Here is a 72,089-nt window from a genome sequence, read left to right on the forward strand (position 1 = left end):
TGTTCAGGCCTTGATAATCTAATGCATCACCATGGCAAAATCTTGTTGTAGGTGTGTAAATAGGTACTACATCCTTCCATCCTGTCCTCTTGCCTCCCCCATGTTTACTCCACATCTGTCTTGTATATCTTTTGTGTCTCTCATAACTCCTCTTCATATGTCTAGACCATTTCAACACCTCCTCTTCAGCTTTCAACCATACTCCTCTTCTTATCCCAATTCCCACTTTCCCTGTCATTTCCTGTTTGATCAACCTTCCTCTCACCTCATACTATCCATAAGCATTTCATTTCCAACACATCCGTCCTCTTCTGTACTTTTTCATTTACAGCCCAAAATTAAAATATGAAGATTTTCCTAACAAAATATGTATCTCAAAATCCGGTTAATCTTATGTAGTCTACCTAGCTATTCATATCTCTGATACTCAATCCCTCCAGGAATTCCCTCAAACAGATAGCCAAGGTAAAAATCTCCATAACTGGTAAACTCCAGTGTCACTTCCTAGCCTTTAATCCCTCACCCTTAACTGGCCACTGGCCGGGGACAACTCTAGCACAGTGTTTCTAAAGGCTCTTACTGACTACTGCTACCTAACATGTCTACCTAATGATCCAACCTACTACTTATCCAGATTATCTGAAAACAGGTATTGGAAACATACAATCATAAATATACAGGCTGAATCAGTAAGTATGAAAAACATGCTTAAATACAAGATTCTAGCAAATGAAACAAACTTTAACTTCATCATATGAAAGGAAACTAAAATTAATTACAGTGAATCACAGGATAGCAAAAATGCCCTGAAAGATCTTAGTTCTTGTGACATGGAAGTCGAAAACCAAAAATTCTAACAATGCTGGATACTTAAAAAGAAAAAAGTGATTGTAATGGTAAATATCACACACAGAACATTTTATAAAGCCTTTAACTATACTCATTCATGGAAAGTGGCTATAAACAAAATATAAAGGTGGCTTACATAGAGTCCAAGGGTTATGTGCGAGCATCTATAGTAGTTATAAGGAGCAAAACAGGAAAAAACAGGTATCACAAATAAAAAAAAAAAACTAAAGAAAGAAAACACTTGTAAAAGAGGACAGCCTTAATTTGAAGAAAAGGTAAAGACAATAATTGAAGCATAGTCATATGAGAAATATGACAGGACACAACTGGCAGGATACAATTATAAGTATGGAAAAATGATCAGGGATTCACAGAATTACACCAAGATTTTGAAGATTTTCCATAAGCTTCTAAATTCAAAAAGGAATCAATAAGCATATGCAATACATTGGGAAAAAAATAAACCACTGGATGTGAAAATGCCATCTTAAGGCTTCTTTACTTAACATCTATATAATATTCTAATATACTTGTACATGTGGATGTGAGTTATACACAAATTATAAGCTATACGAATTTTGGCTTCCGTATACAAAAAAATGCACAATTTTAGAAAATTAACATTCATCATGGCTCACTTCTGTCAGCAGATTCCTAAAGTCAGAGCATCACCAAAGCAACTAAAGATGTTTCAAAAGATTCTAGATTTCATAACGACTAAATATGTCATCTCATCTTCCCACACATTTGATTTCTGCAGGTTCCAGCCCACATCTAACATCTAAATTACTTAATTTTGCTGTAATATGAAAATATGGTCTGATACTTATATCACAATATTCTACTTTCTCATAATATAAAATGACAACCAAAATCAATGGTAATATCTAAGTTACACATGTCGACTATGTCAACTATTCAAAAATATTTAGACAGGCAGGTTTAGTAGAAAATTTTTTCTATGACAAATTGTGCAAAGATACAAGGTTAACAAAGGATTTGGATAAAATTCTGCATGTATGATATGGCAGATTACACATGCAAATAAGTAATATGAAGAACAGTACCTATAAGCTGTGCTTCAGTAAAGAACCTCCACTTACTGAAGAGATAAATTCATTTGTGTGCTCTCACAACCTCTGTGTTATTCCAAAACTATTTATACAAGTTATCAATTTCAAAATATGTCCATAAAAAGATGCAAAATGGACTAGACTAATGAAAATACAGTCAGACATCACTAATCCAATATCAGCTAAACCAAACATGTGGTGGTCTGATGTTCCCTTCAAATACAACATACACACATCTAAAAACACATATACAGCATAAAGCTACAAACCACAATTTTACTTTACAAAAATTATGCTCTTGTATTGGCAGTATGATATAGTGAAGGAAATGAACAGGCTGGAATCAAAAGGAGATGAATCTCCTTGACTATTATTCATACTTCATTACATTAACATCTGCATGAATATCTTGACAAAATGAAAAATAAACAAAAGCCTAGTAAACTGAATCATCAAACTACAGTTTCAAAGAGAATCTGTGGTTTAAGTGCATGCCTTGAAACATGATCTTGTTAGACCTCCTTTTCCAACTCATGCTCTATATCTGACAAAAGCTTCAATATAAACCTGCAATATATGTAGTTTTTTTTTCATTATTTCATAATACTTTGTCGCTTTCTCCTGCATTAGCGAGGTAGTGCAAGATAACAGATGAAAGAATGTCCCAACCCACCCACATACACACGTATAAACACCCACATATACATACTTATACATTTCAACGTACACACATATACATACACAGACATATACATATGTACACATGTGCATATTCATACTTGCCTTCATCCATTCCTGTTGGTGCCCCGCCACACTTAAAATGATACCCCCCTCCCCCATGGGCATGTGAGGTAGCACTAGGAAAAGATAACAAAGACCACATTCGTTCACACTCAGTCTCTAGCTGTCATGAGTAATGCACCAAAACCACAGCTCCCTTTCAACATCCAGGCCCCACAAACCTTTCCATGGTTTACCCCAGATGCTTCACATACCCTGGTTCAATCCAGTGACAGCATCTCTACCCCGGTGTACCACATTGTTCCAATTCACTCTATTCCTTGCAAGCCTTTCACCCTCCTGTATGTTCAGCCCCTGATCGCTCAAAATCTTTTTCACTCTATCCTTCCACCTCCAATTTGGTCTCCCACTTCTCCTCGTTCCCTCCACCTCTGACACATATACCCTCTTAGTCAATCTTTCCTCACTCATTCTCTCCATGTGACCAAACCATTTCAATACACCCTCTTCTGCTCTCTCAATCACATTCTTTTTATCACCACACATCTCTCTTACCCTTTCATTACTTATTTGATCAAACCACCTCACACCACATACTGTTCTCAAACATCTCATTTCCAACACATCCACCCTCCTCTGCAAAACCCTATCTATAGCCCATGCCTTGCAACCATATAACATTGTTGGAAACACCATTCCTTCAAACATACCCATTTTTGCTCTCCGAGATAACGTTCTCGCCTTCCACACATTCTCCAACCTGTGACTCACTACTGCTTCCATGGTTCCATTTGCTGCTAAACCCACTCCCAGACATCTAAAACACTTCACTTCCTCCAGTTTTTCTCAATTCAAACTTACCTTCTAACTGACTTGTCCCTCAACCCTACTGAACCTAATAACCTTGCTCTTATTCACATTTACTCTCAGCTTCCTTCTTTCACACACTATACCAAACTCAGTCACCAGCTTCAGCATAAATATATATATCTATATTTATTATACTTGATCGCTATTTCCCACATCAATGAGGTAGCACCAGGAGACAAATGAGGTAGCACCAGGAGACAAATGAAGAAGGACCCGTCCACTCATATACATACCTACATACATACATACACATACAAAGCCATATACATATATACCCAAGTATATATTCACACTCACTTGCCTTTATCCACTCCCGGCGCCAACCCGCCCGACATGAAATGGCATCGCCACCCCCTGCATCAGTGAAGTAACTCCAGGAAAACAGACAAAAAAAGGCCACACTCATTTACACTCAGTCTGTAGCTATCATATGTAATGCAACAAAACCACAGCTCCCTATCAACATCCAGGCCCCACAGACCTTTCCATGGTTTATCCCAGATACTTCGCATGCCCTGGTTCAGTCCACTCACAGCACGCCGACCCTGGTATACCACATCATTCCAATTCACTCCACTCCTTGCATGCCTCTCACCTTCCTGTATGTTCAAGCCCTGATCGCTCAAAATCTTTTTCACTCCATCCTTCCCCCTCCAATTTGGTCTCCCACTTCTTGTTCCATCCACCTCTGACACATATATCCTCTTTGTCAACCTTTCCTCACTCATTTTCTACTTATGTCCAAAAACTTTCAACACACCCTCTTCTACTCTCTCGACCACACTCGTTTTATTACCACACATCTCTCTTACCCTTTCATTACTTACTTGATCAAATCACCTCACACCACTTATTGTCCTCAAACATTTCATTTCCAACATATCCACCCTCCTCTGTACAACCCTATCTACAGCCAATGGCTGGAACTACTATTCCTTCAAACATATCCATCTATGCTTTCCAAGATAACATTCTCTCTTTCCACACACTCTTCATCACTCCCAGAACCTTTGCCCCCTCCTCCACCCTATGACTCACTTACACTTCCATGGTTCCATTTGCTGCTAAGTCCATTCCTAGACATCTAAAACACTTCACTTCCTCCAATTTTTCTCCATTCAAACTTACATTCCATTTCCCATGTTAGCGAGGTAACTTCAAGGACAGAGGACTGAGCCTTAAAGGAAACAATCCTCACTTGGCCCCCTTCTCTGTTCCTTCTCTTGGGAAAGTAAAAACTGGAGGGGAGTATTTCCATCCCCCCTGCTCCCATTCCTTTTAGATGCCTTCTACAACACACAGGGAATATGTGGGAATTATTCTTTCTCCCCTATCCCAGGGATAGTGTAAAAGCATACATACATATACTACCCCAGGGGATTGAAGGCAACTAAAAGAGGCAGGAGCATATGACTGGAAATCCTCCCCTCCTGTATTCCTTTCCAACAGGAACAGAGCAAGTAGCCAAATGAGGAATTTTCCTACTGAGGATGAGTCATCTGTTCTTGATGCTACCTTGTCATATACATATACATGTATTTATATATAAATATATATATATATATATATATATATATATATATATATATATATATATATATATATATATATATATATATTATCCCTGGGGATAGGGGATTAAGAATACTTCCCACGTATTCCCTGCGTGTCGTAGAAGGCGACTAAAAGAGGAGGGAGCGGGGGGCTGGAAATCCTCCCCTCTCTTTTTTTTTTAAATTTTCCAAAAGAAGGAACAGAGGGGGCCAGGTGAGGATATTCAAAAAAAGGCCCAGTCCTCTGTTCCTAACGCTACCTCGCTAACGCGGGAAATGGCGAATAGTTTAAAAGAAAAAAGATATATATATATATATATATATATATATATATATATATATATCCCTGGGGATAGGGGAGAAAGAATACTTCCCACGTATTCCCTGCGTGTCGTAGAAGGCGACTAAAAGGGGAGGGAGCGGGTGGCTGGAAATCCTCCCCTCTCGTTTTTTTTTTGATTTTCCAAAAGAAGGAACAGAGAAGGGGGCCAGGTGAGGATTTTCCCTCTAAGGCCCAGTCCTCTGTTCTTAACGCTACCTCGCAAACGCGGGAAATGGCGAATAGTATGAAAAAAAAAAATATATATATATATATATATATATATATATATATATATATATATATATATATATATATATATATATATATATATATATATATATATATATATATATATATATATCGGGGAAAAGAATACTTCCAGAGTACTCCCTGTGCATCGTAAAAGGCAACTAAAAGGGGAGGGAAGGGGGGGATCCTCCTCCCCTCCAGTTTTTACTTTTCCAAAAGAAGGAACAGAGAAGGGGGGCAAGCGAGGATTTTTCCTCTTGGGATCAGTCCTCTGTTCTTAACGCTAGCTCATTAATGTGGGAAATGGCGAATATGTATGAAAAAAAATATATATACATGTGGGGTGGAGTGGTGCTGGGAATGGATGAAGGCAAGCGAGTTTGAGTATCTACATGTGCATATTTGTATATGGCTGTGTAAGTGTATGTATTTGTGTATATGTCAATATGTATATGTATGTGTATGAACATGTATGTATATATGTATGTATAAGAATGGATGGGTCTTCCTTCATCTGTTTCCTGGCGCTACCTTGCTTACACAGAAATTGGCGATCAAGTATACTAAAAAGAAAAATCATTTATTTATCATTTATACTTGATCACCGATTCCCGCGTCAGCGAGGTAGCACCAGGAAACACAAAAAAAGGCCCATCCACTCATAAACACATATATGTGCATAAATGCCCATATACATATATATACATACCAACATATACATACACATAAAAAGACATAGAGATATGTACACACTCATACTTGCTTGCCTTCATCCATTCTTGGCACTACCCTGCTCCACAGGAAACAGCATTGCTACCCCCAAGAGATACCAATTATGGCCCATAGAACTACGGAGTATATGTGGAAGATCAGATATACTACACCTGTAAGCCCTAGTCATAACACAGCTAACCAACCTCGTTGCACAAAAAGCATCTGTAACACTGTTCTTGAACAGCGAAGCATCAACAATAGACCTAAGCACATATTTGAGTTTCCTTTCAAATTTTTATCAAAAAAATTCTTGCTTCACCAAATTTCACTGACTTCATTAATCATTTTAATAAAAATCACTTCCTACAACATATATTTTAATGGAATTTGATAGAATTAAATCTAGTGCTTCATGGTGCATAAGTTCAAACTCAGTACTTATGCTACATCCAGATTGTGTCCATGTCAGTAACACAAATGATAATTCCAAAATCTTTCCACTTCCTCCTTGACACAAGTTTTAAATCTATGATGAATTTTCCTGTTAAATTTGTTCTTGGTTAGAATGTAAATTTGTTAGAATGTAAATTTGTCAGCCATGCTGACTTTGGGATTCATGATACTGTTAACTGATCCAAAGGGTTGGTGCTATTCTGTGAATTTCTTTGGATTAGTGTAGGGTGACTGCATTACTAACTGTAAAACAATGGAACCTGTGAGCTCAAAAAATGACAAATCTAATGCAGATTATCACATCAAGACAATTATCACATCTCAATTTAAGATAATCCAACAGTTTTAAGCATTCATATATTAATCAACTTCTGCTATAGCTGCCATTTCCAAATTAGCTATTTCTGATGTTATGACAATTGATGCTGAAAAAACTCAACACCACCGTATGCAAAAAACTAGCCTAAAAGTAACACAATTCATGGTGCAAAGAAATCCCACAGAAGTGTGAGCTTCTGCATCTGTTCCAGTCATTATTTTAGCTACATGAAATTATCATCACTACTGAACAGTGCAGTAAGTTTTGACAGTATATGGTATTCAACCAAAAGTTGTATTTGAGCAATGGCAATAGTTTTAATACTACATCCCTAATACTAATCTTAAAAAAAAAAGCCTCAGATTACAAAGACCATTCTTTGACCCAATGTTTTCAAGGATATCACTTCAAAAACGTTAAGAAATTATTTTCACTCTGCCTATTAGAGGTAAAAAATCCTATGTATCTAATTACTTCTAGGTCTCACAAACAACCACAACAGGTGAATCAACAATTTCTTAATGTACTACTGTTTCAAATATCCACGATAATCATAACGACTATCAAAATATATGTTATATTTACACTACAATTATGGACTTTGAACACATACTACCCTTATTCCAAAGATACATGAATTGAAAGTATGAGTATCATTAACTTCAACAAGTGAATACTAATGTCCCAGAAAATATTTGGGGACACTGTATGAACATTACAAAAGGAACAAAGTTAAATACATTACACGCTTATGTCCATGTTCTACAAAGCAAAACATTCAATATATCAATAATTTCATATTTCTTAATCATATTACTCAGCAAAACAACCAATACATCATTGGAAATGCTGTTGTCCATTTAATTGCGCAGAGATGAATCAGGGCTTGCAGTAAAGCTACTTCCAGGAAAAACAAACAAATATCTTTGAAAAAAAAATTGGAGACAAAAGTTCAAAAAAGTACAAAAAGCATTCAATTATAAACACACCATAAAAGAAGTGTACTGTCATTCACTGTTGAAAATAAAATCATTACCCTGAATATTCAATACAGTGAAAGTCATTTGGCTGAGTGACCATTTTATACACCCACCTTTACGTTCATACTATTACCTGAAGCAACTATTTTCTGCTACATAAACTTGTGCAAACAGCCAAATATTAACAGTAATACTGGATTTTCATGTCCCAAATTCTATCAAAGTCTATAGAACATACAAAGCCACCCACAAAATCTCATTAACCTAAAAATGTTTGCTGTCTCAATCACCTGGAACTGATATGTTCAGGGTACAGGGATTCTAGAATACTATGAAGGAATCTGCAAAGGTAAAAAAAAAAAAAAATGAATAAATAAATACCTGGATATTTTCAGGGAGGTTTATCACAATTCAATAATCTAACACCTACTGCAAGCCCTGCATATGCTTCTAAAATCATATTCATACTTCAATCAGGTTTAAATAGGAATATAATTATCTCAGTCCTGCCAGAAGGGATTCTGACATAGCAAAAGTAGCCTCAACTTTGACATTACCTCTTATTAACATTCAGACAGTACATCACTAAATAATTCAACCAAAATATCTAGGAAAATTTTCTAATCATAAAATCCTCCATTTGTATATACACAAAAGGTTAAGCATTGTTTTCTTGTACAATTCTGTCTTTCAAAAATTTCTTTAAATCCCTTTTATGATGATTACATGCATGACTTTTTTTCCCTAAAATTCATCATCCTTATTTAATCCAACTTTCTAAAGCTGAAGCTAACATACGGTTTATCCACCTACAACAATGAGGGACAGATATCCTCATTTGCTTGAACAAAATCAGTCTAAGTACAAACTTCCAGATAAAATTTACCAGGACAGGATTCTACTAACTTATATAAATCTTGCTACAAGAATTCCCAAAATATTCATAGCAACATATATCAAGTGCCTTGTGACCCTTATAATTCCTCTAGTCTCAGGCAGTATACTCCTCTCACTTGAACAACACATCACTATTCAACACCAGTAAATTTCATTAATTCAGAGAGCTTGAAGTTGCTACTGGATCATCACTTTTCAGAATGGCTGACGTGGCCGAGGAAGGTCACCAAACAGGTCCACAGAGGTGCTATGAACACTACGTGCTAAAGCTTTGATGGAAGCTGCCATCTGATCTGTGTCAGTTGGTCTCTGAGGATGAAGTTGTAAAAAAAAAAGAAAAGTTTTAATCAATACAGGAAAGCATTTTCATATATTAACCAAAACGGGCTGGCCTTAATCATCCTAGAGGACAAGGAGGGCAATGTTTCATTCACCCAGTGACAGTTCTTTGGCCACAGCCCATAGCTACAACTGGTGCTCATCCACACATTTTTAAATGCCACACAATCCCTCCAAAAATACAATCTCCATTAATCCATCTTTGACTGTTTCCCAAACAATCATTTATATGATGCTTTACAATCATACAGCTAATTTCTTCTTCCTGAGCACTAATGAAACAACCATCACATCTGTTTTGATACTTTACTTCTGTTAACCTTTTTGATGATTAATCAAATTTCTTTTGATACTTTACATCTGTTAATCCTTTTGCCGAGTATTTAAAATTTCAGGCTAGTTCTTGAAAAATCCTCCAAAAAATAAAGGTATCTAAATAATCTTTCTATATCTAGAACTACTATTCCTTAATAACCATATCCAATAGTAAAACAATGTACACAAAACAATATAAAAGTCAAGTATACCATGAAAATCTATAAGGATCTAAATAATCTTTTGGATTACACTTGAAACACTGAAAGAAATTTTATTCTCTATATCTAACATAAATATTTCTTTTTCATACTTGTCTGCCATTTCCTATGTTAGTGAAATAGCACCACAAACAAAGAAAAATTAAATATTCTAATTTTCTAAATGGGGAAACAGAAGAAGGAGTCACGCGGGGAGTGCTCATCCTCCTTGAAGGCTCAAATTGGGGTGTCTAAATGTGTGTGGATGTAACCAAGATGAGAAAAAAGGAGAGATAGGTAGTATGTTTGAGGAAAGGAGCCTGGATGTTTTGGCTCTGAGTGAAACGAAGCTACAGGGTAAAGGGGAAGAGTGGTTTGGGAATGTCTTGGGAGTAAAGTCAGGGGTTAGTGAGAAGACAAGAGCAAGGGAAGGAGTAGCACTACTCCTGAAACAGGAGTGGTGGGAGCATGTGATAGAGTGTAAGTAAGTAAACTCTAGATTGATATGGGTAAAACTGAAAGTGGATGGAGAGAAATGGGTGATTATTGGTGCATATGCACCTGGGCATGAGAAGAAAGATCATGAGAGGCAAGTGTTTTGGGGGCAGATGAGTGAGTGTGTTAGGGGTTTTGATGCACGAGACCGGGTTATAGTGATGGGTGATTTGAATGCAAAGGTGAGTATGTGGCAGTTGAGGGAATAATTGGTGTAAATGGGGTGTTCAGAGTTGTAAATGGGAATGGTGAAGAGCTTGTCAAATTATGTGCTGAAAAAGGACTGGTGATTGGTAATACCTGGTTTACAAAGAGAGATATACATAAGTATACGTATGTAAGTAGGAGAGATGGCCAGAGAGCGTTATTGGATTACATGTTCATTGATAGGCATGCGAAAGAGACTTTTGGATGTTAATGTGCTGAGAGGTGCAACTGGAGGGATGTCTGATCATTATCTTGTGGAGGCGAAGGTGAAGACTTGGAGAGGTTTTCTGAAAAGAAGAGAGAATGTTGGGGTGAAGAGAGTAGTAAGAGTAAGTGAGCTTGGGAAGGAGACTTGTGTAAGGAAGTACCAGGAGAGACTGAGTACAGAATGAAAAAAGGTGAGAACAAAGGAGGTAAGGGGAGTGGGGGAGGAATGGGATGTATTTAGGGAAGCAGTGATGGCTTGCGCAAAAGATGCCTGTGGCATGAGAAGTGTGGAAGGTGGGCAGATTAGAAAGGGTAGTGAGTGGTGGGATGAAAGGGTAGTGAGTGGTGGGATGAAGAAGTAAGATTATTAGTGAAAGAGAAGAGAGAGGCATTTGGACAATTTTTGCAGGGAAATAATGCAAATGACTGGGAGATGTATAAAAGAAAGAGGCAGGAGGTCAAGAGAAAGGTGCAAGAGGTGAAAAAGAGGGCAAATGAGAGTTGGGGTGAGAGAGTATCATTAAATTTTAGGGAGAATAAAAAGATGTTTTGGAAGGAGGTAAATTAAGTGCATAAAACAATGGAACAAATGGGAACTTCAGTGAAGGGGGCTAATGGGGAGGTGATAACAAGTAGTGGTGATGTGAGAAGATGGAGTGAGTATTTTGAAGGTTTGTTGAATGTGTTTGATGATAGAGTGGCAGATATGCGGTATTTTGGTTGAGATGGTGTGCAAAGTGAGAGGGTTAGGGAGAATGATTTGGTAAACAGAGAAGAGGTAGTAAAGCTTTGCAGAAGATGAAAGCCGGCAAGGCGGCGGGTTTGGATGGTTTTGCAGTGGAATTTATCAAAAAAGGGGTGACTGTATTGTTGACTGGTTGGTAAGGTTATTCAATGTATGTATGACTCATGGTGAGGTGCCTGAGGATTGGAGGAATGCTTGCACAGTGCCATTGTACAAAGGCAAAGGGGATAAAAGTGAGTGCTCAAATTACAGAGGAATAAGTTTGTTGAGTATTCCTGTGAAATTATATGGGAGGGTATTGAGTGAGAGGGTGAAGGCATGTACAGAGCATCAGATTGGGGAAGAGCAGTGTGGTTTCAAAAGTGGTAGAGGATGTGTGGATCAGGTGTTTGCTTTGAGGAACGTATGTGAGAAATACTTAGAAAAGCAAATGAATTTGTATGTAGCATTTATGGATCTGGAGAAGGCATATGATATAGTTGATAGAGATGCTCTGTGGAAGGTATTAAGAATATATGGTGTGGGAGGCATGTTGTTAGAAGCAGTGAAGAGTTTTTATCGAGGATGTAAGGCATGTGTACATGTAGGAAGAGAGGAAAGTGATTGGTTCTCAGTGAATGTGGGTTTGCTGCAGGGGTGTGTGATGTCTCCATGGTTGTTTAATTTGTTTCTGGATGGGGTTGTTAGGAAGGTGAGTGCAAGAGTTTTGGAAAGAGGGGCAAGTATGCAGTCTGTTGTGGATGAGAGAGCTTGGGAAGTGAGTCAGTTGTTGTTCGCTGATGATACAGCACTGGTGGCTGATTCGTGTGAGAAACTGCAGAAGCTGGTGACTGAGTTTGGTAAAAAGTGTGAAAGAAGAAAGCTGAGAGTAAATGTGAATAAGAGCAAGGTTATTAGGTACAGTAGGGTTGAGGGACAAGTCAACTGGGAGGTAAGTTTGAATGGAGAAAAACTGGAGGAAGTGAAGTGTTTTAGATATCTGGGAGTGGATTTGGCAGCGGATGGAACCATGGAAGCGGAAGTGAATCATAGGGTGGGGGATGGGGCGAAAGTTCTGGGAGCCTTGAAGAATGTGTGGAAGTCAAGAACATTATCTTGGAAAGCAAAAATGGGTATGTTTGAAGGAACAGTGGTTCCAACAATGTTATATGGTTGCAAGGTGTGGGCACAAAGTTGTGCAGAGGTGGGTGGATGTGCTGGAAATGAGATGTTTGAGGACAATATGTGGTGTGGGGTGGTTTGATTGAGTAAGTAATAATAGGGTAAGAGAGATGTGCGGTAATAAAAAGAGTGTGGTTGAGAGAGCAGAAGAGGGTGTTTTGAAACGGTTTGGTCTCATGGAGAGAATGAGTGAGGAATGATTGACCAAGAAGATATATGTGTCAGAGGTGGAGGGAACGAGGAGAAGTGGGAGACCTAATTGGAGGTGGAAAGATGGAGTGAAAAAGATTTTGAGTGATCGGGGCCTGAACATGCAGGAGGGTAAAAGGCTTGCAAGGAATAGAGTGAATTGGAACGATGTGGTATACCAGGGTTGACGTGCTGTCAATGGATTGAACCAGGGCATGTGAAGTGTCTGGGGTAAAGCATGGAAAGTTCTGTGGGGCCTGGATGTGGAAAGGGAGCTGTGGTTTCGGTGCATTATTACATGACAGCTAGAGACTGAATGTGAATAAATGTGGCCTATGTTGTCTTTTCCTAGTGCTACCTTGTGCATATGAGGGGGGGAGGGGGTTGTCATGTCATGTGTGGCGGGGTGGAGATAGGAATGAATAAAGGCAGACAGTATGATTTATGTACATGTGTATATATATGTATATGTCTGTGTGTGTATATATATGTATACGTTGAGATGTATAGGTATGTATATTTGCGTGTGTGGACGTGTATGTATATACATGTGTATGTGAGTGGGTTGGGCCATTCTTTCGTCTGTTTCCATGCGCTACCTCACTAACACGGGAGACAGCAACAAAGCAAGATAAATAAATAAAATAAATAAATGAAATATAAAGTCTGGAGAAAACCATAGAGGGGTCTGTGAAGCCTGGATGTGGATAGCGAGTTGTGGTTTTAGTGCATTACACATGACAGCTAGAGACTGAGCATGAACAAATGTGGCCTTTTTTGTCTGTTTGCCTGAGGCTCCCTCGCTGATGCAGGGGGTGGTGATACTGTTTCCTTTGGGGCAGGATGGTGCCGGGAAGGGATGAAGGCAAGCAAGTACGAATTTGTTCATGTGTATATATGTATATATCTGTGTAAGTATATGTGTGTATATGTTGATATGTATATGTATATGCGCATGTATTGGTGTGTATGTATATGAGTGGATGGGTCTTTCTTTGTCTGTTTCCTGGCACTACCTTACTGATGCAGGAAATGGCAAGCAAGCATGATAAATAATTCAAGTAAATAAAAGATATCAAAATAAGATGAAAAGTATTTCTCAATAAATGGCAATATTTGTAGGCATAAATAAGTCACTTAAGAGGAAGCAACCCATATATAACTATCTATAATTTTGCTATCATGTTTCGTATATTTCCACCCTAATTCCTCAAATATGGTATAGCAAATCTCAGACTGTACCAGCACAAATGTGGTGGTTCACTAAAGGTCTTAGGGACATTCCTGCACATTACATTAAAGGGAAAATTTTTCTGGTTTCTGGTGTGATTTCAAATATCCAATCAAATGAGTATAATGGGAAACTTTTATGGTAGCCATGGAATTTTGTTGCAACTGGGTATAAAATAAATGTTTGTTTAGGTACATCTGAATGAGGGATCAAATAAAACTGATAATTTATATGAAAATCAATTGAACATATACAATACCTCAGTCTGCTTCAAACATTTTGTTGCTGGGCCTATCATTTAATTCAGTGATCTAAATAGTAAATCAAGTGTTTGAAGAAGATACTGTATGTATCATGTATCCCACATTCAATGGGCAAACAATTCCTAAAGGTTAACTGTAAAGCAAAATCCTGATGGGTGAAACCCTTTTCTCCATGAAGTCCCATTATATAACTGAAGGTACTTCCTACAGAAAAAAATTGGTTCCACAACATGAATAAAATCTTAAGAATGAAAAAAATTTCTTTAGATACATACTTGATTGATTTAAATCTAATAATGTTTTCATATTTTTCTTTATGGTGAACTGTTTCTCCCACATTAGTGAGGTGGTGCAGGAACAAATGAAAAACAGTTTCATTTACACACATCCAATTATGCATAATTAGTGGTACTAAAACCACCACTTGCAATCCACAGTCACATCCCACAAACCACCCCGAGGTTTCCCTTAGCCATTCTATACGTCCTAATTCAGCCCAATGAAAACACTTTACTCCTCATATGCCATGTCAATCCCATTCACTCTTTTCATGCATGCCTCTCATCATCTTGATTGATCAGGCCTTGATACCCCCCAAAAAATGTTATAGTACATGTAGTTTGAACAAGAGAGTTGACCATGGTGTGCTGCAGTGGTTCAGATATATGGAAAGGTCAAGTAAAGCAAAGTTATGCATGACATAGGTAAATGGAACAAGGGGGAGCAGGAAACCAAGAAGGAGTTGGAAGAATGAGTGAAAAAGGCTTTGGTCTCTCTCTTAAACTGACATTTCTTAGATCTACAAAATAAAATCCAAAGTAAGGTGCTTGTACAGGGATATGTGGGGGAATTACTGTACTAAAGTTGCAAAATTTTGTGCACCAGGGACCAAGTAATCGTCCAAATCTCAATTGCACAAACTTCAGTTCAATGGTTTTCCAGTGAAATACAGGGTTAATGAATAGAGGCCCCTAACAACACACCAAATATTACCTTTAAAGTTTTCTCAACTACGAAAAAAGAATTAAAGAACTCTTAAAACATGTATAATATATACTGTACATACAATCATGAAAGATAAATAATCATTAAGATAATCAGAAAAATAACAGAAAAAATCTATGTTAGAGTTGGAAATGCCATCTATCACACAAATGCTCACAATCAACTTTATTTCAGTGTTCAAGATGTAATCTGTGAATGATAAAATTCTCTCTCTCTCTCTCTCTCTCTCTCTCTCTCTCTCTCTTTACAGTTTATTTCAGTAGTAAGTATCTGGAATATGTTCAAGGTGTTTCAATCCACTACCCACATATCCTTACATTTGCTTCCATCATTCCATCCATATCAAATATTCCTAAAATTAAACATGAGCTAAAAAAACTATAGATAATACGTAACTAATATGTTTCACTATCGACTCAAAATTCAACCAAGGTAAATAAAAATAAATGCCACCTGAAAGACAACATGTTACCTCAAGGTGATAAGAAAAGTCCGCTTTTTCAAACTGGGGAGGGTTCAGTATAAAAAAAATCCTACCTCAATATTTAGAGGTTCTCGCAGTGGTTTGGGTCTAGAGTTGGGCCACATTGGTACAGAAACTGGTACTGACTGTGCAAGATCTCTTACTGCACCTCTGCCACCAGGAATGTGAATCCCTTCATCATGATTTGAGTCTAAAAAGAAAATAAAAAGGAATCAATTACAAAGTGATTCAAATAAACCAAACCTTTAATTCTATAAATTAGATCATATAAATCTTCAGGGTTTCCATAAGTTTTTCCATGGATTATGTGTTTCAGGGGTAAAACCAAATAAAGGTCAAACCTTTAAAATCTGACTATATCATCTACAATGTACCCATCTAAAAAAAAGTAAAGCTGACACTAATGAACCCTTGGAAACATGAAGAGCCAAAGTGATAACTGATGCTGAACTTCTCATTCATGAGCTTAAAAAATACTCCTCCTCAGAGCACGAAATAAACAAACTGGCCTCAGATTCCCATGGAGGATTATGAAATATTAGGGACTAGTTTCTGCTCCTCACATTGTTTTTTCTGCTAGCAAAATTCATTCTACAGCAAAACCTGCGGTTATGCTATGCATTCTCTAGCAACTTATCTCATGTCCCAATTATGTGTCAACCATTACTTTTTCCCCTTTTCATTTTATTTCTTGCCTATACATTTTCACACATCATCATTCCTTGCTGCACAAGCAGTATGAAATCCAAATAATTATGCAATCTATTCCAGCAAATGACCTGAATGCTGCTCTTAGTTTTTCAAAACTTGAAGGTATGGAGTTAATCTATAATCATATAATAGATTCTGCATGTTCTACCCAATCTGTTAAGGTACAAAAAGTATGTTTTGACATAAAAGAGTACAAAAAAAAGCTTATAAAATGCTTACAGTAAAGATATATATCTACCTAATCTATCATCTTTAAATACATTGCTGTAAACTTGAGAATGGATTATGTTGGTTTGGGTTAACATCAAAATGGACCATAAAAACTAGGATGGACAAATTGATTACAAGATGACCAGTTAATGCTAAGGCACCTTATATGTAGCAGATGGCAGGCAGTAGGTAGTTGTTGGTAGGGAGCCATCAACCAGGGATGTATATATTACTGGTACCATCTGCCTGAGTATCGGGATATATAATGATGGTTGCATAGAGCTATTTTTTCTTTCTAGCTCACCCACACATGGAATGCATGCATTCAGTCCACAAATGTACAATCACTCCTACTCACAAACAGCTCATACAACTTTTTACTCTTCATAACCCTAGATTTTTCCTGCAGTCAGCACTAGGCACTAACCCTGCCTTTTGGCAAAGTGGTAGGAGCATTAATAGACAGGAGTATTAGGTAGGTATAGTAAACAAGTGCATTAGAAACATTAGGCAGAAGAAGCAGGTAGAAGCAATAGATTGGAACATATAGTGAGACACATTAGATAGAAGTATAGTAAACCCATAATCAAATGGACCAGTCAGGGGGAGGGAGTGTCCGTTAATGCTGAAAGTCCACTAAATTGAGAATGTAACCTACGGGCCATTTCTTTAATACAATATACGGTACACAGTAATACAAAATACAGTTCACACACCTTTTTTTAACTCCTCTATCACTTGATGCCATTTTGAATTGTACGGACTGCAAATTTATTTAATAAATAAAGTCACAGTTCTGTGAATGCAATCTGACCACACAGTAACTTGAGGCAGACTGAGACCAAATCACAGCGAGTATACCCCACACTACCAAACACAAGTGCAATATGAAATGCACATGGTGTGGTGATTGAGATTTTTTCATTTTTCTTTATCTTTTAAATTATTATCAATAAATGTATTTTTATTTGCCCAGTCTGTTAAATCTGAAATCCATTAAATCAGGGTCTGTTAAATCAAGGGTTTACTGTATCTGGTAGGAACAATAGGTAGGAGCCTTGGAAAACACTGCACTAAAATTGCCCTCTGTTAGTGGCCTGTTAAGAATGAGGTACTAAAGGCTAATCGGAGGCACAGAGTTCACCGGTTACTGAAACCCTTTTGCTATGGCTACCCAGGAAACAGGCATTGGATATAGATAAATATATAAATAGATAGATGGCAGGCAACTACTGAACTAAGAGGCAATAATGCTCTTTTCCCTTTAATTCTTTTTATCTCTGACATCTAGATAGTCGAAATGACCTGACAATGGCCTTCAGTATACCCTGAGCGAGTCAAGCATACAATTCATTCATGGGAATGCAGCCATGATTAAAAAATCTTTTACCCAATAACTTCACCAAAAAAAAGCACTACCAGAGTATGAAATATATAATGTGAATTATATTATTCAATACTGATGTGTTCTTTATCTTTGTTGAGTAATTTAATGGGAAAATTATGTCCAGTAAAGTTTTGGGTTTTGGAGAGTGTGAAACTTCCCTTGTACGATGTTAAAAGTGATTCACTTTAAATACTATTTTCCAAGTGTGCATCCCTTGCTTAAAGCAAGAGAGCCCTGTATATGTATCACATATTTGCATATACTTTATGGAAGAGGGTGATCATGAATTTCCATACATTACACCATTTATATATAATTTCACAAGTCCCTGCAAGTCAGCTCTTTATTTTTCTGAATACTGCCCTCTGGTATCAAGAACCAAATACTTAAGCAAGGAAACTATCTTCATTTATATGTCTAGAAAATCTAATCTATCATTTCAGTTTCAGCTATTTCATAAAGACATGAAAATCATGCTTGCATTTGGATGGGGGACACTATATTTACATTGGGTGGATCAAGAACATACAATACACCCTATCAGTTCATATACATCCAAAACTTACATCCAATGTGCTAAAGAGAACAAAAACCTTCATACTACTTTAAGAATTTCTTTATCTTTTATTTTGTAATTCATGGCCTCAACAATCTTAGCATTACATCTGTTCATCTGTTGCATGTACTTTGATTTCCACACACCCTTACATGGTATTACCACTTTCACAGGTTTTCATCTATTCATTTCTCTAAAAACATCTTCACCTCTTCATTCTTCAGTAAAGACAAATACTGATTTTAGTCCTTTTACCTCCACTGACAGCTTGTTTCAGCACTTCCCACAATAAATGCATTATCATACATGGAATGTGACAGGAACTAACCATCTGTGTCGTCATCATCTGACGGGTAGGAGGCTTGTCGGGTCATTACATTTGCTTCCATCATTCCATCCATATCAAATAATCCTGAAATTAAACATGAGCCAAAAAATTGTAGATAAGTATAAAAAAAAAAAAAAGGTAACATATGCTTCACTATCAATTCTATTTCATCCAAAACCAAAACACTATTTTGTCAAACAACAACCTTTTTTGAGGAGCAAAGTGTACCATCTTACATCACCAAGCCAATACAACTAACCTCCCTTCATGCACTGGTTTGCTTGAACAAGGGAAACATAATAAACTCCCAAAATTTCTAGGGAAATCTACCAGCATATGAAGTTATTCAAGAATCACCACCATATGACAAAAAAACATGAAAACATCCTATCAAAATCCAAGTACAATCTACACTGCACTAAATCACAATCTTCTTAGTGCAGTAAGCCCTTAAAATATCAGACTTCAGAAAGAGGTTCTGATCATCTTTATAGGCAATTCTCACACAAAAGTTTGTTTAAGGGCAAGTCTATTAAGTCACAACTTCTCAAAACTAATTAACCACCACAATAATAGCATTCAGTCCTGCTAACAAGGCACACAGGAAAAACAATATTTATAGAAGATAATATCAAAACATCATATGATTCATTTTTTTTTCATACTATTCGCCATTTCCCACGTTAGTGAGGTAGCGTCGAGAATAGAGGACTGAGCCTTTGAGGGAATATCCTCACTTGGCCCCCTTCTCTGTTCCTTCTTTTGGGAAATTAAAAACCAGAGGGGAGGATTTCCAGCCCTCGCTCCCTCCCCTTTTAGTTGCCTTCTACAATATGTAGGGAATACATGGGAAGTATTCTTTCTCCCCTATCCCAATAATACAAACAAAATAAAGAAATAATGTCTTTAGTTGCATGAATGCTAAAAAGCAAAAGATGTAGCAAAGTGTAAATTCAATTAGGTTCACAAATAAATATCCTTCAGTAACTACTCTAACAGAACCTGTGAATTTGTCTTATAGTGCCACAACCACAACCCTTAATCATTCACTGTTCCAAGGTAGACAAGAAATGTAAACAACGTATCTATATCCTGTGAATGTATTTCATCTTTCTAAGCAGGAATAATACTCTTGCTTATCTGTCCTCCTGCTTTAACTTAATCAGCTTTAGTAAACCAATCTCACTCACTTCATTTAGCCCTCTCAGTCCTGCACACATACTTTGTACCCAAAGTACCAGAGTCCTAAGTACATATGAGATTTTTTTTTTTTTTTTCATACAATTCGCCATTTCCCGCGATAGCGAGGTAGCGTTATGAACAGAGGACTGGGCCTTTGAGGGAATATCCTCACCTGGCCCTCTTCTCTGTTCCTTCTTTTGGAAAATTAAAAAAAAAAAAAAAATGAGAGGGGAGGATTTCCAGCCCCCCGCTCCCTTCCCTTTTAGTCGCCTTCTACGACACGCAGGGAATACGTGGGAAGTATTCTTTCTCCCCTATCCCCAGGGAAAACATATGAGATATGTGCTGATATTTTCGGCTGTTTCAAAATGCCCTGGATTGGCCTTGAGCCATATAATGATATCATCTGTCACCAGCAGTAATAAGTCACCCTAAAAATTTACAGTAATTAGTTCCCTGACAAACACCTTAAAAAGTAGGGATATACAGGGATGTGATAATGCTGATAATTACGAAGTTCCATTTGGGCCCCATGATGACAATTACACAGCAGAAACAGGTTCATAACCTGCCTCAAACTATTGTACTGTTAAAGAAACAATGCAACTATAACTGCTAGGGAGAGTTTGTTTCTTTTCTTTTTAATTATTTTGTCTTTTAACATTACCTTAAATTAATTCATATGGTCATATTCTTTATTTATTCTTCTGAAAAACTGATCAAACTGGGGAATGAAAGGGTTCAGTAGATTACTTCAAATATCCTTAATTCATCTATTTTCTCTGCACAATAATACCTTCTCTACTGAATCTTTTAATTTATCACCAATTCCATTTATAAAACTTAAGCTTTCCACTAATTTTCTAATTCTCATCCTTGCACAGTGCTTCTTAACTAATCCACTAAAATTGCCCAAAATCCATTAGCCAATATTATTACAAACTTACAAGCAGGATCTTATCATCTATCAGCCTCTAAGAATAACATATACAGACCACAACTTACCCATTACTATTTACAAGCTAGCTAAAAGAATCACATTTCCTACAAAACTTCATAGCCTCTATGATCACAAATACTGTACTGATCATTACTTACCTTCTGCATCCAAAGACTGGGCCACACGAACATTACCCTGTGGTTTTGCTCTTGGTACAGCCACAGATGATGATAGTCGCATGTTACGCATCCCTCCCTGTGGCAAATCATGATAAACAACACAAGCACTAATTAACATTTCCTTCTGCACACTAAGGTTACTCAAGAAGCCCAATTAGCATCTCTAGGAACACCTCCATCTGCACATACAGAAAGTCTCTACTGCTCAATAAGAAAATAATCATTAACTGGGGATCCTCATTTCAAACACCAACTGATCATCTTTTTAAACCTTTCTTTTATCTATCTATCCATCTATATCTCTGATGCCTGTTCCCTTCAGGAACTCCCTCAAGGGGATGGCCACAGCAGTAGAGTCTCCGTAACTAATGAATGCCAGTGCTGCTTCTTAGCCTTTAATGCCTCAACCTTAGCAGGCCACTGGCAGAGAGCCAGTCTAGCACAGTGTTTGCAGAGGCTCCTACCTAATGTTCCTACCAACTACTCCTACCTAAAGTTTCTACCTAATAGCTCTATCTAAATGTTCCTACCTACAACTTCTATCTATTGCTCCTATCATTTTGTGAAAAGGCAGGGCTAGCACATAGTACTTACCAAAGGAAATCTAGAGTTATAAAGAATGAGCTGTGTTAGTTAGTTTCAATTGTTGTGTGTGACAGGGAGAAAGCTTTTGTATGTTTGTGGACAGAATGCCAGCAGTCCAGTCCACATGTAGGTGAAGCAGAGAGAAAAGACAGCTACCTGGGTCTAGGGAGTGCAACTTGACAAACAATGAAGTGCTGGCTCACTATGCAGTTATCACTAACATTCCTGATACCAAGGTGGGTAGTACTGGTAATATACCTCCCTGGTCACTGGCTGCCTACTAAAAATGAGGGTCACACTACTGACTGGGACATCTCTTTCTTGTTATATAAGTCTCTTTATATCTTTGGTAGAAAAATAAGAGAATCTGCTTTCATTTGCTCTAACCCTAATTTCAACCCGTCATTTGGGCAGTGGGCTTCTGTCATTCAGAGGATTATCCCCAACCTCTCCACAAGTCAGTGGGTGGGTCATATGTCAGGTATCTTAGGTCAAAGGTTGGGCTCCATGACGCGTCCTTCAAGCCTCGTGGCCGGGCATGCAACCTAACTTTAGGCCTTGTCTGTCTGTTCATTTCAGTCAGCTGATGAGGGTCCTAGACTCTAAACAGAAGAATACCTGTTCTTCTATTTCGTATCTTCTTTTCCAAAATGTGATGTTCTTGGGGTTTCAGTGCATTACCCATGATAGCTAGAGACTGAGAGTGAGTAAATGTGGCCTTTTTTGTCTGTTTTCCTGGTGCTATCTCGCCAGAGCAGTAGGTAGTAAAGCTGTTTCTTGGGGGTTAGGAAGTGCCAGGAATGGATGGAGGCAAGCAAGTATGAATATGTACATGTGTATACATGTACATGTCTGTGTATGTGTATATGTATGTATATTTGTATATGTATGCATATGTGCGTTGTCTCCATGGTTGTTTAATTTGTTTATGGATGGGGTTGTTAGGGAGGTGAATGCAAGGGTTTTGGAAAGAGGGGGAAGCATGCAGTCTGTTGTGGATGAGAGAGCTTGGGAAGTGAGTCAGTTGTTGTTCGCTGATGATACAGCGCTGGTGGCTGATTCGTGTGAGAAACTGCAGAAGCTGGTGACTGAGTTTGGTAGAGAATGTGAAAGAAGATAGCTGAGAGTAAATGTGAATAAGAGCAAGGTTATTAGGTACAGTAGGGTTGAGGGACAAGTCAATTAGAAGGTAAGTTTGAATGGAGAAAAACTGGAGAAAGTGAAGTGTTTTAGATATCTGGGAGTGGATTTGGCAGTGGATGGAACCATGGAAACGGAAGTGAATCATAGGGTGGGGGAGGGGGCGAAAGTTCTGGGAGCTTTGAAGAATGTGTGGAAGTCGTGAACATTATCTCGGAAAGCAAAATTGGGTATGTTTGAAGGAATAGTGGTTCCAACAATGTTATATGGTTGCGAGGCATGCGCTATAGATAGAGTTGTGCAGAGGAGTGTGGATGTGCTGGAAATGAGATGTCTGAGGACAATATGTGGTGTGAGGTGGTTTGATCGAGTACGTAATAATACGGTAAGAGAGATATGTGGTAATAAAAAGAGTGTGGTTGAGAAAGCAGAAGAGGGTGTCTTGAAATGGTTTGGTCACATGGAGAGAATGAGTGAAGAAAGATTGACAAAGAGGATATATGTGTCAGAGGTGGAGGGAACGAGAAGTGGGAGACCAAATTGGTGGTGGAAAGATGGAGTGAAAAAGATTTTGAGTGATCGGGGCCTGAACATGCAAGAGGGTGAAAGGCGTACAAGGAATAGAGTGAACTGGAACGATGTGGTATACCGGGGTCGACATGCTGTCAATGGATTGAACCAGGGCATGTGAAGCATCTGGGATAAACCATGGAAAGTTCTGTGGGGCCTGGATGTGGAAAGGGAGCTGTGGCTTCAGAGCATTATACATGACAGAGCATTATATATTTATCTTATTTATTTTGCTTTGTTGCTGTCTCCCGCATTTGCGAGGTAGCTCAAGGAAACAGACGAAAGAAATGGCCCAACCCACCCCCATACACATGTAAATACATACACGTCCACACACGCAAATATACATACCTATACATCTCAATGTACACATATATATACACACACAGACACATACCTATATACCCATGCACACAATTCACACTGTCTGCCTTTATTCATTCCCATCGCCACCTCACCACACATGGAATACCATTCCCCTCCCCCCTCACGTGTGCGAGGTAGCGCTAGGAAAAAGACAACAAAGGCCCCATTCGTTCACACTCAGTCTCTAGCTGTCATGCATAAAAAAAATCCAAGTCACGCATATCTTATAGTCCAAATTGCTAAGCTGAACAAAGTCTTCCCACACTGATATAAATACTTAACTTCACACTTTCCTAACAAAGTCTTCCCACACTGATATAAATACTTAACTTCACACTTTCCACAACATAATGATTCATCATACTCAAGAGACTAGCTCTCTACTTAGGTAAACACATAGCAGTACTGGTCTAGGTAAGGTACAACCAGTAACTTTTTTGCAAACTTACAGAGATTCCCTGCACTGGATTCACACTCATGGGCTGTGAAGTTCTGTTCTGGATGCTAACCAATGGTGGTAGGGCAACATCAGGTTCATCCTGTACTCCTACATCATCTTCAATCTCATCCAGCTCTTTCTCAACTTTTTCTGACCTTTTCATGGCACTGAAGGAATCCATCTGTCCAATACTTCCCCTTGCTCCTTCCATTTCAAAGGTACCTAAAGGATCGTCTTCAACTTGTGATTCTAGGCTAGCCTAAAAAGAATAAAAATCATAAAAAACTAAGCATGAAGGAGTCTGGGAATATAGGCATAAATAAAAGCTGAATGTGACTCCAAACACTTGCCTCAGAGTACATATCATATTCAAGAAACATACAAATGTACTTCTATATTTCAGTAAGATAAAATATATATATATATATATATATATATATATATATATATATATATATATATATATATATATATATATATATTATAAACCCTCCCCTCCTTGTATTTTAACTTTCTAAAAGGGGAAACAGAAGGAGTCATGCAGGGAGTACTCATCCTCCTCGAAGGCCCTGATTGGGGTGTCTAAATGTGTGTGGATGTAACCAAGATGAAAAAAAAGGAGTGATAGGTAGTATGTTTGAGGAAAAGAACCTGGATGTTTTGGCTCTTAGTGAAACAAAGCTCAAGGGTAAAGGGGAAGAGTGGTTTGGGAATGTCTTGGGAGTAAAGTCAGGGGTTAGTGAGAGGACAAGAGCAAGGGAAGGAGTAGCACTACTCCTGAAACAGGAGTGGTGGGAGTATGTGATAGAGTGTAAGAAAGTAAACTCTAGATTGATATGGGTAAAACTGAAAGTTGATGGAGAGAGATGGGTGATTATTGGTGCATATGCACCTGGGCATGAGAAAAAAGATCATGAGAGGCAAGTGTTTGGGGAGCAACTGAATGAGTGTGTTAGGGGTTTTGATGCACGAGACCGGGTTATAGTGATGGTTGATTTGAATGCAAAGGTGAGTAATGTGGCAGTTGAGGGAATAATTGGTATACATGGGGTGTTCACTGTTGTAAATGGAAATGGTGAAGAGCTTGTAGATTTATGTGCTGAAAAAGGACTGGTGATTGGGAATACCTGGTTTAGAAAGCGAGATATACATAAGTATACATATGTAAGTAGGAGAGATGGCCAGAGAGCGTTATTGGGTTATGTGGTAATTGATAGGCGCGCAAAAGAGAGACTTTTGGATGTTAATGCGCTGAGAGGTGCAACTAGAGGGATGTCTGATCATTATCTTCTGGAGGCGAAGTTGAAGATTTGTAGAGGTTTTCAGAAAAAAGAGAGAATGTTGGGGTGAAGAGAGTGGTGAGAGTAAGTGAGCTTGGGAAGGAGACTTGTGTGAGGAAGTACCAGGAGAGACTGAGTACAGAATGGAAAAAGGTGAGAACAAAGGAGGTAAGGGAAGTGGGGGAGGAATGGGACGTATTTAGGGAAGCACTGATGGCTTGCACAAAAGATGCTTGTGGCATGAGAAGCGTGGGAGGTGGGCAGATTAGAAAGGGTAGTGAGTGGTGGGATGAAGAAGTAAGATTATTAGTGGAAGAGAAGAGAGAGGCATTTGGACGATTTTTGCAGGGAAATAATGCAAATGAGTGGGAGATGTATAAAAGAAAGAGGCAGGACGTCAAGAGAAAGGTGCAAGAGGTGAAAAAGAGGGCAAACGAGAGTTGGAGTGAGAGAGTATCATTAAATTTTAGGGAGAATAAAAAGATGTTTTGGAAGGAGGTAAATAAAGTGCGTAAGACAAGGAAACAAATGGGAACTTCAGTGAAGGGGGCTAATGGGGAGGTGATAACAAGTAGTGGTGATGTGAGGAGATGGAGTGACAGAGAAGAGGTAGTAAAGGCTTTGCGGAAGATGAAAGCCGGCAGCGGGTTTGGATGGTACTGCAGTGGAATTTATTAAAAAAGGGGGGGTGACTGTATTGCTGACTGGTTGGTAAGATTATTTTATGTATGTATGATTCATAGTGAGGTGCCTGAGGATTGGTAGAATGCAAGCATAGTGCCATTGTACAAAGGCAAAGGGGACAAAGGTGAGTGCTCAAATTACAGATGTATAAGTTTGTTGAGTATTCCTGGGAAATTATATGGGAGGGTGTTGATTGAGAGGGTGAAGGCATGTACAGAGCATCAGATTGGGTAAGAGCAGAGTGGTTTCAGAAGTGGTAGAGGATGTGTGGATCAGGTGTTTGCTTTGAAGAATGTATGTGAGAAATACTTAGAAATGCAAATGGATTTGTATGTAGCATTTATGGATCTAGAGAAGGAATATGATACAGTTGATAGAGATGCTCTGTGGAAGGTATTAAGAATATATGGTGTAGGAGGCAAGTTGTTAGAAGCAGTGAAAAGTTTTTATCAAGGATGTAAGGCATGTGTATATGTAGGAAGAGAGGAAAGTGATTGGTTCTCAGTGAATGTAGGTTTGCAGCAGGGGTGTGTGATGTCTCCATGGTTGTTTAATTTGTTTATGGATGGGGTTGTTAGGGAGGTGAATGCAAGAGTTTTGGAAAGAGGGGCAAGTATGCAGTCTGTTGTGGATGAGAGAGCTTGGGAAGTGAGTCAGTTGTTGTTCGCTGATGATACAGCACTGGTGGCTGATTCATGTGAGAAACTGCAGAAGCTGGTGACTGAGTTTGGTAGAGTGTGTGAAAGAAGAAAGCTGAGAGTAAATGTGAATAAGAGCAAGGTTATTAGGTACAGTAGGGTTGAGGGACAAGTCAATTAGAAGGTAAGTTTGAATGGAGAAAAACTGGAGAAAGTGAAGCGTTTTAGATATCTGGGAGTGGATTTGGCAGCGGATGGAACCATGGAAGTGGAAGTGAATCATAGGGTGGGGGAGGGGGCGAAAGTTCTGGGAGCACTGAAGAATGTGTAGAAGTCGAGAACATTATCTCGGAAAGCAAAAATGGGTATGTTTGAAGGAATAGTGGTTCCAACAATGTTATATGGTTGCGAGGCATGCGCTATAGATAGAGTTGTGCGGAGGAGGGTGGATGTGCTGGAAATGAGATGTTTGAGGACAATATGTGGTGTGAGGTGGTTTGATCGAGTATGTAATAATAGGGTAAGAGGGATGTGTGGTAATAAAAAGAGTGTGGTTGAGAGAGCAGAAGAGGGTGTTTTGAAATGGTTTGGTCACATGGAGAGAATAAGAGAGGAAAGATTGGCAAAGAGGATATATGTGTCGGAGGTGGAGGGAACGAGGAGAAGTGGGAGACCAAACTGGAGGTGGAAAGATGGAGTGAAAAAGATTTTGAGTGTTCGGGGCCTGAACATGCAGGAGGGTGAAAAGCGTGCAAGGAATAGAGTGAATTGGAACGATGTGGTATACCGGGGCTGATGTGCTGTCAATGGATTGAACCAGGGCAAGTGAAGCGCCTGGGGTAAACTATGGAAAGTTCTGTGGGGCCTGGATGTGGAAGGGAGCTGTGGTTTCGGTGCATTATTACATGACAGCTAGGGACTGAGTGTGAACGAATGTGGCCTTTGTTGTCTTTTCTTGGCGCTACCTCGCACACATGAGGGGGGAGGGGGTTGTTATTCCATGTGTGGCGAGGTGGCGATGGGAATGATTAAAGGCAGACAGTATGAATTATGTACATGTGTATATTGTATATGTCTGTGTGTGTATATATATGTATACATTGAGATGTATAGGTATGTATATTTGCGTGTGTGGACGTGTATGTATATACATGTGTATGTGGGTGGGTTGGGCTTAGCAAATGCTCCATGGCACAGGTTAAAAAAGATAACATATGAGAAAGATTCTTCAAAAAGCATATCATCAGTAGAGTATTCATTATCACTGTGTCCTAAGGACCCCTTTCTCTGTATTGCCTGTCAGAGAAAGAATGTTTTCCTTGAAGTTTTATTCTGGATACCTTCAGCCCCTTCAAAGTCAAAAAGGCTTTTCCAAAAAGTAGAATTCAGGTGGTCAAGAGTTTTGCAAGACAAATGCATTTATAATCTACAAGAACAATTTTTCATATCATTAAGTCTTACAACAGATGCTTTAAAGCAAAACTGGGAGCATTTGTGATGTCCCCCACAGTTGTTCAATTTGTTTATGGATGGGGTGGTTAGGGAGAGGGGCGAGTGTGCAGTCTGTTGGGATGAGAGGGCCTGGGAAGTGAGTCAATTATTGTTCGCCAATGATAAAGCACAGGTGGCTGATTCAAGTAAGGAACTTCAGAAGTTGATGACTAAGTTTGGGAGTGTGTGTGAAAGGAGAAAGTTGAGAGTAAATGTGAATACTAGCAAGGTTATTAGGTTCATCTGGGTTGAAGGACAAGTTAGTAGAACTGGAGGAAGTAAAGTGTTTTAGATATCTAGGAGTGGATATGGCAGCAAATAGAACCATGGTACCAGAAGTGAGTCATAGGGTGGAGGAAGGGAGAAGGTTCTGGGAGCAATGAAAAATGTGTGGAAAGAGAGAATATTATCTCAGAGAGCAAAAATGGGTATGTTTGAAGAAATAGTAGTTCCAATAATATCATAAGATTGTGGGGCGTGGGTTATAGATGGGGTTGCGTGGAGGAGGCTGGATGTGTTGGAAGTTAAATGTCTGAGGACAGTATGGGGTGTGAGGTGGTTTGATCAAGTAAGTAATGTAAGGGTAAGAGAGATGAGTAGTAATAAGAGGAGTTTGGCTGAGAAAGCTGAAAAGGGTGTTCGGAAATGGTTAGGACATATGGAATAAATGAGTGAGGAAAGGTTGACAAAGAGTGTAAATGCATCAGAGGTAGAGGGAACAAGGAGAAGCCTGAGACCAAACTGAAGGTGGAAGGATGGAGTGAAAAATATTTTGAGCAATCACGGCCTGAACATGCAGAAGGGTGAAAGGCATACAGGGAACAGAGTGAATTGGAATGATGTGCTGTCAATGGACTGAACCAGGACATGTGAAATATCTGAGATAAACCATGTAAAGTTTTGTGGGGCCTGGATGTTGATAGGGAGCTGTGGTTTCGGTGTATTTATGTGTGGATATATATTTTTTCATACATATTCGCCATTTCCTGCATTAGTGAGGTAGTGCCAAGAACAGAGAACTGAGCCCTGTCAAGTAAGGATACAGAGCAAGAACCACCCCAGATGTGAAAGCAGTAGTCCATACTAAGACCACTCAGAAGAAAAGAAATTCTGACATGTAAATAAGACTCCCACTTTCTTAGGGGCAGGTTTATCCATTTCCATAATGTGACATTTCCAAGACAGATAGTGTGTATGTTAAAGAAATACACACTCTCCCCTAATACCCTATAAGACACAAACACTGAATTACACTGACCTGAATACTTGAAAGAAGTCTCATAACAATCTGTCTGTCTCTTCGTGCTCGAGTCTGCAGAGCATGAAGAGCTGCCTGCTGTTGGTCTGTGTAAGAACGAATGTTAGCTTCAACTTGTGCTTCTGCTTTCTTGAGAAATTTTGACACCTGAGATGTAGAAAAAATAAAATTGAAATCAGTAAAGTTGTTCAATATAAAAAGAAGTGTGTGTAAATAACATTATCAAAATAAAATCTATGGCAGAATCCTGGAGTGAAAAAAATGCAAACATGCTAAACTAATCTGGATAAGTACAGAATTATGTTAAACAGTGAATGAAAATGATATTAAAAATGTCAAAGGAATGAGACCAAACACACAGTAAAAAGGAAAAAGTTTCATATTCTTAATTCAAAAGGAAGAGTGATGCTGAAAAGTAACAATATCAAAACCATATAAAATCAGCAATGCCAACAAGAAAGGTTTCTGACTAAGAAGATTACAATTTGAAATAAGGTAAAATGAAGTTATTTCAAAGACTAGTTTAAGTATTACCTGTAGCTGAATGGCACTAAGCGCTTCTTCAGTCTGGGGTGATCGTTCATTGGTAAAGTCAGTAGGTGAAAGAGGAGGCAGTGGGCGGTTATCTAAGGAAGAAGGAAGGACCATACTAAAGATGGGTGAGTACCCATCACATCTTTGTAAGAGCTGGATCTTGTTGGCATCATTCTGTAAAAAGTAATGATCTCTGGACTTTATCTTCTCTACAACCACCTCCAGTGCCCTATTCTTGACATCACAATCATCTAATCCATAGTTTGTTGGGTAATAACATGTCTCTGCTTTAAGCTCAAATAATGAATAAGGTTAATATCTCTTCAGTAAAGAGTAAATACTGTAAATGTTTCACACTTTCACTCTTGCCACTACTGAATCTTTTAAGAACAGCACAGCAAGTTTTAACTCCAGTCACTTAAACAAATCTCCTAGATAATTTCCTTCATTTTCAAACTATCCCAACTTCAATAAACTTCTGTAATTAATTTACAGACATGACTTTCCTTGCATAAACATTCATATGAACAACATACTACTTTTGAGTTTTTATGTACATTAACATCAACAATATCCATTTCTCCCTTTGATGGAAATAAGTCACCATTCTCTTTACATTTCTTATCAAAACTCTCAAATTACAGTTACTAAACTAACTGAAAAAAGTAGTACATTCCTGATGGACTCTAGCAAACCACTTCGTCATTCATATTCTTAACTTATTCTCTCTACAAAATATTACAAAGGCATTTAACGGGTACATCAGCAAAGTGTACAGGAACAACAAATTCCTATATTCTGTCCTATTTGCTTCATAACTAGCTCTTCCCAGATCAAGGCAATAGGCAAAATTCATGAAGCCTACCAAACATGAGTGCAATGTGTTTTCTTTGAATGCCTCCTGTAAAGTCCATCCATCTATATACATCTTTGATGCCCATCTCCCCTGGGAACTCCCTCAAGGGAGTGGCCATGAAAAAAGTCTCCATAGCTGGTGAACTCCAGCACTGACTTTTAGCCTTTAGTGCCTCACCCTTAACAGGCCACTGGTAGAGGGCACCTCAAGCTTAATATTTCCAAAGGCTCCTACCTAATGTTCCACTCAACTACATCTAACTAATGCTGCTGCCTATGGTTCCAACCAACTACTTCTATCTAGTGTTCTTACCTTTATACTAGAAGGCAGGGCCTGTACATAGCACTCATCAAAGGAAAATCTAGAGTTACGAAGAATGAACTGTGTGAGTTTAGTGTAAAGCATTATGTGGGACCAGGAGAGATTTTATTCATGTGGAGAGAATGCCAGCATTACACTAGTGGGTGAGGGAGAGAGAAAAGACAGCTACCTGGGTCAGAAGAGTGCAACTTGACAACCACTGAAGTGCTGGCTCACTACACAGCCATCATTAGCCCTCCCAATACCCAAGTGGGGAGCATCTGTAATATACCTCCCTGGTTGGTGGCTCGTTACCAACTACTACCTATCTGTAAAGTGTATGTGCAATATATATCAACAATCAATTTTCTATCTTCTTTACACACAGCATGTTTTTTGAAAGTCCATCACATCTATGTAAGTGTTCCTTGCCACATCAAGAGTTAGTGTAATAAGTTTACTATAAAAAAATGCTACCCACATTAAGTATACCACACTGAAATAAAAAATGCCATTAAAAAATTTAAAGTTCTCTGCAAATGAACATCAGTACTTAAAAGCCTACTACTACTGGCGGGGTGGCGAGGGGAATGAATAAAGACAGACAGTATGAATTATGTACATGTGTATATATGTATATGTCTGTGTGTGTATATATATGTATACGTTGAGATGTATAGGTATGTATATTTGCGTGTGTGGATGTGTATGTATATACATGTGTATGTGGGTGGGTTGGGCCATTCTTTCGTCTGTTTCCTTGCGCTACCTCACTAATGCGGGAGACAGCGACAAAGCAAAATAAAAAAAAAAAAAAAATAGACAAATAAACATATATAAAACAACTTTCCATTCCATGTTAGATATACCAGGATTATAGAGGGGTCAAAAAATGTTCAATCCAATCACATCAAGTAATTCCACAAAAAGTTACTTCTAAGACTTGCAATATATAAGGGTACTTCAGCTAAAAACTTGTAAATATTGTGCTACAAGGCTATCACATATCAAATTTCCCAAGAGGGTGGATTTAGTCTTCTTAACTTAGTTATGTCCAAAACTGCCCTTCTCATTATGTGACACAGGTAATATCTTTTCAATCACAATGAAATCATAAGCTCTACCATACAGTCGTGGGGTAGCACCATTAATTTCCCTGTTGTCCCGAAAACATGTAAATATACTCATCCTCTAAGCTATTCTAACATGACAGATAATATCAATTTTACCAACAACCTTTAAAGAAAGTTGCATGAGGAATCAGCAATTTGAGGATTACTATGGGTGATCACAATTTGCACCTTCAAAGGAGAAATTCCAAAGAAAAAAAGAGAAGGCCTAAACCAAGTTTAGGTATAAGGAAAAAATTATGAAAATTTAAACACCAACTTTATGCAAATAAATTGGGAGGCTGAATTCCAACGTATGAGGGTTCTACATAGCCATTCAACACATTCTACAAAATCTATGTTGTACTGAGGTGAGTATAAAAAAATTAACAGATGGACATAAACATGCAAGGAAACAGACACACACACTATAGGAGAGATATTCAACAGAACACACAGGTATCAGGAAGCATTCTGAAAGTAAAAAGAGGCCATGAATTTTTATTCTATCACAACAAGAGGGCAAAAATACAAGACATATCACAGAAATTCTACTGAAACTCAAGAGATCACTAAACTATTGCACAATTGAACATTACAGAGGGCAAATCATTAATATAGGAACAAATAATACAGGGGGTGCCATTTCATGTGTGGTGGGGTGGCGGCAGGAATGGATGAAGGCAGCATGTATGAATATGTGCATGTGTATATATGCATATGTCTACATACGTATATGTATGTATATGCTGAAATGTATAGCTATGTATATCTGCATGTGTGGGCATTTATGTATGTGCATGTGTATGTGGGTGGGTTGGGCCATTCTTTCATCCGTTTCCTTGCGCTACCTCACTAACACAGAACACCGATAAAATTTCAGTGTGTTCTACATAGAAAACTGAAGTTTCCCTGCAACTGGAGCTAGAACCATATAAGGCTCGCAGGAGAGATGGAACTTCACAGTTACATTGAAGAAATATACATGAAAAAAATCCGAAGAACTATGATTAAGTTCTTGCTCTTTTATGATGAAGTTCTTGCTCTTTCTCAGTGAGGACACTATTCCAACTGACTAGAAGAAAAGTACTGGAATGCCATTAACTGAAAAAGGTGACAGAGATACAGTCCTATTGCAGAACTGTGTCACAACTCTCAGCATGGTCTGTAAGATACAAGAGGATAAAATCAGGAAACAGTCAAGAAGACTTTTGGCTGACAGGTAACCTTTCCGTAGACCTTTCACTCCATTCTTAAGTGGTCTACTAAATATGAATTGTTTTAAACTGAGCCAATATTCCTAAACTGCCATACCTAAAGCTAATAACAATTTTCACACACTTTGCTAACTCACTACTCACACACCCAACTAAGAAAAACTGTACAATACTAACTCTAGTACCTATATGTCTTCTAACAAGCATATGATCACTGAAACTGCTGAAAGTCATGTCCTAATGAAAAAGAAAAGTATCACAATTACTCCATCATTTCTTTTTCTATCTATCATCGTCACTCCATTCCAAATTTAGCTGGATGGATAATCTGCTTACAAAAATATGGTAGTCTGCTGAATCAGTCTCTGAATATAACATACTCTCCTATACTTACAATCAAGGAAGTGCTGGCTGCAACTGGTCCACTGTTGCCTCGAGTGGCATGCGTTAACATATGACAATTCAGACACTCTTGGACTGTCCATCCACCAATATGGAAGCTACGTATCAAAAATTTTTGTCCCTCTGTTATTCCACCTAAGCTCAAGTTGACCAAGCATGCACCCTAATGAGAGAGACAAAAATACTTTAAGTAACTACAAGTTAATCTCAGCAAAAATCTTATGTAAAATTTCAATGGTTTTGCAGAGCTTAATAGGAATACAGTTTTAAACTTTCCCTGCAAAAGAGAAATAAACAACAAAGAAAATTTTACATCTGCTAAAACAAAGAAATGTCAACAGTTTACTAACTCATACTAGATGACAAAGAATTCAGCAAAGTCATGTTGATCTCATTGTCCATTCTCTTAAGTATAAGTGATTAGGCCTCATCTTCAAACTTCATCCAAAGACTGTTAAAACTTTTCACAAATGATCAAAATCTAACCCTGTGCACTCTGTGTACAGGATATCATGATAAATTCAAAACATGTCTGCATAAGCTTGTTATTTCAATTATAGGGAAAGTATTTCTTTAAAATAAGATGAGATACTACTCAACTGGTGAAACACTGATTGAGTTTACTATGCATTCTTTAACTTATGATCACATACACTGTGGCATCCACCACCACTCATTTCATCCACCACTGCACCCACACTGATGGAGCCTAGGACTGGCCAATTCAGCAAATAATGTACTTTTCCTAAACTATGTAGGTCTACTCTTAATTCACAGGAAAAAAACTGTGGTTCTGCTAGTTTTTTCTGCATCTAATCACATTAATAAAAAAAAAAAAAGAAAATATCAAAGGTAACAATACAAAATATAACTTGCATACCCTGGATAGGCCTATCTAGCTTATAATGTTTTCCCTGAACTAGAAAGTTAAATCAATTCTTAAAAGAAATATATTTTGAGTACTTTTTCTATATTGGGGAGGTTGCAAAAATCATTTGCACTCCAGAGGAGTTCAGTTTCTTGTCTAATTTTTCATACCTTACATTTCCAAGACTGTGTATCCACTCAAATGTTCTAAGCTTTTAACAAAAATAAAAGGAGGGTACAAACTGTTTTGTATCAAACTATGATCAATGTGTCCTGACCAATAAAAGCTTCAATCTAAGGCATATTTTGTTCTACTGTTTGGTGTAGGGTTGATGTCATATTCAGTCTAGAAAGAATATTGATTTGAAACAATGTTTGTTTCACTTTACATTTCAATTTCCTCAATTTTCACGTCTTCTACCCATTATATATTTCATCCTTATCTCTGCTTCATCTTGTCTCCATTCCTGTTCTAGGACAAGTACATCTCTGTTTATATTCCTCCTCTAATTATGGATGTCTCTTCCTGATTATCTCAGCAAATATTAACAATGCAAAGCTTTGTGAATGAAGCTCAAAACAGGAGCCATCAATGAAAAAGCGCATAGGTTTTGAGGTATGAAAAACCATTTCTCTTGAGATTGAGCAATGAGCATCTGAAAATGTTACTTGCTCAAAGGGGATCAAAATGATGTTTTAACCATCCATCCCAAAAAAGAGAATCTACAAGGATTCACCCTCTATGACCATGATAATACCTATGAGGACAGCTTATGCTTATTCACATAACTCAACAACTAATACAGCCATTTGTCTAGGTTTATGACATCACATTAAAGTGGTGAGGTTATAAAAGCCTGCCATCAACTCCATAACTCACTAACTAATGGAGTGCGAGTCTCCCTAGACTTATTACTGTCAGAAGCACATAAAAGTATTTTTGAAAAGAAAAGAGGGGCCAGAAGGGATGGGATGATAATGGATGCTCACAGAACTCTGCCTATACCTTTTATGAGATGTGGTTTTCCTTATTCCAAAACTAAATTTCTCATCTGCAGACATAATCTGATGAGCATCAGAGAACACCAACACTACTGTGTCATCAATACACTAACCAAGACATGGGGACCTTAGGGTCTATCTTTGTCTTCCCTGGTGATGACACAAGGTTACAAAATGATCTTAACAGTAACTTTCGTCGAGGTGACATACTAGAAAATGACCCTTGAAAAATCAAAATAAAATGGGTATACACTGATCTGGTGGACCATCCTGATGAGAAAAAACTCAGCCAGAGGAACTGATGTCCTTAAATCTCACCAGTCCTGTGCTACTCTACTGTAAACGAAACATTTGGGATATACTTCATATTGGATCATCTATGGCCAGGTCCATATGTAAAGTACTTCCCCTAACAAAGACTTTTATCATTATTCAAGAGGGAAAAAGAAAATGGAATGCAACAAAAAAGCAAGAAACTTACAAAGAACTATGTATGCAGACTCAACAACCATGATAAAGTTTGTGGCTACCACCAAACTGAAAGAAACAAATCCAGGCTAAAGTTCCAGACATGAAGAAAAAAATATGTACTCCACAATATCACTCAATCTACTTATACAACCACAGAACTTATCCTATGGGGTTCCTGTAGCTTTAAGGCCACACTATACGGCTCCTTTAGTATGAAGACCAATCTAAGGTGACCTTTCACTTGTGGGGTAATTACAAGCAGGCAGAGCCCATATTACCCTATTCTACAATATAAAAAAATCAATGTAACTTATGCAAAGTAATAAAGACTGCTGCATCAGTAAGATGAACTCCTGATCACCTAGGTAACCAAACAAAACATATACACAATCAAACATAACTGAGTCCTAAAATATAGAAAAAAGTATGATCGAATGCATGTTTTGAAGCACAAAAGAAAAGATTACAGATTCAATATCTCTTATGTCCAGAAGTGAGGATCAAGAGTAAAAACCCAATATCACTAGCCAACAGAACATTTTATGCTAGTGCATGATGGGGTTCACTGGCAGCTTGGTGACTTCTCACAGCTGTGCCATAATATCAGACCTGGACAGGTTGTTGTATAGTTGATAAGTTTCTGTGAGAGTGAAAGAGCATCAGCCAGCTCCAAAGGTATTGTGGTAACTGAAGAGGGTGAACCTTCAAAGATGCACTGCATTTAGGAGGTGAAATGCTGCTTTAACTTCCCACCGAACAAGTGCTTTCCCAGATACTCATTTTGTTGTTAACAGATGAAAAAAATAACTTGAGCAAAAGGCTGTTCTTAGCTGTTTTTTCTTTCTTTATTAGAGATTCTGTCAAATTTCAAGGAATCAAAACTAGTATGATCATACAAAACCACCTTTTACCTGTACTTCACACCTTGAAATATTTTTGGGGGGCAGTTTGGCTAGCATAATGAAAATGCTGTCTGTGCATGAAACTTTCCCTTTCTAAATTCATGAAGCCATTTACTCCAGTAAGAAACCCCAAAAAGATTACTCTTTTCCAACCAAGTGACTATGATATATTTGAGTCTTCCTGGAAAATAATAGTGTACAGGACTTAATCAAGTTCAGCAGCTGATATAATGTGACTATACCTATGGTTTGAGAATAATGCTAAGAGACAAGAGATGACAGAACAGACAAGAAACAATTCCAACCTTTAAGAAGAAAGGATGCTGGCTTTCTTCTGATGTAAGGTTGGGCACACCTGCCACCAAAGCATCAGCTGTCTCTTGAACATGAAGCCGAATATTCAGGCAACTACAGGCCAGCTGCACCATCCTCACCCCTGAATCATAAGAAAAACAGATCCATGTGTAACCAAATACCCTAGGTAAAATCAGTGTAGAGATATGCTGAACAAGATTTAAGCAGCATTTCATAATTGCATTAGTAATGATACTAATGATCTACACATGCAAAGGAGAATCTAAGTCATTAGCTATTAACCAGGAAAAAGAATGTGTAGATCAATTCAAAAGGTGAACTATATCATGTTACAAAGCCATAACCAAGGCCTTGTCAATAACTATGGGCCCTGTTGTAACAAAAATTTGATGGCATATATGAAACTCTTCATACATAACCAAGTCCACATCAGACATGACACATACACATAAAAATAAGTCCACATCAGACATGACACACGCATCAGAAATGAAAGATTTCATTCTCTTTTTTCCAAACCATAATGACTATGTTGTGAAAGCATGCACTTGAGAATTTCCACCCTCTTTAAAATATACCAAACAAATCCATATGTGAGACAAAAGGGGCTCATCAAATGCTGTAAGTATGGTTACTGGATACACATGTATCAAAAGCAAGAGAGTGCAAGGTTTCAACTTCCTGGGGAGAGACCACAGCATACAATCAAATAAATCAGTCACTAAATGACAACAGTGTTTTAAATGACATGCACCATAATTTCTCCAATTTTCTTAATTTTTTCCATTTCAAAATTAATTTCTCCTTTTCATTCTAGAAACATCTCCTTTACCTTTAAGAAGAAACCCAAAATAGACATAAATAACATGAGCATTGGTATACTTCAAAACCGTACCTTACATCTGTAAAATGAGCTTACATCAACGTACAGGCCTTTCAACACATGCATAAGGATGCTGCATGCAGTGAACCTTTGGCAACAGTCACTGGGTAAGAATCACAGGTACTGAAGAAATGACATTCATAACTCTTCAATTCTTTTTTTTAAAATGCTAATCACTGTGATGTGAAAACTGCTTCAGAGGCCAATGCACACACACAAACACACACTCAAAAACACTGACCATGAGTCAGCATAGGCCTGCCTGGGGTCAGGTCTGCATGGGTTCGAATCCTGTGCGCAGCAGTCGCCCCACACTCAAACCACGTGTTCATCCTCCCTTGGGGCTGGTCGATAAATGGGTATCTGGCTTAGGCTTGTGTGTGTGTGTGTGTGTGTGTGTGTGTGTGTGTGTGTGTGTGTGTGTGTGTGTGTGTGTGTGTGTGTGTACACAGAAGTTAAGACATGGGACATTCAATGTTAAGAGATAGGGCAACAGAAAAGTAAAACCCTGCTCTCAATAACAAACACACACTGATCACACACTTCTATGCCGTAGCAGTTAGCACTGATAATCATGTCCATGCATGAGCCCATTCAGATTGGAATCCTGGAATCAATAAATGGGTGTCTGGCTTAGGCTGGTGTGTGTGTGTGTGTGTGTGTGTGTGTGTGTGTGTGTGTGTGTGTGTGTGTGTGTGTGTGTGCACATAAGAGTAAAGACATATGGCAACAAAAGTGTAAAACTCTCCCCTTAACACAAAAATAGTGGATGCACATGCATACTTCAGATGAGTCTTCTATGGATGCACAGACATGTACTAATTATAGTCCCCCCTCTCCTTTAAAATGAGGAGTAACCCATGCAATTCCCCTTAACAACCATATTCCTTACATAGTTCTTCTTCCAAGTTTGGAATCCATTTGAGACACTGCTGGAGCATATTTTTTCCATTTCTATACAAGCAAATAAGTGATTTTTGGGCTATGATAATGCAAGTGGCGATACAAGCACCAAACTTTGTGCCTGTTCTTCTTGAGTCCCTTTTTCAGAGAAACATTCATCCACTTCACTCCTAAAGTGTGATAAAAATAATTTTTTATATAAGATCAACTGTGACATATGTCATGAGACAAGATTTCTGCACTACTGCTTTAAACTTTGCACCAGGTGCAGCATTCTTAAACTTCAACACATATATCAATCAAGGATACTAGGAGACATTTGGTGAAGTTTTCAATGGTTCCATTCATATCTACAAGTATTCAATCCATAAAGTTCAATATTTCATACATTTTTGCAGATCTTTAAAGCCCTTGTATCACATTACTTATCACAAATTTTTTCTAAATCATGCTACACCTGTTTATATCACTTCTACTTAGTGTATGGAGTGATCTGATACTACTTTCATCAAACCCCATAAGAAATACTACAGTAACAAGGCTAAACTGATGGCAGACCATGCCATTGGAGGCCACAACCGGCAGGCCTATCAAGCCATCAAAGCCTGCATGGTATGGTCTATTGTTCCATTTCTCCATAGCTCTCCCCACCATTTCTCCTATATAATAAGAGTTCATTAACAAAAACACAGATAAAACAAATATAAATGCTCAACAGACCTCATGAAAAATCTTACCTAACCCCCTAGCAGACTAGATTCATTTCTAATATTCTAGTCAAAATATACCAGTTAAACTTAAAACTGAGAATCATGCCAACTGCTAACAAATGTTAACAAACAGATGACAGGCTGAGCAGCTGTTCATCCAATTTCCTCACATAAGCAGCCATTCTAGTCATTCCACAGTAAATGGGACAAAGAGAGTTGAAAATTAAGTTTTGGAATATTTAGATTTGAGCATCTTTCTATATGTACAGAAACCAAATTTTCATAAAAAAGTGATCAAATTACAACTGTGGCAAATTTTTGATGTCATAAATTAAAATAAATCAGCTGAAACATGAAAACTGCTGTCACGGAGAGGCCATTTGTTAACTGCTGCTAAATTCTATTCCTTGTTGCATCAAGCTTTAAGTTATGGTATACCTTAAAGTTCCTTGCATATACTAAAAACATCATACACTACTTATTCATATTTGTATGGAGAAAATTAGTAGTGTGTTCTTGGACAAAAATGTCATTTTTAGATGTCATAAATAAACATAAATTGGTCGAAACAAGAAAACTGCTATCACTGAGGAGACATTTGTTAACTGCTGCTATATTTTATTCCTTGGTGCATGAAGCCTTAAGTTAAAGTATACCTTAATATGATTTAGATTATATTATATTTATATTCATATCATATTATATTATGTTTTCCCTCTAAGGCCCAGTCCTCTGTTCTTAACGCTACCTCGCAAATGTGGGAAATTGCGAATAGTATAAAAAAAAAAAAATACCTTAATATACAGTGAATACCAGATGAATGTGTCATGATTTTGTAATGACATACACTTTAGACAAAGTTTGATTACCTACATTAGTTATATTTGTATATGAGCATGGCCTGTATGTTTTTAAATAAAATATGGACTAGACAACTTCTCATATTAGAATTATGCTTAAAAGCTTGACAAAGTATTTTCCTGTAAGCCTACTGGCTGGGGCTTTCAACTTAACTTCAGTCATTTAAATTCCCAGCCAAGGTTGCTTAAATTGACAAACATGTTAATTAATGAACAATATGCAAGTAAGCTTTTCAGCATGTACATGATTTTCAGTGACATGGTTCTTCACCAGGTGTTAGGCCTGGGAGTTAACAGATGTTTTTCGCATGACCTTGTAACCTTCAAGTACCTCTTTTAATGTGGCAACCTTGGGACCCAGCCACTGCCAGACAATGGAAAATGCCAGAAAACAAAACTGACCCCTAAGGGAACCCCCTATGTAAACATATGCCTGACCCCTAGTCTTGCCAGCTCGTTCCACATGAATATTACAGTGTTCTCAAATGCAGAACAAGAAATGATACAACCATTAATGCTTCTAAACAAGATTTGAACTGTTACATCAGATTACATTAGAAGTACATCAGGGTTAGCAAGGTCAGCAGTGTCTCTAGGATATACAGGGTCCTTAGAAAAATGCAGGGTCATCAGGGTCAGCATATACTTGCACATCAGGGACAGAGGAGGTGCAGGGAAGTGGATCTTCTACACTAGAATGATCCTTGGCAAGGTTATTAACGATCTTCAACCACTATTGCAATTTAACTTGCTCCTGGTATTTTAGCTTTTCCTTAAATAATTTTCTTTGAATCAAATAAACTGACATAATTCCTTGTTGTTATAAAGTCCTTTTGCTCCAGGCCTGTGATTAAATCTCTCGTCAACTGGATACATTTATCTACAGAAATTCTTTCTTCCACTTCCTCGTTTTCCTCTGCACTTTTTTCACGACAATCTTGTTTCTTCTCACCTTGCTGAACCATTTCCATGATTTCTTGATAAATTGGCTGATAAACAACAGGCTCTTCCACCCTAATGGCAGATACACAAACCAATGTCGGCAGATTCAAAACATGCCAGGCCACAGAGCGCTGGATTAGAGAGGTACTACCTGTACTGTACTTGATTTTCCAATTTTTGTGATTAAGATGCTGAACTTTCACATTTTGACATTACTAGATCACTGCTGATCAAAATATTAGCTAATTCTGAATTTGGGAGTTGAAATAACTACTCTATAGTCTAACTTTTAGGAGTGGAGAAAAGTGTGCCCTCCATGATACCATACGTGGCCACTCATCTTCCAATATACAAATGAAAGTTAAAGGCACAGGCTAGGTCCCCTGCATCATGTTGGTATATGAATTGAGTAATAAATAAATGCAACAGTGTTTGGGAATATCTGGTTTGAAAATAGAGATATACATAAGTATATGTATGTAAGTAGGAGAGATGGCCAGAGAGCATTATTGGATTACATGTTAATTGATAGGCACATGAAAGAGACACCTTTGGATGTTAATGAGCTGAGAAAGGCAATTGGAGGGATGTCTGATTATTATCTTGTGGAGGCGAAGGTGAAGATTTGTTGAGGTTTTCAGAAAAGAAGAACGTTGGGGGTGAAGAGAGTGGTGAGAGTCAGTGACCTAGGAAAGGAGACTTGTGTGAGGAAGTACCAGGAGAGATTGAGTGCAGAATGGAAAAAGGCGAGAGCAAATGATGTACGGGGAGTGCGGAAGGGATGGGATGTATTTAGGGAAGCAGTGATGACTTGCGCAAAAGATGCTTGTGGCATGAGAAAGGTGGGAGGTGGGCAGATTAGAAAGGGTAGTGAGTGGTGGGATGAAGAAGTAAAATTGTTAGTGAAAGAGAATAGAGACACGTTTGGACAATTTTTGCAGGGATGTAGTGCAAATGACTGGGAGGTGCAAGAAATGAAAAAGAGGGCAAATGAGAGTTGGGGTGAGAGAGTATCAATAAGTTTTGGAGAGAATAAAAAGATGTTTTGGAAGGAGGTAAATAAAGTGCGTAAGACAAGAGAACAAATGGGAACATCGGTGAAGGGGCTAATGGGGAGGTAATAACAAGTAGTGGTGAAATGAGAGAGAGATGAAGTGAGTATTTTGAAGGTTTGTTGAACGTGTTTGATGATAGAGTGGCAGATATAAGGTGTTTTGGCCAAGGTTGTGTGCGAAGTGAGAGGATCAGGGAGTTTGGTTTGGTAAACAGAGAAGTATTGAAAGCTTTGCGGAAGATGAAAGCCTGCAAGGCGACGGGTTAGGATGGTACTGCAGTGGAATTTATCAAAAAAGAGGGTGACTGTGTTGTTGACTGGTTGGTAAGGATATTCACTGTATGTATGTCATGGTGAGGTGCCCGAGGATTGGCGGAATGCATGCATAGTACCATTGCATAAAGGCAAAGGGGATAAGGAAGCGAGTTCAAATTACAGAGGTATAAGTTTGTTGAGTATTCCTGGGAAATTATATGGGAAGGTATTGATTGAGAGGCTAAAAGCATGTACAGAGCATCAGACTGGGGAAGAGCAGTGTGGTTTCAGAAGTGGTAGAGGATGTGTGGATCAAGTGTTTGCTTTGAAGAATGTATGAGAAATACTTAGAAAAGCAGATGGATTTGTATGTAGCATTTATGGATCTGGAGAAAGCACATGATAAGTGGATAGAGATGCTTTGTGGAAGGTATTAAGAGTATATGGTGTGGGAGGTAATTTGCTAGAAGCAGTGAAAAGTTTTCCTCAAGGATGTAAGGCATGTGTAAGTGTAGGAAGACAGGAAAGTGACTGGTTCTCAGTGAATGTCGGTTTGCAGCAGGGGTGTGTGATATTTCCATTGCTGTTTCATTTGTTTATGGATGGGGTTGTTAGGAAGGCGAATGAAAGAGTTTTGGAGAGAAAGGCAAGTATGCAGTCTGTTGTCAATGAGAAGGCTTGGGAAAAGAGTCAGCGCTGGGGGCTGATTCAGGTAAGAAACTGCAGAAGTTGGTGACTGAGTTTGGTAAAGTGTGTGAAAGAAGAAAGTTGAGAGTAAGAGTAAATCTGAATAAGAGCAGGGTTGTTAGGTTCAGTAGGGTTGGGGCACAAGACAACTGGGAGGTAACTTTGAATGGAGAAAAACTGGAGGAAGTGAAGTTTTTTAGATATCTGGGAGTGGATCTGGCAGCGGATGGAGCCATGGAAGTGGAAGTGAGTCACAGGGTGTGGGAGTGGGCGAAGGTTCTGGGAGTGTTGAAGAATGTGTGGAAGGCGAGAATGTTATTTTAGAGAGCAAAATGGGTATGTTTGAAGGAATAGTGGTTCTAACCATGTTATATGGTTGCGAGGCATGGGCTATAAACAAGGTTGTGCAGAGGTGGGTGGATGTGTTGGAAATGAGATGTTTCAGGACAATATGTGGTGTGAGGTGGTTTGATCGAGTAAGTAATGAAAGGGTAAGAGAGATGTGTGGTAATAAAAAGAGAGTGGATGACAGAGCAGAAGAGTGTGTATTGAAATGGTTTGGTCACGTGGAGAAAATGAGTGAGGAAAGACTGACAAAGAAGATATATGTGTCAGAGGTGAAGGAACGAGGAGAAGTAGGAGACCAAACTGGAGGTAGAATAATGGAGTGAAAAAGATTTTAAGCGATCGGGGCCTGAACATACAGGAGGTAGAAAGGCATGCAAGGAATAGAGTGAATTGGAACAATGTGATATACTGGGGTCAACATGCTGTCAATGGATTGAACCAGGGCATGTGAAGTGTCTGGGGGTAAACCATGGAAAGTTTTGTGGGGCATGGATGTGGAAAGGGAGCTGTGGTTTCGGTGCATTACACATGACAGCTAGAGACTGAGTGTGAACAAATGTGGCCTTTGCTGTCTTTTCCTAGCACTGCCTTGCATGCAGGGGGGAGGGGGGTGCCATTTCCATGTGTGGTGGGGATGGTGATGGGAATAGATGAAGGCAGCAAGTATGGATATGTACATGTGTATACATGTTTATGTCTGTGTATGTATATGTATGTATATGTTGAAAAGTATAGGTATGTATATGTGCATGTGTGGGCATTTATGTATATACATGTGTATGTGGGTAAGTTGGGCCATTCTTTTGTCTATTTCCTTGCGCTACCTCGCTAACGCGGGAGACAGAGACTAAGTATAATGAATACAATAAATATTGTTAATTTCACAGGAAACTAATATTAAAGTTTGCATTTTCGAATTTCCCTTTTTTTGGTCCCCTTCGCGACACATCACAAATAGCTAAAAACATCTTTGAGTTTTTTCATCTATCCATCTATCTATACCTTTGAAGCCTGTTCCAACATGAACCCTCTCAAAGGGGTGGCCATGGCAATAGTGTCTCCATAACCAAGGAACTCCAAAGCCACTTCTCAGCCTTTAGTGCCTCACTTTTAACAGGCCAGTGACAGAGGGCAAGTCTAGTGCAGTGTTTGCAGAGGCTCCTCCCTAATGTTCCTCATGACTACTTCTATCTAATGCTCCTACCTACTACTTCTTCATGTTTCTACTTACTACTTCTATCTAATGTCTCTACCTAATGCTCCTGCCTAAATATTCCTACCTACTACTTCTATCTACTGCTAGAACCATTTTGCCAAAAGACAGGGGTGCTCACTGCAGGAAAATGTAGCTATGAAGAATGAGCTTCATGAGGCAAGTGCTGTCAAATGTTACACATGACATGGGAGATTGTACATTTGCGGACATAAAGCCAGTCGTCCATACGCTAGTGAGGCAGAAAGAAAATGCAGCTACTTGGGTCAGAGGAGTGCAACTTGACAATCACTAAAGTGCTAGCTCACCAAGCAGTCACTAGTAATATACCTCCCTGATCATTAGCTGTCGACCAACTACATGGGTGTTTCAACTGTGAAACTGAGGTGCCTTAAACGAATTCAATGCCCATCCAAATCCATTAAAGTAAAAAGTTTAGTATTTTTGGGTTCAAAAGTTTATCCTCTATGACATGTAAAATACTGTGGAATGACTCTACAAGGTCCCCAGCACAAGATCATCAGTGAAGGTATATTTCTGCTATATTGTAAATCTCAATTCCTAGGGAATATTAGGTGAAGTTTACATATTTTCTTACAAATACCAAAAATTCTTCTTCTGTTAGCTTAAGTGGCAGCTACATCTTAACTCTTCATCTTCACCATTGCGTTTGGTCAGATGCTCAAAACTTCGAGTTTTGAGTATTTTAATACCTGGACATTTTCTGTTTCAATAAATTCTACATCAATTAATCCCACATACTTCATGATATTCATGTCACACCAGACTTGCCTCAATATTGTAGAATATATTTCAAATTACATTCTGCAGTTTTTGAGACCTTTTCCATATGTAGTTTTATAGATCTGTTTCATGATATACAATCTGATATGAAAATTGGTTGTTTACCAAGAGAAAAACATCGCTCATGAAGAGTCTCTTCTATGAAAAAAAAAGAAGAAAGAATCAAGTGATACATGTCTTAACTTACCCATGGAGAAATTACAAACTTCTACTGCGATCATATCACAAAAGATTACGTAAAGCCCTACATTCTTCGGTGTTGACATGGCTCACCATGCGATATTTAGTTCTTTTTAAGCATTTTAACACAAACCTCACCAGCTTATGATGCCTCATACATACGGTATGAATCAAATTTGCTCCACATCACCATTCCTTCCAACTTACGCATCTAATTTCATTACGACATATACTTTTGTTTGTGGTACCCCTTTCTGGATCTAAGTTGCTACCAGTGCCACAGAAGACAGTCCTCCTATGAGACAATGTATGTGCTCAGAGAAGATTTCATACCACAGTTCGCCTTCAATACTTAACCTTCACCTCCCCTTCAACATTACTTTAGACTGGGTGAGAGACAAAATGTTAAGTCTGAATTTCTCTCTTTACACGCTCATGTTGTACGACTGTTCGCCGAGGCGCCGGTAGCATCTTAGCCCCCCAATCCCACCTTCATCTTACGTATCAGACAATAAAATACAATGCTCCACATCAAGTCTCATATCTCTTAATGGACACTCTTAAAAACATTCCACTGCGCGACTGTCAAACCAAATCACTCAATTTATCCAAAGATTAATTCGCGTGCATGATTAATTTGGTAACTTACTTCCACTTGGTAATAGTACGGAGGCCCTAACTCAAGACTCTAACTGAGTCATTTGCCTTCGGCTTATAAATGAGAGGACTGGATCCTTGACGTAAACCACTTTTTCTTTCACACTTACAAGTCCCATGTTTACAATAACTCGTCCAATAAGACGATTAGTTCGAAACTAAAATAACACTAAAAGGCAACACTGTCACAAGCCTACGTGACCTGCCCCATGCAGTTCAAAAGCTTACATGGGAGTAAGAACTAAGAACTGTCTCTTGACTATTTCTACACTTTCTTCACAAACAAACAAAACTTAGCTCTCAAGGCTGTTGCACATAGGCCTCGTCACAATTCTCAAGGGAGGCCATAAACATCGTCCACCTCCCGTGTATATAATTACCCTCTTCCTACAACGTAAAAATAACACAAACCAGTGAGTATACTGTGTATGGAGTAAAGTTGGCAAATACGTGCCTAGAGTATTGTTTCCCCCAAAGCGTAGCCTTCACGGCGATCTGCTTACAAGTAAAAATGGTCGTTCGTCCAAGATAAAAATCTATCCTCGGATTTCCTTTACAGTTTTATGAACAATATGTCACATCCCCAGTGATAGAATAACTAAATTGAATAACTTTAAGAATATGTTAAAAATGTTTTTGACAATTAAAAAACGTTTCAGAAGCCTTAAACAAAAATTTAAAGCAGAATTACCAACAGATAAATTTCCTAAAAGTACTCCTGCGAAAGTTTTTACATCAGAAAATCCAGTTACCAGAACGCTCCCCCATGTTTACCTCCCGTAGTTATATATTCATAGAATCATTTTAACGATAATGAAATAGTGAAAATACACAAGAAAAGTTGACTCAGTTTAAACAAAATGACTGACAACATTTCGACACAATGTTAAATAACATCGTAGAACATTAATTGGAGGTGGACGGCGCAGAATACGTAACTGGTACTCTGAGCTCTTTTTTTTTGGGGGGGGGGGTGTCTTGCTCAAGTGTACAAGTTTTTCTGTGGATTGATCTACCATAATAGGCAAACTGCGGAATATGTCAGCACAGTTACATCCCCAGGCCTACATAACGGCTGGATAATTTCATCATTACACGGGGCTTATTTTCGTCATTCGCACTGTCGCTCTCGACATGGGCGATCAGTTTATTGTCAAATTACCTGCATTTATGTAGCTTGACCCGTTCTCTACAACCCTCCGTATAACTATTTAATAACAACCTTCAATAACAACTGTCATTATGTGACTAATAGTCTTCATTTCAACGCGAATTCCAGCTCTCGCTGAAAAGTGAGAATGGAAAATTCCCAGCATTGCTCACTGGATTCCATAACACAACCGCCTCAAGTCTAGTATTTTAAAACTCCCCAGTCGACACACCATTTATATTTGACATATAAATGTGTTCTACAATCTTATATAAACGTGTAGAATCTTTTATGGGGTTGGTTGTTAGGGGCATTAGGCCTATCAACGATATATCAGGGGTCATTACGGCCGTCAGCGTCAGGCCACACAGCTGCCAAGGGTAAAATCCTTTTAATTTTTTTTAGCTGTTATTAGAAATAATTCTGACTTGTCTCCATTTTCAATATAGAATTATTGCTTACACCTTTGAGATATTGGTCGTAAAGTCTCGTAACCGCACGTACACGAGGTACTGAGAGGTTACAGGGTCACTTTGTGTCAACCACACAAGAGAAGAGTAAGGAGCGACTTGATCATAGTTACCCAATTTCTTAATGTTTTCATGATGTCAGGACTGAACGAATAATTCTTCAAGGGGGGAAAACTATGAAAAAAATATATCTAAAGTATGAGAATAGTGGATGAGAAGAATAAAACGTAATGACGGAATTGTGAATTCTAACATGAAGTTTGGAAAGTCATGCGATGGAGAAAGTTCAAGAGACGGGTATGATCCCAGAGCTGCAAATAATTGAAAAAGGGAATTACACAATTAAGAATATAAAGTAATGTTTGTTTGAATAGTTAACCCGGGAACTGAATGCAGCTGACACAATAGGAAAATGGAGGGTTTAAGTATATTTACAACTGCGGAATGAGCAAGAAATATATTGCTCCTACTGTTTTACAAAGTAAATTACATTAGTTAAACGGATGATGGGAGGGAATTACATGTTAAATGTTTTCTTTTATGAAACAGGAAGAGAATTAATTCTCTGTTTCTAAAACGAACAAGAAAGGGACAAATGATTATCCGTTTGTTAGCTTTGATACAATCAATCGTGGAGACTGAGAATATTGTATATGTACCAACATTGGCTGTACGTGATGAAGGCGAAGTTAAATTATAATGCTGAAAAGAATGGCGGTCAGTTACTAAGTTCTCATGGCAGCCATATTCAGTTAATGGTCCCACATTCGTCATAAATTCTGAGCTCCCTTCGCATCCTTCTTCACACATATGTAATTTGAATGTATATGGCGACATACTGGTGCTGCTTTGACCTATTTACCTACAGATTGAATTATAAAGATGAAGTGAAACTGATCTATAGATAATAAAGGCACGTCTTACCAAAGATATTTATGAAATGAACTACAAGAAGAATTACATGATGGTTTGCAGTTTATATCTAGTGCATTTACAAGATGGAGCTACCCTTTCTGTATCTATAGTAAATACATTACGGCTTCATGTAAATGTGCTCATATTCTAATAAAATCACTAGCTAACGCAGTTACATGGCTAGGGCTAAGGGAAGGGGTGAATATGTATTATGAATAAAGGAATAGTACATGTATACAAGGTTAAAAAGACGGGACAACACAAGTGTAAAACTCTATCCCCGTAACACACACACACACGCAAATGCAACATGACCACATAGTACAATCCAAAGAGTTAAGGAGAGGCAAAGAAATATGGAATTCAAGTTGGGTTAACAGACGAGGATATGTGATTTGCGGAGACAGATGGCAATTCGAGATGGTTAAAGTTTGGATAGAATTCTTATCATTCAAAACGATAAAATGTTGAGACTTTGGTAATAATACAACCCTAAGAGCAGATAGATTATCTCTAGGCTTTTGAATGTGTTCCAAGAGCTGATGACAATGTGAATTGTCTCAAAGGAACGGAATTGTGGCAGATGTTATTCCAGCATATAGGAAGAGATCAAGACCCTTCGAACCATAAACAAATGTCATTAACATAAGGAAAAAAATATCTTAGATAAAAGAATTGAGAAATATTCAAAACATTTCCATTGCATCGGATATTTAAATAATGGGCAACTTGGGTTAAAGCACAGACTGTATACGATGTATTATTGTTGGGGTTTGAGATGTGGAAGACCATGTGTTATATACCCGACTGATTTCTGTGTTAAAATCAATTAGATTCAGAAGAGACAGGTGGTTTGAATTCATTTAAATCTTGCAAAAACATCACATGAAGTAGAAAAGCAAGGTTAGTAGTACCACTGGGAAATGAAAGGAAAACATCACACCAGCAGGGTGTCACAAGGATCCGTACTTAGAAGACCTGTGTATCTTTTCCGAGTTCATCTTACCGGGTTGTCAGAGGGGAATAAATGGTGCATTAGTACGTTTGCTGATGATGTAAAACTTTATGGCAGAACTTGGTGATGTGTAGGATTATGAAATATGGTCAGGGCAAGCTAGTAGATGTATGGCAAAGTCTTATCAAAGAGAAGAATAATGCATTTGGATTGGCTAAGGGGGTCACGACAGCCACATTGGAAGTATAAGGTTAGTTGGGGGTAAGAGGGGAACTCTGTATATTTGTGAGATCCGTATTTTGGAAGTGTTTAATATCTAGGAATCTACTGTCAATCACTGTGGTATTCATAAGTTTCAACTCCATTCCAGAGAGACAAACTTCTATCCAAATGACACATATGCTTAACTTCAGTCGTACTCTGTTAATAGTTTCACACTTTCTGGGCAACTAAATAGTGGTTAACGGGTCAGAAATTTCCTGAGTAGACGAAGAAACATTAAGGTGATGACATTGATTCTTTGGTCAATATATGAGCGTTGACGCTATGTAGAGGACGTCTCCCTCAGCCAATGACTCAAGAGTCGGTGGTTGGTATTCTTCAGCGTGACACCATCGTCAGGAGGAAGGTTGAGGAGACATTGTCTGCACGAAGGTTTCCTGAAGTGACGAAGTTCATCGGTACGAGACGGTGCAAACCGCCGCTTGACAGTCCATCTTGGATGGCGAAAATAAAAAGAAGTGTCTGTTTTCTGTCAACTTCACTTTTTTCTTTATTTTTCTTCAGCCAGGAACTTGAGTATATCTATGTCATTTTCTGTTAGCTCAGCTCGCTGGCGTATCTCTTCAAATGTGTAGTCTACGAGGAGTTTCCCGTTCTCAAATACAGGCACCAACAAATCCTAAAACAACAGATATGCCATTATGAATTGTAATAAAAGATAATTTCATTCTGAGCACTTAATAAGAATACTTTGTTGGCTCTATCTATATTATCTATTTGCTTAAACAGAGTAACAGAATGATTTATCGTTGCTTAAACAGAATGATTTATCGTTGCTTAAAGAGTGACAATGATTTATCGTTGCTTAAACAGTGACAGAATGATTTATCGTTGCTTAAACAGTGACAGAATGATTTATCGTTGCTTAAACAGTGACAGAATGATTTATCGTTGCTTAAACAGTGACAGAATGATTTATCGTTGCTTAAACAGAGTGACAGAATGATTTATCGTTGCTTAAACAGTGACAATGATTTATTCGTCGCTTAACCAGTGACAGAATGATTCATCGTTGACAGAAACACGGAAGTGCGAGAGAGGTTTTTTGTCTACATATATACTGGTACCTTCTCTGGGTCACCCTGGCCGTGCTGGATGGTGGTGTACACGCCATTCTCACGCTGGAGGGAAAGGCGACCTCTCTTGCTGGTCTTGCCAGAGTCGGTGATGGGCTCCTTGTACACCTCCACCTCCTCTCCGTCCACCACTGCGAAGCTACACTTGTACGCAAATTTCATGGTGTCCCGGTCCATCTGAGGAAAGAAATTAGCCGTATTGGTATAGCTTGTGGCCCTAAGCCCTTAAAGGTAATAGGAACTGCTGTGTCAGCTATCTGTGAATGTCACTTCGACCTGTGACTCTTTTAAATTTATTAATGCACAAAGTCTCACTGCTCATGGGATATTCAAATTCGAATTTCTGTTACAATCGAATAATCCTAATTAATGGTACAAGTGGAATGATAAAATGATTTTACAGATGGAGTGAAAATAAAAATGTAGCCTATCCACAATGAAAATGATATAGAACTTACTTCCAATGTCTAATGTCATGCGAAACAAGTAACTTAATGACAAAGATAAAGAGGAATAAAATTGGTAACATGAGGAGCAACGCCGATTAAGACAGAAATGAGGTTTTTCAGTTTCGCACCATTCTAGTTCATGATCATGTTTAGATACGTGTCCTGGTGTGCCAAGTTTTGAACAAAAAAATAAGGTGCATTCAGCAGTACGATGGCCTGGATGGGAAATAGGAGATTACAAAAGTGTGAAGATAAATGGCTAAATAACTTCATACCTGAAAATGATAAATTTTATAACCCAATCTAAAATAAAAATGACTCAAGTAAACGGAGGGGAACCTAAAGGAATGAACCCACCAAGATGACGTTCGATATAATCACTGCTTTATCATCATAAAATAACTTTATTTTCAAATTGAAAACGACGCTGAAAGATGTGGAAACTAATTCTTAATACATATGTTAAAGATTTTCATTTCTATCTTTAAAACAAATATTCGATGCACCCTGATGGAACAGACCCATGGTATATGGTGCCCTTAAACTGCCCATTCTATGTGAGACGAATAAAAGGGGAAATATGACGTCAATCTATTATTAAGTTCCTAGAGCATTCTTAAGATATGAACGTCAAGAACTACTCAACCAAAAGGCATAACAGAATGAAGTGAATGCGATCAAAGGGCGCTTATAAACACAGCTTCAGTAAAGGATAACTGGACGAGTGGAAGAGGGTAAATGAAAATGTAGTTACGTGCTGTCAGAAATGGGACATTAAAATCCTTGTATACTTTATCAAAGAACTCTTTTTCTCACTCTTACGGTCGAGGGATTTAGCCTACCTTTGCAATCGATCATGTGTAACAAAAAAAGGAAATATAACCTGCTAAGTTTTGGTATTAGCTTCAGACAGGGCCCATGAGAGGAATTTCATCAGGGGGTACAAAGTTTCTTTCGGATCCCCTTCCCTTCTCCGTCATTATGAAAAGTGTCTATTTTCTGTTTTCTCAGTAAACATTTGCACCAACCTTATCGCAGTATATGTGCGTTCCACTTCGTTCCTTGTCTACAAATTAATCACTGGCCCAGAACAGTGAGGGAGGTGTGTAGTTCATACCCTTTGAAGCAACGAGGCTCCCGCGCCGAACCCGACGCTGGCAGCCGACCATCCATGGCTTGTTATGGTCTCCAAGATGCTCGCTACGCACATGAAACACGAAATTCATTAATATATCAACACAATATACAGTTCATAGGCTAAATAAACATATCCTGCCATATATCCAGCCCAAACCAGGAATGGAACAAGTCATAAATGCCATGTCTTCGGTGTCTTTCCTAAAGATGGTCTGTTAGGCTATTATGGATGTTTAAGTTTTCAGTTATTTCACAGTTCCTACATTAAGACTGACACGGTGACATAATACAGCATTTTCCTTACGCCTATGACATAATCAAAATATGTGAAAAAGGTTTATAGAATTCAAAGCACGAATTCTTAACAAATGAATTTTCTAAATATTTCCCCTATACTGAAAGATAACCTCGCTTCTATATTGAAAGAATGTGTCTAAGGTGTTTCTCAATAAGCATCTGTGAATAGTCAAGAATTTCTATCTAGAGAAAACTATTAAATGTTCAAATATATTCACCTGATCATTATAAACTGAAAAGGATGGCTGTATCCAAATTTCTTATGCCGTATACCTTATAGATACATCGTTAAAGTATAAACAAAACTGCGTTGAATTATAAATTCCTAGAGTATTTAAAGACACCGATATCCTTCAAGATATATCAATAAAATACCCATTTAAAAGACGTGAATAAAGTATGTCATCAAATGTGTGTCCCACTGGGAGACTAGGATATCTGACGATGTTTAACACTCCTTGTTTTCCTCTACTTTCACTACCTTACCTCCTCTTCCTGTCACACCTGAGGTATTGAGAGAGGCCTATAACACGCCATTATATAAAGGCTTTATCGTGCACAGAAAGGGAATCACACAGAAGCTATATCGTGTACAGTGTGAGATGGACTAACCAAGGGACCTGTAGTTGACGCCGTCAGCTTGGCAGACCATCAAGTAAGGTGGCAGCGTCCGATACCCCTTACTGTTGGTCTCTGTCCCGAATTGCTGGCCCAGGATCTCCAGGCACTGTGAGAAAAGACAGGAGCAATGTTGTTACCAGTGACCCCTTACACACACACACACACACAATGATTTGATAAGTATAACCATAGCGCATGTTCACAAGGGGTGGTGGGGTGGGGTTAGGCCCCACACGAGTGTACAACTCCCTCCCTACACACTGAGGAAAGACATGGTTCTCAAACCGACCCGGTACCGTTGCAAACATCCTTTCTTTCCTCTGTTTCTCGTTACCTCCTCCTCCTCCTAACACTGCTGAGGCACTGAATTCTCATGGTGACAGGGAGTCGATGGAGACAAGTTTTCGTTTCAAGTGGGTACACTAAAAAGTCCTATACCATGTCATCTAATATACTAGCATAATTTGGGCTTATACACCATCAGTGCTGGACCTTACCTTCACACATAGTAGCGTGGATATTGAGACTATCGCACATAATCCCAATTGATGAAAAAAAATATATGCAATGCTTAAGTCTGATTATTTGGTAAATGAGGAATTTGAAAGGACAGAGGTGGGGCAAGACCTTGAAGATATATAATCGTGCAAACTACCCACAACCCAATAATTTCTATGGCCAAATCGATTGGCAAATGGACTTTAGTAGCCAGGAACCAAGAACAATGTGTTGAAAGGTTCTACAAAATATAAAGGTAAGAACGCGAGTACCTCTGGCCTCAGATATGGAGGAAATGTTTAAGACCAGGAACGAATGATTTGATATGAAAATAGCGAAGGAGCTTCGAGATGTACAGTGACGTGTAGGATACAGACGACTCCTACAGCCAGCCAGATTTGGCTAGGTATGAGGCAGCAAAGGCATGTGTGCAGGCAGGAACACGCGGGAAAACTCCCTCGATGAGTAACTTATCTCAGTGGAGGGGATAAAAAAATAAAAAGAGTATAAGTCTGAGGAAGTTCCTTAAAATGGGCTGGGGGTTACCGGAGGAGTGCCACAGGGTTCTGATCTGGGACCATTCATCTTCTTGATCTGTCAAGGGATGGACATCTCCAACCTGGATATTATTGTCGTAGATGATGCGCAGTTCACGAGGGAAGTGAAGAACGTGAGGAACTGCATCATCATCTTACAAAGGAACCGTGACGACATGACTCCAATGGTGCTCTGATACATGGTGTGATAAAAAGTTCAACTGGAGTAATGAGGATGGGTCACAGTGAAAGGGTAGACTCGATAGGACTACCTAGCGGGAAGCCAGCTGCAGGAATCTATGTGAGAAAGACTAGGAGTCGACATTGTCCCTAACTTGTCGTCAGAGCCCCACATTCGGGGGGAAAAGTTAAAGAGGACGAGTAGTTTGCTCGCACTTATTCGAAAAAACATGTGTGTCTGGTAAAGGATATCTTCAACAAGCTATAGTCACATCCTAGATTAGACCAACACTAGAAATGCTTCTCAAGTCTGGTCATCGTACCTCAGGAAGCTTAAAGAGTTAATAGAGAAGGTCCAGAGGAGCGTAACAAAGATGACTCCAGAATAAAGAGCCGACATACGGGGAAAGGCTAGTGGCTTTCAATCTGCCTACACTGGGAAGTTAGCTGAAGGATGACCTGATGACATACTGAAGTCTTTCAACCATACTGATGACACAGACAGTAAACATGTCTTCGAAAGATGTAAGAATAGAACAAACAGAGAATATATGAAATTAACCACGAAACCTGTTAAAAGAGGTACAAAGAAGTACTTCTACAATAGAAGAGCAGTGGACGAATGGAATAAACTGAATGAGGACATGGTTAATGCAGGCAGCACACAATAAGCTTGATGGCTTTCTATGATAGTCGAGAATGTTCAAGAGATGAGGCCCCCAGGAGTATAACCTACCCCTCCTCCTGTATTGTGCAAAATGGTAATTACTACCAGTACGCATTAAGACCCACCCGGAACAGTCAGGAGACACAAAGATACTTTGGGACACATTAGGGTATACATTAGACCAGTTCGAAGCACACTGAAATAGGATACAGAAAGCCTTAAAGAGACAGAAGACACATTAGGCTATTAATAAGACCCCGCCCTAAGACACCTCAGGCCCTGCCCTGGGAGACAGAAGGGCACCCACCTTAAGGACGACCTCGGTGGGGTTGCCACTGTCTGGCCTGAGGGCCAGGAAGCCGCCCTTCCTCCCGTGCTCCAGCACCAAGTCCTTCAGTTGGACGCCGAAGATGTCGTGGCAGCACTCCCACACGTTGTACGAGTCCACCACACACCCGACCCTTCCTGAGGAAGCCAGACTGTACGTGTGTACTTGATTTACACCACTACTGTACGTGATACACTACCTTCTTCAAGATCCACTTGGGGAACAAGACTGGTTATATTATGTACGTGATCTACGGCACCCACTTCAAAGGTACTTAAGGAGCAATATTGGTTATATACACGTGATCTACATCACTATTACTTCAAGGGTCTTTGGGTAGTAAGGCATTGTATGTAGGTCGTTTACATGTAATAGATTTACACCATCTACTTCAAGGGCCACTTGGGGAACGTCACTCACTTCAAGTGACCCTTGATCAGTCTTTCAAGGCTGTAAATATGACTGCAAGGTCTGAGCCAGTCCTTCAAGGGTGTAAACATGAATTCTTGGCTCGAATCTGCGTAAGTCATCCTACCAATATGAAATGTAGCAATCAAGTAATGAAAAGCTAATTATCAAGATCTGCCTAATACGCGTGCTATGCGACCCACTAGCCACATCTGAATAAAAGAATAGAAAACGAACTAACAACGTCTCTGAGGGGGAAAATCTAAAACGTCAAGGGATCTGGTTAATATCGACATCGATACAACGAGTGGCTTCCTCCCGACCTTCGGAACGCTCCGAAAATGGAAAACAAACATTGCTAGCATTGCTTGCGCCCGTACTTCCTAGGTTGTTGGTGATGAGGTGTTTGTGGGCGTCGGCTTCCCTCTGCCTTCCCCAGGAGGTGACGGTGGAGTGCTCGGAGAAGGGCCCCGACTGCCCTCCCACCGTCTTCAGGTTGTAGTACTTCCGTAGGAGGCACGTCCCAGCCACCGTGTCTGAGGTCTGCCAACACAGAACAACACACGAATGAACATATTCCTCGAGAGGTGTGTGGCTAGAACAACAACAGGACATACCATGAAAGTAAGCAAAAAAGATGTTAAAATAGTGATCTAAAGAAGTGCTTTCAGAGAATAGAAGTGGCAGATGAATGGAATTTGATAACTGAAGATATGGATAATGTAGACAGCATTCATCAGTAAAAAGTTGTATGATTTTTGACTTTAAGATGTGGCACCCCACGAGTGTAAAACTCCCCTCCCCTCACAGTACTAATAAGTAATCAGAAATAGGTAATTTTACACACCTACTCCATTATAAACGCTCTCTTTAAAAGAGTAAAGTTATTATTATGTCTCAAGTATTATTAGCTTCCGATGCAACATCTTTTTCACTCCCAGGTATATATATATATATATATATATATATATATATATATATATATATATATATATATATACAAGTATTCCCATCCTAACAAATAAGATCCTACAGCCGTATGCACTCGAGCACTACGGTACACACCACCCTTGCACCGTCGCCATGCTCAAGGCTCCCGTACCCCTCGTGCTGGGATGTGCTACTGAGGCAGTACATGGGAGAAATGAACTTGTACCTTACCTTGAAGCTGATCATGTTGGCAGCACCGCCTATAGCAGCAGTCTCCACGGACGACACGCCGCGGTAACCACAGTCGTGAAGCTGTAAGCAAACACCTATACTCCTCAGTGTCATTATATATTACATATATGAATATTCACAGAAACTTCTACTCTCTCTCTCTCTCTCTCTCTCTCTCTCTCTCTCTCTCTCTCTCTCTCTCTCTCTCCAGTTAAACGTCAACACTCATGCAGTAATCTATTTCTAATTAAGGGCAACATATTGTGGAACAGAATAAACAATGATCAGAGCGAAACCTTTCTGTACATTTCAAACACTGCTACACACACACACAAAAAAACTAAAAGATAGCGAATAAATGAAAAAATATATCGTCCATTATTATCTTTTTCAAGAATATACAATCCGCTCGTACTACTAGTTCGTTTTTATTTAGTTTAAATAAAATTCTTCCTCTCCAGAACATCTGGCAGTTGTAATTAGATCTGTATTTATTTTCTAGACATCCTCTCCTATCTTTGCATTTTCCCATATCAATATATCAGTCCTATTCTACGTGGCGTTTCTTCCATAACTAAACTTCCTGCTGTCTGGTAATGGCCATGAGTAGTGAGGAGGAAAATGCCCCTCTTACTTTACTATTCTGTTTTCATAGAGGGGGGTATTTAGCTCACCATTACTGTCCTGCAGGAGATAAACACGTCACAGGACATCAGGTCTTCTGTTACCTGACCCTCATGCAGAGCCAATACTCCCGTCAAACCCTTTTTCTACTTCTAAAAAAAAAAAAATAAAAATCGGCTGCCACTCAATACACGTTTAATATACTCGCGGCAGTAGACTGTCAATGACCTGCGCCCTAAGCTTTATCTCCTAATTGAAGTACAATCGTTATCACCTATCAACCTGCTTATGCTTGGGTGGACAAAAAGATATGAGATGGAATTACAAACGTGAAAACAAGTTATTTTTGAACTACGCACCGAGTAGTCGACAGCGTGGAGATTGGTGTGCGATAGGCTGGCGTAGTGGTGGAGGACCTGCTTGTGGATCCTGCTTGAGGTGGCTACCGTGGTCGGGTACCACGTCTGCACCAGCACCGTCTGGGGAAGGAAACCACTTGTATGTTAGAGCCCTTTCTTGCATACATAATGATGTAGCAGATAGGCTTTAATGTACACTTGTGTTAGTGCCCTTTCTTGCATACATAATGATGTAGCAGACAGGCTTTAATGTGCACTTGGCCTAACCTAGCATAATCCTTAAGACTATGATAAAAAGTTGACGACTAGCAAGCTAAGGTCTCGTCCCGCCTGCCTGAGGGAAAAAGAGTTTGACTGAATGGGCAAGAATGGGATGGTACATATGTGAGCACTAGTGGCAGAAGATGAAGGCATGGGTGAAAGAAGATGAAGGTATGGGTGAAAGATGATGAAGGCATGGGGTGAAAGATGATGAAGGCATGGGTGAAAGAAGATGAAGGCATGGGGTGAAAGATGATGAAGGCATGGGTGAAAGAAGATGAAGGCATGGGTGAAAGATGATGAAGGCATGGGTGAAAGAAGATGAAGGCATGGGGTGAAAGATAATGAAGGCAAGGGTGAAAGAAGATGAAGGCATGGGTGAAAGAAGATATAGATATGGGAAGTCTGGGAAGGCTTGAGTGAGGGATACGTCAAGAAGAGAGAGAGAGAGAGAGAGAGAGAGAGAGAGAGAGAGAGAGAGAGAGAGAGAGAGAGAGAGAGAGAGAGAGAGAGAGAGAGAACAAACAGGATATGACGAGGCCATGATAAAAAACAAACATTACCTTCACCGTCGGCAGAAGCATAAAAAAAAAATTAATCAAAGCAGTAAAGTAATTTTAAATCTCGAACGCTTAAAGTGAACAGGAAGTGACAAGGAACACATACCTCAAGGAGTCTAGCACGATGGTAGTATAACCCTTGACCTCGCAGGTACAACCCTAAGGTATGACCTATGACCTAAGTCAAAGACCACCCCTATCATAACCAAGACCATACCAGTGCGCCCAAGGGGCTACGTCGGACTTTTTTTTTTTTTTTTTTTTTAAATCGACTTCATAACAAGGATGAATAAAAGAAACAGTTACAGGTTCAGTAATGACTAGTCAAACCCCTACATATACACTATGGATTGCATTTCCAAGTCGCCAATATTTCCAGTCTGCTCAGAAGGTCGTGTGTCGGGAGAACGTTGGTCCAGGTTTAACGCATAACCCGCGTTAAGAAGAGATGTTGTAATATATAGAATTCACGCAATGCCGCGCAACACAGCGAAGGTCATTCTTTGTGGGGTCTGTGAATAAAAAGACCTTGGGAGGGAGATGAGTGTGACCAAGTCACTCTGAAACTGGCGACCATTATCAGCCCCCTAATCTTCCAAAAAAAAAAAAAGTAAAAAAAGATAATACCACAATGAGGCACTCAGCAGATGCCATCAGTGGCGATTTTGTGCAACCTCACAGTGGAATGATGTAATGAGGTACTCTAAAAATAATCTTTTTATGTTCTCTAAGTGGATTGAATCTAAGCAACGTCGTCCATTTCGTGGTCCTACAGCATCTTTCTATTTTGTAGCCAAGAAATTTCGGACCCTTAAAAAGATGATGCGTAATGCCAAATACGGAGAGAAACGATATCTGAGTAGGGGGACACAGAATACCCTGAGTCATTTCCTCCACATCAAGTTCCATTGAGGTACACAAAGATATGCCAGCTGACACCCACAAGACAGACACCGACTGTCCTTGATTTCACACAAACTGGCCAGTGGTGAGGGCGGGGGGTGCAGTTCTCTTCCTAACTGACCCTTTTATAATATCCGGCGGCTAACCATTCGTGAATTACAATGTTGCCAAGCTTCATGTAGCCTTGATAACCCAATGGAAATATTTCTTTTTTGTTCTTCATCCGGTGTGACAAGGTGGATTTGTACTGCAACCCATTTAGGGAATTCTGGCTACATTCCTCATCAGCGAATCAACTACGCATGTTCATAATATTATTTTCCAATGATTGATAACTAGTTAACTACCCGTAAAAGCCCCCCCAACCACTCCCAAGACTAACCACCGCCCATCAACCCACAGCTCCATATAGCAAAGTTTTTACTGTGAGCACAGAAAATTATCCCGGTAAAAGTCCCAAGCATTTTTCGATTAATAATCACTGGAGACCCACAATCAAATAGGTACAAAATATGAAGTATGGCATCAGCACACTGATTTTTTTTCCTTCTAAAATGACATAGATGCCGACACTGACGCAAATTGTGTTACCACAAAGAAGAAAAAAAAAACTGGGCGTGAGAATGGAGGGGAGGAATAGCCATCACAACAATGGTGCGCGGGAGACCCAGAAGCGACGTGGTTCGCGAGGAGAAAGCCAGAGGCCAAAGCAGATAAATAAGTTGTTCTGACTTTAGTTATGACAGATGTTATTCTAATGATGGAAAAATGATGTCCTGCCCTAACAAGGTTCATCACGGATGCAGTAAGTTGGGCCATTTTGCAAAACATCTGTAGCGGGGGGAAAACAAAGACATTATGACTAGGCAAACGATGTTTGTCCACCTAGATTTACGCTCTGCCTCAAGATTTACCTAGTGTGGTCATCTAAACTTATCTATGGCAGTCCTGTGTGCATGTTATTTCTTAAATGAGTCTTCGTTAAGGGTGGCAGAACTTAGAAGCTATCCCTCACAAAGGTCGAATCGTAGTAATCAAGTGAATTCACCACTGAAACCTTTACGGCAAAACACTGGGCGAGGGAAGTGTGGGTGGAGCTGGCGGAACTGATGGAGGTGGTGCAGTGTGGCAGCACGAACACCAACACATCCATAGTGCCAACCGTAGTATTGCAAGTGTTCTAAGGTACGCTCGTCATGAAAATAACGACTTAATGGTACTTAAATCACAGGGAACTATGGGTCGTAATTTGTAGGGGCCAGTGATAAAAAGTGGCTACCCACTTAAAGGAAAGGGTTTGTCATCCCACAACACCTACCTCAAACAAGGGCCTCCTATAAGAAACTGGTGACCCAAGGGTTGTACCTACTACAAGATACTGGTGATCCTGAGGACGTGATAATCCTATGGACATACCTCGAAGAAATTGGTGATCCAGGGGACGGCAGGGTCTGTGTTCTCGACGGTGAAGAGGACATTTCTGGTGGGCAGGATCGTTCCCTCTGGCACAGCTTTGATCCGCAGGGGCAGCCGACCTCCGTGGTGCTGCAAAACAAACCAACACCATGTATGAGAGAGGGAATATCCTCACTTGGCCCCCTTCTCTGTTCCTTCTTTTGAAAAATTAAAAACGGGAGGGGAGGATTTCCAGACCCCCAGCTTCCTCCCCTTTTAGTCGCCTTCTACGACACGCAGGGAATACGTGGGAAGTATTCTTTCTCCCCTGTCCCCAGGGATATATATATATATATATATATATATATATATATATATATATATATATATATATATATATACGAACTCCCCAAACAAAGTAACTTTAGCAATCTTGATTAATTTCTTGGAGAAAGAAGGACTCTACCTACGCGTCACAGGACCCTGCAATAAACGACTTTCATTATATAGTTCCAGATTCTAATCCTTGGTAGGATCCTACATGTCGATTCTTTATACCACAGTTCCACCACACCCCAGTAAAACCATTGCCATTATATGGTTTCCAACCCTCATAAAGAGCACTTGTATATTACGACTCAAGGTGCTCCAACCCTCATAAAGAGCACTTGTATCTCATGACTCTAGGCGCTCTGTGGCGACACTCACCTCAAGGATGTGGTTCCATCCTTCCTCGTTGAAGACACCCTCCTCCGCGTAGATGCCAGAGTAAATTTCCTTGGCCTCTTGAATGGCCTCTCGAGTGACAACGGGCCCCGCCAACCATCGCTTTATGATATATTGCAGCCCGAAGAAACAGGTGTAAGGAAACCTGTTGGAACAAAGGAGCCCGAGTGATGCTCATACGAGTTCTAAGGCATTGCGTAAATGATACAAATATATGAGCGTAACAACTTAAATTTGAAACAATTAAGTAATTCATCGGCGTACGGCACAAGTTATCCTGTATTTTGTAACAGTATTTTCAGGTAACTAACCAGGAGTATTATTGACAAATAAGACTTATTTACGACCACTATGTATTCACCACAAAGAGGTATGACATTAGATAATCAAATGAAACAATTTATATATATATATATATATATATATATATATATATATATATATATATATATATATATATATATATATCAGGGTCGTCAAATACATAAATTAAGCCAAGAATGCAAATTATCACCCATACTTTATGTTTATCAATCCCAGGAAGACTTACTTGCCGCCTCGGGATTCGAAGTACGAGTAGATGACAGTAGTTCCCGGTGGGTACTGGTCGTAGTGAGTTACCTGTAGGTAAAAAAAAGAAATACACACCTTTAGATGGCAAGAAATGACATATCCGGGGCTGGCTGTGCCCAGCTATCAGGATGACTGTCCTAACTTATGTCTGCGGACTCACTGTCTCTTTCTCAAGGTTATTTAGATTTCTGTGCCTCCCGGCTGTCTTAAGCGGTCACTGTCCTAATTTATAAGTCTGCGGATTCACTGTCTCATTCTCAAGGTTATTTAGGTTTCTGTGCCTCCCGGCTGTCTAAGCGTTCACTGTCATATTATCGATGCTGATTAATGTCGTTGTCTAGTCCCCCCTCTGTCTAATCTATGGATTTACAATCCTCTTTCGAGGGCTAGTCAAGCACTTAGCATAGCTGGTGGCAATGGTGCTAAGTCCGTACTTTCAACTCCTTGGGTTATATATCTTATAATGGATGAAGGCGAACAAGTATGAATATGTATTGTATAGGTGTATATATGTATGTGAATGTATATATGTTGATATGTAAATGTATGTATATGTACATGTATGTGCCTGTGTAGCGTATATGAGTGGATGGGTCTTGCTTCGTCTGTTTCGTGGCGCTTTCTCGCTGCCGCGGGAAACGGCGATCAAGTATTATTATTCTAATATATATATATATATATATATATATATATATATATATATATATATATATATATATATATTATCCCTGGGGATAGGGGAGAAAGAATACTTCCCACGTATTCCCTGCGTGTCGTAGAAGGCGACTAAAAGGGGAGGGAGCGGGTGGGTGGAAATCCTCCCCTCTCGTTTTTTCAATTTTCCAAAAGAAGGAACAGAGAAGGGGGCCAGGTGAGGATATTCCCTCATAGGCCCAGTCCTCTGTTCTTAATGCTACCTCGCTATTGCGGGAAATGGCGAATAGTACGAAAGATATATATATATATATATATATATATATATATATATATATATATATATATATATATATATATATATATATAAACACAAGGATCCTCTTTATGATGTCCCTGTAGTTTCTAGGCTGTGCTGCAATCACCAAAGACTATATATAGTCTTTGTACCATCACAAGGAGGGAAATCATGTACTCTCCGAAGCAACAAGCCGTTCTCCACTCCATCACCAAACAATGATACCCTTGTGTTGCAAACAAAGGCAGGATGAGAGTCCAGTAGTACCTATGCGCCTATATATATATATATATATATATATATATATATATATATATATATATATATATATATATATATTATATAATTTAGCGACTCCAACCGCCTTTAGAGTTTAGAAAACTGGTGGTTTAATGAGGCGATGGAAAGCGTCAGCAGTCAGCACCATTTATAACAGCAAAGACCATCAATGCCTTGTTCAAAAGATAAACACACACACACACACAAAACCGTCTAATCAACCTTGAAATATCAGCCTGAATGGAGAACAGTTAAGTTGTTACCTTGTAACAGTCAGCCAATAGGATGACGTTATTCACAGGCCCAATATCCATGGCTGCCACGCACCATCCACCTCCAACGATAGCGATTAACACACTGGAAACCCCGGGGGCAGTCAGAGCGAACACGCCATTACCTCCAAGGGCGTTTAAGTTGCCAAACTGTACATGTGACATTGATTTTTAGACCTTTTTTCTTTTTGGTGGTAGAAAAGAAACGTAATTATTTCATAGTAAAGAACGAATGGCAATTATAAATGTAGTGTAGATATGAAATACCTCTTTCACTAGTGCTAGAGAGTGAAACCTAGACTTAAATTGCCCTATAATTAGTATATTTTTCCTGATTCTGAGGGCTGTTAGATACCCTTCCAAGTTATCTTTCTGTGATCAGACTTCCTTCATGACTCAATGATGAATGAAAAATGTTCTATATATATACAGTGTGGTCGAATACTCTTCAAATTTAACTTGCCTAATTTTCTCCTAAAACCCATTCAGCATTAGCCAGGAATAAAAGAAATTGTCTCTAGGACGGGTGAAATTAGCAATATGTAAAGTATTAAAAAGTATTACGAGCTACTTGAACAGTGTCATTCAAACATAGGGATATAGACATTTAAACTTGGCGCCCGACGTACGCCATTTTCAGAACCAGTTCCTCCCCTCTATCATATATATATATATATATATATATATATATATATATATATATATATATATATATATATATATATATATATATATATGGTGAAATCGCACTTCAATAGTTCATACGATTTTATTTGGTATGTAATTTTCTATACATGTGGCACATGTTTCGCTGAGACAATCCACCTTATCAGGTGCCAGTACTTAACAAGCTTATTTAAATACCAACATCCCACTTGATTCCCGCCGTCCAACACCAAACTTTAAAGATCCTGTTGTTCGCACACACCACCTCTCCAGGATAGCCCATTGGTTTCCACGTAGGGTCGTCCTCCACACTGATGGCTACGGGCAGGGCCGGGGCTGGTGTCTACATCTTCCATCCTGATGCCCGTGAGCCTAACAAACTCTCTCTCAGAGTTTCTGACGGAGCATCCTACACTCAGCCAAGCTGATGGCCCTCCTTGCTGCTCTTGCTAAGAAAGATGCCACTCAAGATCTGCTCTCGATGGGATTGCATTTGGATCAGGCGAGAATATGGATCTCCTCCTCCAAATACGAGGGCTAACGTCAACACTTCTGGATGCAGGCCGTCCTATGACATTCCTATGGATACCTAGTCGTCAGTATCTTGGGGATGAGACAGCAGATGGCCTTGCTAAGGCCACACCTGACTACGTTGTTCCGTGCTCACTTCTACAGCTTAGGACCCAAATTTGCCACATACAGAGAGATGCTCGGGAAGCAGCCATCCTCCTTGACTCCCTGTCCATCTGTTATGATACCCTTCGTAAACTCCCTGACCTCTTGTATGTCTATGGGAAAGGCTTATGGAAAAGGGACGTGATTGCAGCCCGTAGTATCATCGGGTACAACTTTGTTTGGGAGACTGGCATCCTCGCCTCCTCAAGCAACGCGCTTATGCATTGTGCAAAAGACCCAACAGCCGCACCCCTGTCCACCACCTTCTAAGATGTCCCCACACAATGCTTTCATGACACCTGTTGGACCACCATCTCATGACCCCCTGATTGAGACACTATCTTCCCCATACTGACCAGATATCATGTAAACAATATTGATGTGTTGAAGTAATGTCTTTCCTTCCTTAGGCTTTAGTAAGCCCCATCATGATACTCATATGTACTTGTGAGACTTGCCACATGCTTCAGGTAGTATTGTACAAGGGTAACTAGTGACAACACTAGGATCCCGTACCTCTGTCAAGGAATACAGTATTGAAATTGAATTGAACTGATCTTTCATTGGTAAAGAAATCATTTTATAGTGAAACGCATACCTCCCCTTGACACCAAGAACCTTATAGTTCTCCCTTTTACCTTACTTCTCATGATGTTTAAATCCTTTAACGTAAATGGTGCTTTCAGCAACAACAATACAATAAAGAAAATCTTAATCACGAACTCACCAGAAAGTTCTGCAGGCTGTGTTTATAGATGACAAAAGAAAAGGGGTATTCTTTATAAATGAAACATTTATACAAAAAATATCTTTATTTAAAGTTTTAGAGGAAAAATATATATCTACATTTAATCTGCCCATAAATCAATAAATACAAGACCTGTTACTTGCTATAAATATAAGAAAACCATATAAGCTTTCCACTCTATTCCTACTCCCGTTCCTGTCTCTTAGTATGGTCTCTCCAGTGGCTGTTAATATCATTCCTGACTATGACCCTTTACCCCAGGAAGCTGCCATCCCACAATAGTGGGTAATGATGTAGAAAAAATACAAGGAGCATGAGGAGCCTATAACAAAAATGATGGGGTGAAATTCAATGACAGAGAAGAGAGAAAAGGTGATGGGGAGGGTAAGGGGTTAGGTGTGGAGATGCCTTGACCTCCCTTAGTACAAAATTCACCGAGCAATATAGCTAAACTTAGGGATATGGCTATGATCATTCACTGGGCCTTACATGAATGAGAAACCTTGACTATCATAATTCAAATGCAAATAACACATAAGTAATATGTGAGTGTATTTTTACAACATGAAGTGCAAACCAACTCTGCTTTAGCCTTTTTCTTTCATGGAATTACATTGTTATATAAAATAAAACTATGTAACTATGTAAAAAAAAAAAAATAAATGATTTAAGGGGTATTCCCAATCTATTGCACTGAAGTAATAACAAAGTCATTCCTGGTTTTTGTCAAACAAAAAGGGGTCCTGGAGTAACACCATGACCCTTCAAAGAAAGTGGTCCTGGGGAAATTATGAACAAAGTAATATGCTGAAGATAATTAGGTTAAATTATATATGAAGTATTTCTGTTTAATTGTGCAAGCGCTGAATTTTTGTGGCTACTAGGCAACAGCAGTTATACCTTCCCAAATTGCTTTCCGAAATTTTTTAATGAAACAAAAACAATATCAGACAACTCTCTAAAAAGTTTTACAGAGCAACTCTTATTATATGTCAATTAACTGTCACGGAAACTGTCATGGTCTAAGTGAAAAAACCAAGGTTGGCTAATGGATACACAGGGATATACACACATAAATGGAAAGACAGTTAGAGCAAAATTAGTTATTAAATTACAATACAACACTGAAATCTCAGTAAGGCTTCCTAAAACACTGCAGTTGCTTATGCATGAACTACAGCAACTGAAACATAACAAGAGCTTGCCCTCTTTCTCTCACCCATAGAAGATAACCTTATGCATCAATATTTCTGATATATAAGAAGACATTAAAGCCTATGTTTGCCTTTTAGCTACACTACTTTTTTCTAATTTGTTTTAAACATTTCAAAAATCAAAATCATACTAATATTGCTTGCAGAGATATACTCTGACAATAATACATCACAATGTTAATTAGTAAGATGATGGGCTGAAGAATAAGTGAAGATGAGCAAGAGTTTTTTAACAGTCTGGTGAATAAGGTGAGGAATGAAATCAATCTTAGCTAGTAAAGCACAGAAAATAATGAATGTTATGAAAAGTGAACAGAACATACGACTGACAAACACATCCATTCAAGGTGTGGAGGTAGAGTGCTGGACCATTACACTACTGTGAATCAGTGTAATGTAATATCATGTGCATGTGTGTGAAGAAAAACATACACAAGGAGATGCACAAGCTGTCAAATATTCTCCTGACACCTTGCATCATGACATGAAACAGACAATCCCATAAAGATTCTGTTACATAACAAATTCAGTCCAGTGGGTTCCTACCTTGCCAGGTCAAAGTTGAGATGTAATGAATGGTTGTGCAATTTTCTACCAGATCCCAAACTTAGTCGGTTGGAGTCCAAAGGGTCCATTAGAAGATGAATTACCATACAATGAGGTCTGTTAGAACAAAGTTTCACTGTATATATAAAAAAAGCTGTTATTATGATGGTGGTATCCTTCAAGCAAATAAGGTGGCAGCCACTAATGAGAGGACTAATTAGTTAAGGCCCAACAATGAAAATACCAAGCTCTGTCTTCATCATATGTGCAGTAATCACATAACCTTTATAAGATTTCAATGAAAAGACACATCTGTTCTGGTGAAAGTCTTTCACTAAGAACTCTGAAGCTATTCCAAGATCCACCAACTCGTCCCCAATACCTTGTATCACTAACTTCTTCATATATATTTTTGCTAATACTGCAAGGTACCACCAACCATATCAAAGCCTTGAGTGAAAATATAACCTTGTGCAGTGTGGAATGCCTGAGGAGGGAGAGCCTGGACAGAATATTCAGCTGTGGTCACTCCTGGAATAGCCTGCACTGCCTGCAATGCTTGAACCGTCTGTACTGTTTGCATCGACGTTCCACCAGTACCGATGGCAGTCCCTACACCAGTTAAAGGCACAGTTGAGCCAGAAACCTATGAAAAATAACACAACGTAAACATGTACAACTGAATATGTGAGTCATACTGTAAATCATTATTTTTTAATCCATTATCATATAACCCCAAGGATCCCTTCACAATGGGTTCCTGCAGCTTCAAGGATGCACTACAACCAGTAACAAGGAAAGGATGGAATTCTTTGGAGTAAAAGTTCTTCAAAGAGATTATACTCCAAAGATACAACCTCGCCAGAGGTAACTTTCACTTACAACAAAGCCACAAGCAGGTGGAGTCTGGTAATGCCATCTCTCACGTAAGTATTTGTTACAAAAGATGTCCTCTAAGTTTTTAAAACCAAAACATGTGATCACATTTGTAAAATAAGTAGACAATATACTGTACAACTCTTATTTGAAATATGTCATGATGAAAGTACTGAGGTGATATGTTAAAGCAGATAAATGGATGTGACTACAGTTCTGGGTCTGATGGTTTGTAAATTACATAATATATACTTTCCTATTCTAGAAGAATTCAAATCACTAATAAACTTAAACCAAAAACAGCAATTCTGACCTGTAAAACATGGCCAATGGGAGGAATGTGTCCCTGCATTCCACCTACAACTGGGATGGTCACTGCCTGCTGCCCACTCATGGTGATGAACTGAGGACCACTAACCATCCCACTGCTAACCTATGGAAGTAAGGCAAATAAATCATCCTTAGAGATGTTCCTAAAATTTTTAACTTGATAAAATAGAATATATTTATTTATTTGAGAAAAACATTTAAAGAAATGTAATAGTTATGTCAACTGTGTTAGTCAGTTGCTTAACTACAGAGGATTGACAGTCCAATACCCTTGTCACTGGAAATATGTACAAAAACGGATTTAGAAACAAACACAATCGTAAAAATGGACTGATTGATAGTAAGAAGAGGAATATGACAGCCGAGAGCAGCTCTATTGTAGCTATGTTAAGGAATTTCTAAGAACACACCAACTACAGGAAAACATTAAAAAAAAAAAAAATTGGAATACTGTTAACAATGCAAAGGAGCAGGAAAAGTGTCAGAAAACATAGCTGAAGTTGATAAACTGAAAAATAAAGATATATGGAAGCTTTTAGCTTGGGCTCAGATAAATGTGGGTCTCCTAAGGAAGGCAGGTGTTGGATCAGAGAACTGATCTCGTAGAATCTGTAGAGTGCTAGAACCTAATGGTTATTCAATGCTTTTTAGCATGTAAAAGATATCTAAAAATTATTTACACATAATTATATAATTTGGCTCACTTTCAAAGGCAACAAAATCTTAAAACTATTCATGCAAAACTATATATGAAATTCTCTCAGAGCTTGCAGAACTAACCAATCCTGGAAAGAAAAAGGTTTAGAAGCACATGACTCTACAATTACACCTTAATAACCTGCATGATGTAAAGGAAGTTTTCAACAACCAACCTCCTCAAGAGCTGCTGAAGAGGTGTTCCCTTGTGTGTGAGAGAGAGTCAAGCCACTTCCACAAGTAACTCCTTCTTCTTCCTTCAGACCAGATGCTGCAGTTGCTATGGCCAGAGGGTCTAGAACTTGTACCTAGTACAATGAAAATAAAACAACTGACAGCAAACAAAATGGTACATACAGAATTGCAAAATCTACATGTCTCCTGATAAAATGTCTGGTATATTAAATGAAATATATAATTCAATCATCGCTACCTCGCTAATGCAGGAAATGGCGAATAGTATGGGAAAAAAAAAATTCAATCATGCAGGACATTTGTATTATCCTCTGATAATCTGCATTATCACTCACTTACTCCCATCACTCCCTCCCTCACCCACTCAGTTCACCACTTTGTCTCCCAGACTCAAATCACCACCATCATCCCCTTCCTCACTCATCTACACCTCAGCTAAACAACAAAGGCTCTCTTCTGCCCCTCTGCACACCAAAAATACTCCCTTTCTCCCTCACTCACACCTTTGCAGCTCCTGTATTCATTTACAATGTTCATTCTTTATAATAAAGTTAACAATATTTCCTTTATATATTTCCTGAAACTGGTACAGGATGAGTACCCCTTACGCAAAATGCATGGGACCAGAATTGTTTTGGATTTTGGAATATTTGCATATACATAATGAGATTTGTGGAAAACAGGATGGTATGGAAACAAACAGGTCAGAGCTGAGAACCTTCTCACATTATTCTCCATTTTATCCATCTTAGTTCCAAGCATACTACACAAATGATCTATTTCTACTGCTTTCATTACCTATCATAACTACATACATTTGGGTTTCACAACAG

The 72,089-nt window shown here is 38.9% G+C and overlaps 3 protein-coding genes across 7 annotated transcripts in view; all 3 read right to left on the bottom strand.

Moving 5' to 3' along the window:
- Positions 1-8,601: 8,601 nt before the first annotated feature.
- Positions 8,602-47,797, bottom strand: PRAS40 (Proline-rich Akt substrate 40 kDa). 4 transcript variants are annotated; one of them, XM_071659177.1, is made up of 10 exons: positions 47,731-47,797; positions 37,771-37,901; positions 34,216-34,386; positions 30,340-30,513; positions 29,806-29,952; positions 24,465-24,713; positions 21,334-21,430; positions 19,054-19,137; positions 15,915-16,051; positions 8,602-9,329 (listed from the first exon to the last, which is right to left on the bottom strand). In XM_071659177.1, the coding sequence occupies exons 2-10, from the start codon at positions 37,891-37,893 to the stop codon at positions 9,216-9,218; spliced, it is 1,296 nt and encodes a 431-aa protein (XP_071515278.1). In that variant the 5' UTR covers positions 37,894-37,901; positions 47,731-47,797; the 3' UTR covers positions 8,602-9,215. The 4 variants fall into 4 exon arrangements, with proteins under 4 accessions (XP_071515278.1, XP_071515279.1, XP_071515277.1 ...); XM_071659178.1 differs by lacking the exon at positions 47,731-47,797 and adding an exon at positions 47,269-47,288; XM_071659176.1 differs by lacking the exon at positions 47,731-47,797 and adding an exon at positions 39,556-39,684.
- Positions 47,798-49,816: 2,019 nt separating this feature from the next.
- LOC139747186 (nicotinamide phosphoribosyltransferase-like) lies at positions 49,817-65,436 on the bottom strand. Its single transcript, XM_071659173.1, has 12 exons — positions 65,302-65,436; positions 63,785-63,855; positions 63,217-63,379; positions 62,530-62,658; positions 59,390-59,509; positions 58,407-58,487; positions 57,626-57,788; positions 56,817-56,974; positions 54,620-54,734; positions 53,691-53,773; positions 52,116-52,301; positions 49,817-51,667 (listed from the first exon to the last, which is right to left on the bottom strand). The coding sequence occupies exons 1-12, from the start codon at positions 65,350-65,352 to the stop codon at positions 51,539-51,541; spliced, it is 1,449 nt and encodes a 482-aa protein (XP_071515274.1). The 5' UTR covers positions 65,353-65,436; the 3' UTR covers positions 49,817-51,538.
- Positions 65,437-67,444: 2,008 nt separating this feature from the next.
- The window catches only part of LOC139747185 (uncharacterized), a 27,379-nt gene continuing 22,734 nt past the window's right edge, over positions 67,445-72,089 (bottom strand). Inside the window, exons 13-15 of one of the 2 annotated variants that reach the window (XM_071659171.1) lie at positions 71,238-71,369; positions 70,349-70,468; positions 67,445-69,805 (exon numbers count right to left, since the gene is read on the bottom strand). In XM_071659171.1, the coding sequence (XP_071515272.1) occupies positions 69,575-69,805; positions 70,349-70,468; positions 71,238-71,369 (483 nt within the window). In that variant the 3' untranslated portion in view covers positions 67,445-69,574. The remainder of the gene's footprint in view (positions 69,806-70,348; positions 70,469-71,237; positions 71,370-72,089) is intronic. The other variant, XM_071659172.1, reaches the window with a different exon arrangement.

The sequence above is a fragment of the Panulirus ornatus genome, chromosome 67 (assembly GCF_036320965.1).
Source record: "Panulirus ornatus isolate Po-2019 chromosome 67, ASM3632096v1, whole genome shotgun sequence".
Taxonomy (NCBI): Eukaryota; Metazoa; Arthropoda; class Malacostraca; order Decapoda; family Palinuridae; genus Panulirus; species Panulirus ornatus.

Excerpts from the sequence above, each read along its gene's own strand:
- LOC139747186 (XM_071659173.1), bottom strand. The coding sequence starts at position 65,352 with ATGGATATTGGGCCTGTGAATAACGTCATCCTATTGGCTGACTGTTAC. Across the intron at positions 53,774-54,619 it reads CGTCAACTACAGGTCCCTTG|CGAGCATCTTGGAGACCATA; the intron begins GTTAGTCCATCT and ends TCATGTGCGTAG. Across the intron at positions 52,302-53,690 it reads GAGCCTCGTTGCTTCAAAGG|ATGGACCGGGACACCATGAA; the intron begins GTATGAACTACA and ends TTCTTTCCTCAG.
- PRAS40 (XM_071659174.1), bottom strand. The coding sequence starts at position 38,995 with ATGAACACGTGGTTTGAGTGTGGGGCGACTGCTGCGCACAGGATTCGA. Across the intron at positions 34,387-37,770 it reads AGCATCCTTTCTTCTTAAAG|GGTGCATGCTTGGTCAACTT; the intron begins GTTGGAATTGTT and ends CTCTCTCATTAG. Across the intron at positions 19,138-21,333 it reads CCAGTCTTTGGATGCAGAAG|GATTATTTGATATGGATGGA; the intron begins GTAAGTAATGAT and ends GTTTAATTTCAG.